Below are 72,089 nucleotides of genomic sequence, written 5' to 3' on the forward strand. Positions count from 1 at the left end.
AAGGCAAGGCAAGGCTTTGCTGATTGCATTTATTTGTGCCTTTTTTTTCTTCTTTGAAACAATCTTTTCAAAATGCTTAAAGAGAAAGGATGTATCAGACAAATCCATTGCTGGAAGTGTCTGTACAAGGGAAATGGGAAGGGAGAGCATCAGCCTTCATAGCTCATATGGTTAAGAGCAGCCTCATTCTCCCTGATCCCCAACAAAGCCTCTGTAGAGGTCCAGAGTAGCTGTGTTGCCACACTTAGCACTATTCACCCACATTTTAAGTTATATGAAGTCCTAGTGGGGTTTTCCATAGTACAGTATCTTTTCTAGCTCTGTTTTGCCTCCCTGTAGCTCAAGCTTCTTACATGGAAACAACTGTGAATCAAGGGCACCTCTATCCCCTTGTGCCCAAGATTAAAACTGCATTACACTGACACATGCTAAAGTGACAGGATAACACACCTGATCACAGTAGATCACATTACAACAAGGCTGTTACACAATACTCATCAACCTCATTTTGCAATAATCATTTGTCTCTCTGGGTTTTAGCACAGTACTTAAATTAGACTCTGGAACATTCTGAAGCAAAGCACATAGCTCCATGTTTCAGTAAGGCAAAGCCTAGCAGAGGTGCTCTTTATAAGCTACTCTTTCACTATTCTGAATCCATGATCTGAACTTTTCCTCCAAAAGCACACTGTAACAGCACATGCCAGTACTCCAGCAACAGCCCAAAGCAACCACATAGAAATTAAACAATTAAGACAATAAAAGCATGGAGTTGTACAAACTAAAAATACCTGGAATGTCACAGCCTAAACATACAGTTACTTACTAAGACTTATTTGGTAGAGCTGAGTACCAGATCTTCTTGCTGAAAGGCAGGACCTGTGGGTCTCTCCCTTTCTCTGCAGTTGGGAACTCAAAGTCAACCCTCTGTCCTCCTGCAGACTGCTGGCTGTCTGGAGCAGGGCTGTGCAGAAGATGTGCCTGATCCCTCCTGCTGAAGCCACTCCACTTTCTAGGGAAGAAGCCAATATTTGTTTTACCCAATGCCAGGACCATGGGCACTGCAGCCAGCCGGTTTGCCTACTCACCTAGAGAGGACCTGTCCCTGTTCCGTGGCCATCACTGAACTAGTGCTTCCTGGGAATGGCACAGACAGCCCCTATGGCAGGAAGCAGATGTGAAGGGTGACACAGTCCTATGAATGGGTATACCCCAAAAGGGAACAACTAGTCTACTCTTATTTTCCAGCATTTCTTCATCAGTGAGCGTCAGCTGTGTTCAGAGGCACCATTTGCTGCTTGGGGAGCACCAACAGGAACCCCAGGGCTTTGGGCTGGCAGATTGATGAGGGCGTTACAATGGCAAGACACTTGCACCTTGGAGGTTTTGCATGGACTGAGCCTTGTCCCCACTCACCCAGACAACACTGATCATGGACTCAGGAGGTCTGGGCCAGACTCTGAAGGCTGGGCAATCCATCCTCACAGAAACTGAAACCAGTCACTCAAGCCAAAACCTCACTTTCTGAGGGTGATATAAACCTTTTGAAAACAAACAAACAAAATAAAACCCTTGAGGCTTTGAGAAGACCAGCGAACCACAAAGACCTAGTGAAATTGTCCAGGTCCAAATTAGCTGCATTGAACAGTAGGTCAACAGTGCAAAACCTTTCAGCTTTTTGCTACTAGTAGCAGAAGAAAACCAGGGTGCATTTAAACTCCGACACCTTTCCACAGTTTAATAGTAAATGGCCTATATTGAATGTCTGGCAGCACATGCTCTTTCCTTGTTTTCCTTCCTTCTTAAATGTTTCTTGGCATGGTGACAGGTAAAGAGGTAAAGCATAATACAGCTTGGTAATATGGCTTTTACATGGTGAAACAGCTCCTCCGTGCTATGCTAAAATATATATTACTGTAACAAGGGGCTTTATTCTGAATTATCTGTGCAAACTAAAAGCCAGTGGGAAATTAGAGGGGAGTTTAGTGAAAACTACATAAGATTTTGTCATTGCTGAGCAGAAAATTTTGGATGGAAATCACGGAGTGTGGGGCTAAGTCATAGCTCCTTCTGGTTGGAGCACTATGGAAGGCAGCCCTAGCCATTAAAAATTCACTTGGGAAAGGTGGATGGTTATCCAGCATTAAACATGTTGCTGTGGCACTGAATGCTTCAGATTGCATGGGGAAGTAAGTCATCTACTTTTCAACCTGACAGTGTTTGTTGATAAAAACAGTTACAGAGAGCCAGATGGAGCACTTACACAAAGCTGATAGATGAGATAGATGGAGAGGATTTATCCTGTGGCAGGGGAGCTGGGTAGGACTAAATCTGTGCTGATGTCTAAGCATGGAGATGATCAGGCTAGGCAATTATTTCTTAACATACATATGAGTGACGGAGAGCAGAAATCCACACAAGCCTGGCTCTGTGCTGCTCTTCTTTGGAGGCAATCTTCCCCAGAGCCACCCTTGCACCTCACAGAAGCCTTTTCACTTGGCAGCTCCCTGAAATTTAGAAGCTGTTTTGCATTTCAAATTTATGAGTTATTTTGTATCTGGGAACTGCTGTTAAACAAAGGTCTTACTCTGAAGACCTTGGGCTGAAGATAAAACACTAAAGACATTCTGGCTGCTACAAGTTGGTGTTGAGAAATGAAGATGAAGAAAATCACCAAGAGCAGAACAGAGAAATTTCTGAGCTAGAGGGTTGTTCCGTTTCTCTTGTAGTTTATGGCCAGATGATATTGCTTTCTTTGGCCAGCCTAGGAAAGGTTATATACAATGGCCATTACTCTGATGCTGGATGATTTTTTTTTTTTCTTGAAGACTGTATCTGTCTAATATTAAAATGATGATCCAACATCATATTTTCAGATTGTTTCAATTGACTTGGAAAAAATCATGGTCAGGTAATTTTCACTGTCCCACAGAGGCCTCAGACAGTGATTAGATAGGGAGGTTTCATGACCAAGAGAACAGGAGCGTCAGAGCTGTATGTAAAACACGACTCTGCACTGGTGTATACCACTTCATCAAATGAGAAGACTGGTACCCTCACTGTCTTAGCCATCTCAGCCATTAGGAGATCTCACAGGAAGAGAGAAACCATCTCTCTGCTATCCCTAGCCTCAGTGTAACCTATAATCGCCATAGAGCAGAGCTGTAGGAAGCACTCACAGAGTGTTGAGGAGCATATGACTACAACCTTCAGCTGTTGCCTACCATTGGCCCCACAGCAATAACCCAAAAAACAGGACAAACAGCTAAGCTGGATAACCAGATGTACATATTGGCAAGTAAAGATGAATAAATGGAATAAATGTTCTTTGCCATTATTGTTACATGAACTCCTGGAGATTCATGGGGAAGGAGAACATTCCAGAATAAATATAACTGTGACAAAAACAAGGGGCAACAAGGGACCTGCAGTTACCTTGGCAATTCTGACAGACCTCCAAGTGACCAGCGAAGTCCTCACTGGTTGAATTTCAGCCCAGTAGTCTTCATCCATACTCCATGCCGTATGGCTGGACACTGAGCATACTCTGAAGATAGGAGACTGACTTTATAAATAGTCTGTCAGCAGGAAAATTATTTCTGAGACACTCGATTAATAATGTAGGACACCAATGATCTTGGAAAACTTCAACATCAGTGCTGTACTTAGATGAACAGAACAGATGCTGACATCTTTGCTGCTGTTCCTTGGCTGAAGACAGATGTTTGCAAGGTTAGATGGAAAAGGCAAGAGTGTACAACCACACAGGAGTCAGTGGAAAACACGTGCAGCTTCCTCGTGTGGGGACTCAATCTGTATTCTGGGAAGTCTTTTAGGTTAAAATTGCTGCATGATTAAGTATGTGCCAGTGCCATTTCTTAGGAGCTGAGACAAGGAGCACACTCTTGTTACTTGTATGATGATGTCTGAATAGTCCTTGCAAGATAGAGAAAATGCAAGTGCATTAGGGAAGAGCAATAAATACCTTCAACTGCTCTACTGGATTGGATTTTTGAAGGGTGCTCCTGTCTCAAATGTTAATGGAGTGGCTTAATTTTCCTTGAAATGGTCATAATAAACTCAGGAAAATGTAATTCATGGATGAGGCATGATATCTGGTGTTAAAAAAAGCCCAGGTATTCTAAAAAGAGATTGTTCAGCAGCAGATCAGCTGTGTAAAAATGTGACCTCTCTAATGCTTCAAAGTTCAAAATGATTTGCTGGGTAAGTGTCATTTGAGCAAGTTAAAGCTTCACAGTTTACTAAAGGATGTGTTTTGTATTCTGGTCCAGGTATGACTACACCAGAAAATGCTTTCCCTGCATCATCTGAAATACCAAATGTAAGGCAAAAACTTGCTTCAAACTTCCACAAGGAGCCAAATTATCTCCATCCACAATAATATACAAACTACACAGTAAATCACCCTTCTGAAAACCTTTCATCCACTCCATACTTTCTTTCCAATATTCAAAGGCTTCTGTAAGTAAATCTCTCATTTGTTTTAGGGCATAAAAAATAGCCTAAGTTACAGACACTTTCACCTTGAGGGCTACACAGACAAAACTGTTATGGGGGTGGAGAGGTAAGTCCATGTTCCAGATGATCCTGGGGCCCTGCTGCTCTCAGAGCTGCCCCATCAGCCAGTCCCACCAAGAGAAACTTCAAAGCAAGCTTCTTCCTGCAGACCTGTGCTTGGTGCACGCTCAGGCATGATTAGACTTTTTATCTGATAGAAAATTTGCTGGGGTCAGTCTTCATCTACCTTTCTTCTTTCCATCTTTGCTTTTCAGCCAGGCAATTTTTCTGTCTCTATCTGTATAGCAGCTTCCTTCTACAGCCTCTAGAGAAGTCACCGGGAGCTTTCTTTGTTCATGCTGTGGGAACAGAAGCTTTAATCACACTGCCCTTGGTTACACGGACAGGTGAGCTCAGGTTTTTAAGCATTAATGAGATAAAGTTGAGGAGGAGTGGGGCAGCACGAAGCTGAAGGGGAATGGTCATGATTTGCTCAAAATATTGAGGTGAATGGCATGGAAGCCAGAACCAGTAACTTCATCCTTGGCTTTTGTCATAAGAAATAATCCTGAACAGAAAACACATCTGTGTCCACAGACTCCAGTGGCTCCTACACTGAAGCGAGTAGGACTGTTAGAGGAAGGAAGGAGGCTGATAAACAGCTCACTCCCTGGGCCAGCAGATAGATACAAGGCAGAAAATGGCTGGAGGGAGCCCAGAGCTGCTCCTAGACTATTGTCACAAGAGAATCACCTCGTCCTGCCACCATGCATTTGAGAGAGGTTTGAAGAGGTTCCTTGCTGTAGGATAAACAGTCTTGAAGAACTGATTTGCTGATAATGAAATTACTGTGGGATTAAACATGCATCATCCAGCCCATGTGCTGGAGGCACTTTCAGAAAAAAGCACCGCCATCCAAGTGTGAGGCGTAGATGATGCTCATTATTATGTAGGTATTATTTAAATCTTCTCATAAATTGGTAGGGAGAATTAAAAGACAGGGATTTTTCAAAAATAAGGAATTTCTACTATTAAAACTACTTTTGCACTTTGCAACTCTGAACCAATAATTATCTTCCACATACACAACATAACACAACTAACAAAATATGGTCCATCAGACTGTATCATCTACAATTATTTATCCATCTTTGTGTAACAATTTCATCATTTGATCAAATAATAACAGATTCCACAATATGTCATTCAAGTATCCCCAGTCTATCTATAATGATTTTCCTCTTGTCAGCTCATTTCTTGAACCTTTGCTGAATCTGGTTTCAATGGTACTACAAACAATCATCATTGCATTGTAAAACTGGAAACTCTCCACTAAAATAGTGTTTTGATCTGGGTTGCCATAGTAATAAGTCTGTGCTCCCCTCTTTGGAGGCCTTGTTATATGAAGTATCTATGATTTGCTCAGAATGGCCCCAGTTCATCTGTCAAAGTGGGTTTTTCCTTTTTTAAAATAATGATCTAGAAAATCCCTCAGTGGCAACAAATATTTTACAACCATAACGAGAAACATTGTATCACTCAAGCTTTGTAAATCCATGCCATTATTGCATTAGAATAAATCACTTTCCTTAGGTATATTACTTAGAAATATGCAATTCTAATTTTAGAGCATGTATTCAATAGGGGGTATTTATTTTTTATGTAAAGAGAATTATTAACTTTGACTTCAAAAATACATCACATGTCAGATTGTGTTTAGAGGCCCTGCAGCAAAAAGAAAAAACTGAAATTCTTTCTTATTTCTATCAAAATACTGCATACATCCAGTCAGTTTCAGGTTTAGTTACTCTATTCTATTTTTAAGTGCTGATTTTTATAATGAGATCAGATATTACCATAGTTTTCACAGCTGCATGTTCAGATAAATGATATTCAGATTATATACTTGTAAAAATTAGAAGTCCTGAAAATTGATCAATGACACTGTAAAAAAATATCACTGTACATTCTTTTAAATAAAAGTGCTCCAGTCAGTTACAGTAATTTGATACATGAACTATGATTTTTCCTCCAGCAGGAATGAGAGTAAACAAACACTACATCAATGAGCCAGTGACAGACTCCATGGCAAAAAGTGAGGACGGAGATCATATTTTACCTAAGAAAAATGGTTAAGTTGGTTACTTTATGTAAGTCACAACCAGCTACAGGATTACTTCATGTAACTCACTGTCAGCTACTGCCTCATAATACCTGACAAGGGAATATTAAAATCATCAGTGGGAGAAAATATGGAAAGAATCCATCTGCATTCAATGCATTTTAATTAAAATGTAATTACCATACTGTGAGGAATCTGCCAGCCCTGGCCCCCTCCCCACACGTGTTACAGCAGTGGACTCTGCTAAACAAGCAGGAAGGTGAACGGTGGTGCATGTGCATATTTCCTTACATTTTGCCGGTGACTTAGTTCTAAGCAGCGCTAGATCATGGAAAGTCTTCGGAAATAGTTTTATATCATTTTGCCAAGTAGATCCCCAGAAGACACTGTGGGGGCAGAGGTGCTACACATCCTCTGTTATAATTGACCTGGGCTTTGAGATTTCTCTGTCATGATGTATCCCAGAATGGTGCATGATGGGAAGAAACTTGTTATTCCTCCAGCAGTGCCAAATGGACAAGATCAAGTAGGCCTGGGACTTGAAAAAGAGGAAGAAATATTGACAGATAAGTAACCACTCCAGTAAATGACAGGCAGGCACAGGATGCCTGATTTCCTTGGGGTTCAGAGGTAATCTATTAACCTTAAAACATTTCAGTGCAAATTGAATGGATTTTTTTTTTTTTTTTTAAAGGAGAAATATAAGATACTTAATTGAAGTCATTAGATCTGGCTTGAATTCTTTTTCTCCCTGCAAGTTATCCCTGTGGGAAAAAAAAAAAAAAAAAAAAAAAAAAAAAAAAAAAAAAAAAAACACACCTACAACTAAATGAGCTAGAAATAGACTAAGTTTTACTCATAGTATTATTGTAATCATATCTGTAATGCAGTTCAAGAACATTGAAGGTGTCCTCTGAGAAGCTGTCATTTTTTTATGGCATTGTGACTGGCATTGAAACAATAGTTTTGCAATACTTTGGATGGCACCTCAACAACAGCCAGAGAAATACTAAAAGAAATAATTGTCAACAAGGTGCTATGGACTAATTAAGAGCAGAATACGTCCATTGCAACAAACATGTCATTTAGTGAACTGGGTTCCAGTCCAGCTTGCACTGCTGCAATGCCCTGCTGGTATTCTCCTGGGTACTGTGTACAAATACACATACTCACACATCCTACAGCACCTAAGAACCAGGATGAACTGCTAGCTCTCCACATCAGTGTGGTCTCGAACAGAAGGAAAACAAATTCTGGATTCAGGTTCCATTATAGAAGATTTTTGCAATTTCTACTTTGAGATGTTCTCACCTTTCCACCGCTGACATCCAGGGGCTTTGTTGCACTGGTCTCCTCTTTGCCAAAAGAAGCACTGGTTCCGTATCTGGAATTCTATCAGCATTTGGCTGAGACTCCAAAAGGCTAAAAAAACATTCCTCCTCTCACACTTGTGTCCTCCTGCTGAAATCTTTTATCCTGCAAGGCTCTCTGGGTCAGCCACATCCAGACATTTACGATTCTATGTGATCAGTTTTACAAAGATCTTTTCTGACCCACCCTGAGTTTGTCTGCTACATCCCCACGCTCCATCAGCTCAGCAAGGACACAGTATTACTCTAAGTGCTCTCAAGCTGTGAGGGGCTAGGTTGGGCAAAGGCTCACTCACCAGTCTTATCACATTTCCTATCTCTTTCTCTGTGCACCTAAAGTCTCCTAATTGTAACCGTGCAGAACATAATGGGAAAAGTGTATCGACTTGTTTAATTTAAAACAGGTTATGTGAACTATCTTCACAATAACTACTTGTTTCAATAATTTATAACTATGATGCTATACCTGACAAAATCATTCAGATAACTAGAGCAATGTTCACTTTAAGTTTAAAGTCAAGGTCTTCCTTGCTCATTTTAATGACTTCTCTTGTGCACAAGATATTAATATTCCTGTGAGCAAACATGGCACTGACTCATTAATCAATAAGAGTTGGCTCCTCTACATAATAACAATAGCCGTACTGGATAATTAACTTTTGTTCCATTGGCTTTAGTTTGTACATAATTTCCAGTGGCTGACACTGGATAATAAAAAGCTTTGCAGCTGAAAGGCACTTTTTAAAGTCCTTTTTACTAGTTTAGGAAAGTGATCCACACCTATTATTATAAGTAAAATATAGCATAGGTGTTGGTGTATGTCCATGCCATATTTAAACAGTAGCAACTGACAATAAATAAAAGACCTAATAAATATTGTAAGGCTTCAGTGAGTCCTGCTGTTAAATTGTAGCATACTGAAGGATTTGCATTTTCCAGTTATAGACATAACAGAGATAAAGGTATGTCTGCAATTAAATGACTATTCTATATAACTGGCAGATTTCCTCAGTACAGACTGGGCTAAGAAACACAAATGTGTACGCATCAGCTTTTTTTTTTTCTAAATGTTTTTAATACTGGGGTAAGCACAGCAAAGCTAGCAACACCACAATCTTTACTGTAGCCCTAAGGGACTTGCTGTGGAGTAAGGTGAGATGCCATGTGGTCTATGCTAAGATATATATATATATATATATATATGTATAAATACATATGATACATACTATAGGTATTATATATGTATAATACATATATATTAGATATCTATATTATATCTATATCTATATCTATCTATCTATATAATACATATGGTATGATGTATCATTATTATTATATATATAATATATATATTATTACATATATATTATATATATATATATATTATTTTTAATTCAGTCATTTCGCTTACTCAGTTTACAAGATGGCTTGGCAGAAAGCTACAGCGGTATCTTCCAAAGGCTCATAGACACAGGGGCAGAAACATGGGACAAGGGCAGCAGACAATTCCTGGTTCCTGTCTCACACAGAGAGCCACCAGAGATCCATGGCTCTTTGCCTGGACCATCACTTCCTTTTCATCTATAATTAGGGATTTTGGTTCACCGGGAATCAGTTCTTTATGCTTTCTTTCTTTAACAACAAACAAACAAACAAGCAAAAACACAAAGAGGGAGCCGATTTGATGTCATTAACAGAGCAGACGAGCTAGGGAAAATAATGCAGAGAAGATTTGGAGTCTTCAAAATCTACTTTTCTTCCAAAATGAAAATAATTTTTTTGGGAAAAAAAAAAGTGTCACATCAATTCAAATGCTTTCTTTTGACATTTTACATTTTTAAATTGTCTTGTCAACCAGAATACAATGCAGCATTAAATAAATCACACATGCAAGTATTTTCAAAAGCAAAAATTGAAATTCTCTATTCCACAAATACTAATCTGCCTGAAAAATCGTGATTTTCTATTTCTAGCTGTCTGACATGGCATTTTGGATAAGTCAGCCTGGCATTCTGCAGAGTTTCAGATATGATGGAAATGCAATTCATTTTGTGATGGAAAACTTGTTCCACTGAGTTTTCTGCAGTTAACTGTACATATTTGTTCTAGAAAAAACTCTGCTTATAATCCACCACAGAAAAGAAAGTTCAGAAAACATATGTACTGCAGTTTTTATCCATGACCCACTCTATTTTTATGATAGCTTCCTTTGTGATCTTGGGTGTTGCAGGGGCCAGAACTTTAGCTATGTAATCAGTGCAGTTCATTGATACTAACTGAGCTACCACGATTTGCCCCAGATGAAGGTCATCCCTTAGATCTGATGTTGATAAGCCATCCCCACAAATCCAAGCACAAACCATGTGTGAAATGTATCTGCTTTCAATTTCAAAGACCAAGATCTCTATTATTCATACAAAACACCCCACACAGAGAATGCCTTGATTAAGCCTTAATTCAAAAGCTAAAGCATATGAAATAAAGGAACCTGGCACAATCTGATAGGGGAAAAATGCAAGCTACTAAGTGAGTACTTATTTGCATTATACAGCATGTTCTCCAGAAGGAATAAAATATGCTGCAAGACAATGGCCCATCAACGTCTATATAGAAGTGAAAACATTCTTGTGTTCAAAATTGTGGAAATGTCAATATTTCAAAAGGTAGTTTTACGGTTCATTCAAGCACTGATAAGAAATCATTACACTTTTTAAGGATATTGATGATTACAGAGAGACATTTAATGGAGGGAAAGCCTTTTTTTTTGCAGTTCGTTAGTTTGTGCATGTCTAATTGACTCTTCAAGACTCTTTTGCATGAGTCACTAAACACCGTTATAACCAACCTATTTTTATATCAGTTATAAGCAAACTTTTCCATCTTACAGGAATTTCCTTTCCATGTCTCCCCAATGAGTACTGTTAAGTTCCAGATGGAGTTTAATTCAGGAAATATATGAAAAAAACAGCAAGCATTAGCAACAAGCTACCAAGGAGTGGATTTATTAGATTAACCATCACATTCTGAATGTGATGGCCTCGGGACAAAGTGGGTTCACCTCTTTGCCTATATAGACAGATCATGATGATTGCTTGTAGAAGAGTTGTTAGTTCCTGCTTACTTTATCTGGGTATTAGAAGAAAGGAAAAAGCCTAAACACACTTATGTGAAAACTTCACTTAATCCAGCGGCACAAAGCAACACAAAGGTACCCACCATCCTGCCTCCACACATCCTGCATTCAGCTGGGCTGTGTGGGCACTCCTCCCTGAAGCTTCTTCACTTAGCAGGCTATGGGACTATATAGAGCACAAAAGGTATTGTGGTACAGCTGAAAGCACATGGATAGCTGTGGATGTTGAAGGCACTGGCTGGAGTCTGCAAAACAATACTACTAAAAATGACCTCCGAGGCTACTGCAAACTTCTGTGGCATACAATCACCTATTAACTCAATGAAATCATTTGTATCAAGAACACTGTGACACTGTCTGAACATGGAATGAAAAATAAAAAGACAGCCTTACATGTACATATGGTTATGGTCCAGTGCAATGAGTGTTACTTTGGTAATGCTGTTTGCTTCACTGAAGCATACTGGACAATCTTTAGAGCTTGTTATTTCTGCCAGAACTAGACTGGGAAAAAAGCACTGACACATATCTCAGTCCAAGATACAAACCAGAACCAAGGCCAATGTAAGACAAATGTTTTGCAGGTTCAAAGTCAAGAATGACACACTATGCAAAGCTTATGTGGTTACAGGAATTTCTTCCCCTGAAAATAATATTTCCCATTTTTATCTACCTCAGTTCTTGCCACTAACCCAGGGGACTGGAAGCAGAATTACAGGGCTCTGTGGAGAGATCCTGTTCTCAAGACATCTCTAGCCTCCATTTTCCTGAACGAATAGACATGGATCATTGGGATAACATGACTCTGATGAGCAATAAAATTTTTAGTTGCTTATTGGCATTCACAGCCTTTGGGGATTTACCCAATACTAGTGTAAATCCAACCAGAAAAGCTGTGCCAGCCCTATCAGCTGGTGTGCACTAACACTTTGATCCCAATCAGACTTGGAAGGTGGCCTTTACCTCCCACAGTGTCAAACCCGCTGCCCGGACAGCAGTGCAGCCACCCATATTTAGTAGCTGGCTCTGCTGCCTCACCTGCTTCCAGTTGGACTCAAAAACTTGCAGATCCCCCCTGGTTGCTGAGCCCCTTGGGCTTGGTGTCAGCCGGGGAATCAGAAAGGACCTCTGCAAACAACAGCAAAGTTACTCCATTGTTCCTCAAATTCCTCCTTAAACACTCTCCTTTGCCTATTAAAAAAAAAAATAAAAAAAATAGCATGGTTAAGACTACATGCTATTCTGCTCTCTGTTGCTCCCTCTCATTCTGTCAAAGCTGAGCATGTTTCTGTGCCCTCTCTGTGTTTTGGCAGACAGATTTAAACTCTGGGGCATGAACAGTCATGGCCAGCGCCAAGCACAAGTTGGTCTTTGACCATAAACTGGACACGAGTGCTGTGTTAATACAAAGAGCAATTGGAAATGTTTGATGAATGAACTGTAGGATCCTTGTCTCCTTCAATGCAATTTCATTGCAGTGACATCCCTGAGTCATCCTGAACCAGGTAAGAAGCAGGGCCAATATTTTCTGATGACAATATTTGCATCATGTACATCTGCCCACTGCTGCTAACCTTGTAGCTGCTGTAGTCTGACTTTAAAACCAAGAAGCCTGAAGAAGCAGAACTACTTTGCACTGCTATTAAGCCACCTCTGTAATTGCTCAGGTTCAGTGGAGAAGCACTCTGTTTTATGCAGCGTGAGTCCCCAGCCCAAGTAAAATACCATTAAAAGAGAAACCTAGATCTTGGTTGTGTTACATGGGTTCCCAGGTCATCTCTTTACCAACAAATGAGGATTATTTTCATAAGCCAAATTGATGAATATATGTGCTGTTGGGGATATTAGAGATTGAAGTCAGATTGCCTTACTTCCTGGTTGGCTTTAAAACATATTTGGTTAGTTCCTTTCTCTGTCTTACACCCTAGAAGAACATCTCTTTATACCTTGACTACTGATATATATATATATATTTTTGAAAATAGCCTCTTTCCTTAGGCCCGCACATTTTTGTCTCCAAAAGTGTCCATGTAAAATCTGTTGTCACCTACCACCAGTTGAAGGAAGGACAAATGCAGTTGTATTTTTACTTAATCTTATGTTTAGCTGCATTAGAACATACTGGTTATTAAGAAAATGTAGTGCCCTCATCAGGGTGTTTAGCACCCAGTTAAAAGCTTAAAAAAAGATAATTCTCATCAGGATTAGTGACACTGTGAAATAAGGATCCAGCAACAATGCTGGTTCTTCCCATAGAAGACAATCATAAGACATTGATCGTTAGATCTGCATATCTTCCATGTCTGCATTAAAAATGTCCTATTGACAGTGTTGTGTGATTTTTTCCTTGAAAGAGCCAGCAGCTTCATACCTCCAAAAAGTTCCAGACTTAAGATATTATTATATCAAGTGTTGTGGGAAATTGAGGCTACTGTTGGGTCTGGACAGAAAAAAGCTCTTTTATGGACACTAATCCTGGGAAGTAGCCCAGGTAAGTAGGAGATTATTGCCATATTCTAAATCAGCCAACCCTTGAGACAAAGTTGTATTCTAGGAATATGGCATTAACATTATATTGTGAAATTTGAAAGAAAGGATTGTCCATGTCATCTCTACCTCTGTCCCAGAATGTTTGTACATATGAAAAGTCAGTTAAATGTCTACTCACTCTATCACTAATTTTTCCAGCTGCTGGGAGGCTGTTCTGCAGGCTGCAGACACATCCTGCAAAGAGGTAACACAACCATGATGTTAGCACAGTGGCAATACAGATGGGATCCTCTGCTTCAGACTGAGGCATTCTGGAGGAGAAGAAAGGGATGTGGACATATATGTATCTCCTATGTCTCCCTGTGCAATGGCTTGGAAGTGAGCATTCTCTACAACATAGTGAGCCATTACTTTATTTTTGATACCTTAAAGCATGTACATAGTACAGCTTTAGGTAGGATATGCTGAACCTGAGAAGAACAGGCACATTTAAATTTTATTCTGGCTAGTTCAGTTAATCCCTGCAAAACAGAAGGACTGCAGACATTAATTTTTCATCTAGCTAGCTCTTATTGAACATATCATCACTAGTTACTTAAAATTTAATCAATTTTTAATAAAAAAAAATGATACTGGAATATGAAACATGAAGTAACACATTATTGTTTTGCAAAAGGCTAGGCTTTTAAAGATAGTATTGTAATCTGGAAACAGACTGAAAAATGTAAAAAGGTTACACCCAACATTAAAAGTAACCTATATGTTCACAAAAGCCTAGATCTTCTCAAAGCAGTAATAATTCACTGCCTGAAGATACCCTTATTTTTATATTTTCTGTATGTTCGGTATTCATTACAGCAAATTATTGCAGGATTACTGCAACATTTTTTTCTTTGAGGTACCATTCAGTAAAATCTAATTTTTGTGTAATCTGAATTTTTTTTTCATTGTCTTCATTTGCAAAATCTGCTTTCATCAGCCTCCAAGTCTGACTAATTGCCAGTCACTTCAGTTTCCACATTATTTTCACTTCTTGAATTTTATATAGGTGATACTCAAAAGTCTTTTTTTTTTTTTTTTCCCCAAAGTGAAATGCGCACTTTAAAATTCATTACCACCGAAAGTGTGTGTGCATGAATGCAAGAATGCCTACTTCTCTTTCACACTATAGGGCAAACAACCAGACTTAAAATGCTTCATAATTAGGGATTTTACCATATTGTAGCAGAAGATGTATTTGCTTACTGTTACTGCAGAGTCAATTATAAATATGCAAAATTCAAAGTGTGAGTGACCAGGCCACACTTAGCAGAAATAATAAGACTACAGCCAATTAAAACAGAAAAAGGTTGAGTTCTCACTTTTTCACCCAGTGTGTTTCTGATGCTGACACAACAACAGCTGTGAACTGCCAAAGTCATCACAGAGAGGTGACTCAGTCTAGCCTCTGCCAAAATGAAGAGCAATTGGCCTAAAAGCCAGATGTTCTTGCCAAAGTTTCCCATGTAGAAGGACTGACAAAATGGTGGCTCAGCATACATGAATCATTACACTGTGCTGTTATTTCCTTGTAGGAATATCAGTCTTGTGAAGTTGAAGCATAAGTAGACAGTGAGACAAATAACTTTACATCATTAGAATCCTGAAAATTGTGTTTCTTGTCTTTATAACAATTACCTATCTATCTTTCTGTAAAACAAACACTTGAAATTTGCAATTGAAACTGTATAAATATTGTTTTTACTCTTCTTCCCATAATAGAATCATTACGTGAGAAACATTAAACTAGACATTTGACTTTATTGATCTTTTCATGGACTAATGGTACAGGGAGTCATTTTCTGCCTAGACTAATTAATTGATAGACTAATTCATTGATTAGGTTCTCCATAGCGTAGTTGGTATTGACAAATACTGAATCTTTTTCCATCAGTTGTATTTGTTTGCACTGATTACGTTGGCTGTTTCAGTTAAGCAATTATGATAGCTCAAAAGCGACAATCAGATCCGCAGCTGGTGTAAATCAGGCTCTCTCTACTGAAGTCAGAAAGTTGTGCTATTTAATTCAGTTCAGCTATAGGACTTCAAAGATTTAATAATGATCTTAAAAAAAAATCCAAAACTATAACATCTGAGACCAAAAAAAAATTAAAAACAATCGCAGTAGCTTAAACATTTTAATCATAGCAATGAACAGTAACCATGTTAAAGGCTTATGTACAGATTCATAACTTTTCTAATTTAATTTGTAATTTCTAATTTATGCATTGTCTTAGAATATTATGAGGTGCAAACTAAGGTACTGCACACACAAATAGTTGCTTTAACTGTCCATTCACAAAGTTACACATAAGTTAGCTGCTCAATAGCCTCACATTTTCCATGCATAGGTTATCTGGAAATCAGACCCTAAGAATAGTATGCTGACAATTATACTTATACTTATATACTTATATACTTCCAGATATATGGAAGATAGCCCTTCCATTTCATTCATTATATGTGAAATCTTTATTTAGACACTTTTGATTTTTGATATACTCAACTTCCTGCAGAGTTTTAGGAGGATATATTGATTCATTCAAGGTTTTCTCATGGCTGAAAAAATGTCCTGTATGGACTGTTACTCCATATATTGAGCAGAAACAACAGAAACATAGGGCTATCAACATACTGACAGTGAAAGAAAGAAGCACATGGGAATTTAATAACTTCAGAGTTTTCAGAATAAAGAACATGCAAAAATATGTAAATCGAACTAAGATTTCCCAAGATAGATTTTCCTAGGTGATTTGTTCTTCAGGTAACCCAGGGAGTCGCAAGGGCACATTGATCTTACACAAGAAGGAAACTCTGAGCTGGTTTTAAGCTCATGAAGAAGACTCTCCAGAGACACTGAAAGAAGATGAAATCAAGAGCTTTTAGGACATCTGGAATGGGAGCCCCAGGAATGCAATCTGTCAAGATTTTTCTGAAGCAGTTTCCTCACACTGCTCTCTAAAACCAATTACTTCCTGTGCTCAACATGCTCATGGAGACTTCCTCTTTGATGCATGGCATAGGATAAAATAAAATGCATGGTCTTCATTAAAACGTGAGTAGTTGCCAATGCATAGGCCATATATTTGTAATGCTTTTGCTGAACATGGGATAGCCAGAGTAATATACAATTCTGCATAAAAACTTCACAGGAAGAGATGTGCAATCAAAAATGTATATGGAGAATAGTGTCAGGAAAGAATATGATTGTGCTAAAAGAATGTTTTGTGCCCTTCACACACACAGAGAACAAACAGCAATTTGCATCTCAGAATTCAATGACACATAAATAAAATCAATAGAAAATTGACATTACAAAACCAAAACATATTAAAGCACAAATTTAATCTCCATTTCTCATTGTGGCCTTTGTAATGGAGGATTTGCCTGGAAGATATTATACTGCAAATAGGCTCACATATACTGGGTATGTCCTAAGCAGTCATTCTTAATGTAGTCCAATTATCATTCCTTATATACTAAAGGGGATGATCTACTATGCTCTTGGCTGACCAGCAGTATAGAGCAACGTAGCCTGACTCTGCTCACATGCCAGTTTTAAATAGATGCCTTTAGTTTATCACAGTTGAATTTATTCTTGATTAGTGCCAGCAAATTTCAAAACTTCATGCAAAATCAGGCCCTGTGAACACAGTAAACCTCTGAACTCTGCAACATTTCCATTTAAGATGTTCTGTTTTTCACAAAAAAGATGTAGAATATACAAAATCAGATTAAATATATCCTGTTCTCATCATACTTTTCTCCTTTTGATAAGTTATTATCATCAGTACTGTATTATTCTCTGCAGTGCAAACAAATTATTTTAAACATTATTACATGGACTACATCTTTCTTAGTTAAATTCGTATTGTCATGTCTCTGGATGTGCTAGCACCAAATCTTTAAAACTGTAAAACATCCAGGAAAAGTCACACAGAATCACACAGAATTTCTAGGTTGGAAGAGACCTCAAGATCATCGAGTCCAACCTCTGACCTAACGCTAGCAGTCCCCACTAAACCATATCCCTAAGCTCTACATCTAAACATCTTTTGAAGACTTCCAAGGATGGTGACTCCACCACTTCCCTGGGCAGCCTGTTCCAATGCCTCACAACCCTTTCAGTAAAGAAGTTCTTCCTAACATCTAACCTAAAACTCCCCTGGCTCAACTTAAGCCCATTCCCCCTCGTCCTGTCACCAGGCACGTGGGAGAACAGGCCAACCCCCACCTCACTACAGCCTCCTTTAATGTACTTATAAAGAGTGATAAGGTCGCCCCTGAGCCTCCTCTTCTCCAGGCTGAACAACCGCAGCTCCCTCAGCCGCTCCTCGTAGGACTTGTTCTCCAGGCCCCTCACCAGCTTCGTTGCCCTTCTCTGCAACCGCTCAAGCACCTCGATGTCCTTCTTGTAGCGAGGGGCCCAAAACTGAACACAGTACTCGAGGTGCGGCCTCACCGGAGCTGAGTACAGGGGGACAATCACCTCCCTAGCCCTGCTGGTCACACTGTTCCTGATACAAGCCAGGATGCCGTCGGCCTTCTTGGCCACCTGAGCACACTGCTGGCTCATATTCAGCCGACTATCAACCATCACTAATGGTATGACTAAGTCATACCATTGTTGGTGATTTTTCCTTCTGGAAACATCTGCTCAGGACTTCATCTGACACAATTGTACACTGGACAGCTCTTGGCTAGACATGAGACCAAGGACCTTCAATTTATCACCCAGTTTAATCTCACAGCATCAAAGATCTCAAACACACGAGCACACATGAGCCCAATACTGCCTTTACTTCCCAGTGACTAGGCTCTCCAACTGACTCAGGATCTTGACAGACATACACTGACCTTGATGTTGTCATTACCAATGGAAGTGAAATCCAGTTCAAACTTCCAGTCATCCAGTTCATTCTTCCAGTCTGACTTTCCATTGCTCTTTCTCCTGATTCAGTATCCTTCACCTTCTGTTGTGAAGTCTTGTTAAGCTTTAAGCATTTTCAAACGGTTGGTCCATCCCACCTAGAGAACTACTGAAAATGAAACCTTGACAGACAAATAGTAAAGTCTGACTGATGTCAAAAATAGTAAAATAAAAAATATTTGGTAATTGTGGTATCACTATTCTCAACCGCATTTGTGTATTTTTGAGTAAATGAATGATTGTCTTTTCTAAATTATGTGGGGAAAAAAAAAAAAAAAGAAAAACAAACCAGAGAGTCATTCATACCAATTACATTGAAATCTTCTCAGCAGGGGGAAACATTCCAGAACTGTCATTTTTTCTGCAAATTGCAGATTTCTATTTCCCACACTAGTCACGATAAGCAGACTAATGTGTATTATTCATGCTATCATCTCTTACTTCTTTTGAAACATCTGCTCTTGCCCCAGGTCAGAAACAAGACATGGCTGATATAGGATGATTGCTTCTATATTTCTAAAGCTTTGGCCACACACTCACCTCTAGGCATGGACAGAAAGAGCAGCTACCTGTGGCACCACACTGGCAAAGCTGTAGTGCCGAAGTAAAACTGTTCCATGCCACTAGTTGATGGCTCTACATCAGACCCTTAGATATACAGGATTGTGCTGGTGTTGCAAGCAAAGAAAAGATTTGACTGAGTCATGTAGGAGATAGATACAGCTGTAGGGCAGAACTCAGCTTTGTTCCTTCTTCCCCTTCTTCCCCTTCCAACAGGATGCAGGCAGGGCTGGGCTTCAGCCTCATCCCCAGCACCTCATTCTTGGGATGACAAGACTCAGGTTTGCCAGCTTTGCTGAGGAGCCTTGAGCCAGTGCTGGCTGTCACACACAGGGTCTGCAAACAGCCATTCAGCCCATGACCGTGCAGTGCAAGAGGCTAAGGTGTAAAAAGCCCTACAGAGATACTGGCTAAGTTAGGTTATATCTAGTTATTCTGATATACCTTTGTTCAGGAGCTACACAGAATAACGTTATTTATATTCACGGTAACAAGTTTTTTTCTTTCCCCAAGGAAATCTTGCTTTGTGCTCCACACTTACTTACAGTCATAGCCATTACATTTTTTTTTTTCTTTTTCTTTCCTGGATAATGTCAAAGCACCAAATTTTCTTACAAAAACTTTACAAAGGAGGAATAAATTAGATACAGAATTAGATAAAACTTCTACCTTGTTCATCTCAGATTCCTGATTACAAAAATTTCACTATCAGTAGTTTCAGCAGAACTCACAGGTCACCAAAAACACCAAATATTTAAATCAATTGTCTCAACATATAATAGTCCTTAGGCTTTCAAAAATATACTTGGAGGTTGCCAGAAAAGCAACATGATTTAAATGTATTATTTACTATTAGTGTTTTCACCAGGAAAGTTCATTCTGTCTTCAGAGTGACAATAAGAAACAATTACTGAAAAGGGTACACAGTTCTCTAATTTAGTTTTCAGTAGTTGATGAATGAAATGGGGAGTGTTGACCACACTAGGTCACAGAAAAGTCATTCTGGTACACTTCTACTCACCTCTGACAAGGTGAGGTTTATACACTAAATAATAATGGTCCTAAACAATGCCTAGCCATGCAAAAGCTTAGTTTCTTATTATTGTTGAACATAGCAGAAATCTGCCTGCTCAGTCTGAGCAACTGTTTCTCAATCAATAATTAAGTAACTTTAAGGTCCAGATCTATACAAAGATATTGATATTTTCACTGAAAATGAATCAATATGAACAGGGTAAAGCATCTGAGTAAGCCTTTTCAATGGCAGTGTTTTGGCTGTGAGAAGTAAATTAATTGATTATATGAATGACAAATATTGGACAGCCAAAGAAAGTCTTTTCACACTTTCACAAACCTTTTAAGCACCTCATTTCAATTCTTTTCTTTGTTTCCCATGTCTTTTTTTCCAAATTTGTTTATTTATTTATTTATTTTTAATAGAATTTGCTGGTCTTCCTGTGAGTATATAATGCAAATTACGTCCTTTTTATTTTTACATTAATAAGCAGAGTTCAGGTGAAGTGTGTCAAAACAAAAGAGCAAGCTGAGAATTCTGGAAGGAAGGGCATTTCCCGGGTGATAAGATTTGAGGGATCCTGCTGGAAAGGCCAGAGTGAGAGAATGGAGACCTACTAGCAGACTCTAAGTGAACAACATACTGAGAGATGGGAAACTTTAAGAGAGAGAAAAATACAGCCATGCCTTTGGTTTGATGGACAAGAAACGGTTCTGGATAGATCTTTTCTACCATATTCTTAAGACATATATTCCCAAGGAAATCCAAATTAGCTGACCTGGACTCAAGGACAAGACATTGTAGCAGTTCACATAAAGATGCCTCTACTTACAAAAAACTCCAGTTGCTCCCACAAGACTTTTTGGACCCACTGTGCCCTGGCATGTGTGCACCAATACTCACGCAAAGGCTGTGCTCACACGTGAAACCAGAAGTGCTCCATCTTTTGTGGGTGAATTTGTAGCAGTTCACTGAAGATTTAGCCTTAGAGTTCAGGCCAGGTAAGGGCAGATTCTCCCACAAGCCCTGGCATCTTCACAGCTCTCTCTAGAAACAACAGCAACCAGCAAGCTTGCTCTGACAATTCTCATAACACAATAAAGCTCCAGCAAACACTGGGTTGGCTCTTGTTCTTCAGGCTGACAGATTGAAGCATTTTGCATCTTCTGGAAGCAGGGCAATGTGTCTGGAGGGCCACTGGTCTAAAAACAAAACAAAACAAAACAAAAAAACAGCAGTGGGAACATCACCATAGTCTGCAACCTCTCAGAGGATGTTTCTGAGGCTGGGTGAGTCCTAATGCCACTAAGAATGGAGAAGCAGGGGGTGCAACAGTGAAGAGGCCAGGAAACAGAAAAGTGACTCCTTAAATCCACTTGCACTTTTTCCCAGGTTCTGAGCTTAGCAAATTCAGTTCAAAGCAATATTATTTTAATTGTTACAAGCAAGTACAATATAACCTCACCACAGAGACTGTACTCAGAATGAGCAGCGAATAAACACCAAAATTAGAGCATCTTTCTTCAAGTATATATTTACTGTACGAAGGGAGGGGAGAAATGCAAATAGACAAGTGGGAGAGTAGAAATGCCAATTTTATTTGTCCAAACAACTTAGTGGTAGAAGAGGTATTGTTATCTTTCCTAATCTCCCCAGCCTTTCTTTTTCCTTTCTTTTCCTCTTATAGTGTTTTCTCATTTTCATTCAAATTCACATTTTTTTTACCTTTAAGCAGTAATTTCTTTTATTGTAAAGAAGCAAGTCAAAGAAGACTAAGCTTTGCACTGGCCTTTTGTGTATATGTAGCTATCAAGTGGCAGCATTGGTTCTTGGGCCATTACTTTTGTTGATGGTCATAGAATAATTATCTGCTGCTCCACAACTCCTGTGAGCTGTTGTTGAGGCTTCAATTTTCTGAAAATATTTTAGTTTGTTATTATTATTGTTATTAAATGGATACACATTCTTATCTGTAAAGGTTGAAACTCCACTTTTCCATCTGTCTCTGCCCTTTTTGGAACGGTATGTCCCCTGTGGTATGCAGCTCAGAAGTGTTCACTTCTGTATTGGTAAGAAAGAAAAAACAAAGGATGAATATGTGACAGAATGGAAAATACTGAACTATAAAAATGACCTCAAAACGGCACTAAGTAGTTGCACAATACAGAAAGACCCCACTCATAAATAAATATTAATCTGCCTTGCATATAAGATCGATAATTAATGTTGGAGAGGGTGTACAAGCCATTTCTCAGTGTAAAAATGTTTTCCCCTTTCTTTTTTTAATCAACATCCAGCACTTTGAAATCTCATGTCCCATTTTAAGCATTTAAGATGTGACTGGTTTGGTTATTTTTATAAAAATCCTTTCTAATATTTATATAACAAAACCTAATGATTCCTGATGTGTTTCAGTTTCAATCATAATCTAGTGTCTTCTATTCATAAAGTGAGCCTTTGTAGTTGTTCAACAACACAGCACAAAAGCTGTCTAGCAGAGCAGTTAGCTATTACTTCTCTATCTCCAAAATGATAAAACAAACAAAAATCCCCACATCGCCTCACTGCCTGACACTGACAAAACTTTATTTTCTGAGCACAGACTACAAACTAATTAGCCAACATTTACAGCTCCCCAAACTGGCTGAAATATTATTTCACAGACATCCAAACCTACAAGAACAGCAGGCACAAAAATAAAAATCAAAGCAGAAAGCAGAGAGAAAATCTAGATGAAAAAAGATATGTTGCTTCTTAACCCTGGGTAGGAGAATTTCATCCTGCACAAAGTCTGTTCCCCCCTTGAATGCATTGTTGTGCCCTGTGTCCATTGTTTGGGCAGCCAAAACCACGGGGGTAGTTAGTACTTGCAACAGAATTATGTACCACCAGTGGAAATGACTAGTGACATGTCTTAGTGTCAGCCTATGATCTCGTTTGCGTCTTGACAGGCAAAAGGTACAATTCATTCAAGGACACTGGCTCAGCTGAGGTGGCCACATACGTGGCAAGAAGCCCTTACCATGTTCCATGTGGCTGCTTGTGTACTGCTCTGATGGGACATCCCTGGCATTCCTATTGAACCTTATAGATCCCAGCCTGAGATCAAAGAGCTTGAACATCCTATTTCATCTCTGCAACAGGAAACAATTGTGCCATCCTAGGAACTTCCAAGTTTTCCTTTCTATTTGCTCCCCGCACTGCAAAGGCAACTAAAATTCTAGAGGTTGCACAGGAAAACATGCTGGAGGGTGCTGCTATGTGAGATTTGCTTCTAAGCAGGGTAGCATGTAACATGAGATAACAGGTAAAGGGCAGTGTACATCCCTGCAGCATCACAAATTGGCAAGAAAGAGAAGTAAAAACTGTGCTGAGGGCCACGAAAGATACAGTATAACCCTGGATTCTATCTAGACATCCTTGGACTTACATCCATGGGAGATTTCTGATTATCTCAGTTATGGCCTTCTCAGATATATACAGATCCTCCTCACAGCCTTCATCCAACCTGTAAGTGAATATAATAAGGATAATGAATTAGGATATCTGAAGGATAAATTAATTATCTGGTCATTTTTGCTGAAGCTTTTTTTTTTTTTTTTAGTTTTATGTTTGTTTGTTTGTTGTTTTAATTGAAAATAATAACTTCTTTCATAAAAGCAGCAAGGCAACCTTTTAGTCACACTAGCCTCAGGCTCAGTCACAATACATATTTTATCCTTTCTTGTTACTTGAAGGCAAGACTCATTGGTTGGAATGGGACAGATGAAAGTTAGTAACATTCTATAGACTTTTAAATTTTCTTTAATTGTTTTTAGATATAATTTATATATCTAAAAACAGAAGGTAGTGAAGGTGGTACAAGTGGTGGCTTCATGTAAAGGCAGATTTCTTCATTATACAGATAGCATTGAAGCAAGGAGTCTATGAGATTGTGGAATCTCCAACCTTGGAGGTTTTCAAGACCCAACTGTACGAAGTCCAGAGCTTGTACAAAGTCCAAAGTCTAATCTTAATTCAGTGTTGAGGAGAAGGAGGAGGAGGAAGAGGTTGGACCTCTCAGGATCTCTTTCAACCTGAATGATTGTATTGTATACACACATGTCAATCCATCAGTAAAACAATCAAGATGATCTAGTAAAAAATCTGTGATATCTCACCTTCAAGTAGTCAACAGTGTTTCCAAACACAGGACTTCTATGGGAACACTGTAGATGATTTTTTATTTGTAAGATCCTACATGTTAGATGCAATACTATGAATGTGGCTTCTTATGGACTAATTCCTTAAGCCCTTTATTTTCTTGCCTAATGAATCAAGAGCAGCAAATGCATTCCTGTTTTTATTTGTTGAGAAAATAGTACAATATAAGTGAAAAAAAAAAATTATAGTTGCTGCAAAAATCAACAGAATAATGCTTCTTTATATATTCCAAAAAACAGTGCTCATAGCATTTTTAAACAGCTTTTGTTATTAGCCAAATGAAATTCTGTACAGTGATCCCTTAACTCTCCTGTGCCAGGTTATCAGTTATTTCAAGCAAGTGTTAAAATCTCCATCACTGGCAAAGATAAATTATATTTTCTTTATCAAACTTGCATCAACATGCCCATCAAGCTGAGCTGGAAAAAGACTCTTTAACAGTACAGTGTAGGTGCTGCTGTTTGTGATTGTGAATGTACCTGAATCTAAATTTTGCTGATATAGTGATCTCTATATATATTTGCAAAAAGTTTTTATTTTCAGACATATTTTTAGAACAGTTTGTCACATTGCAATCTACTCTAAATAAAATCTCATAATTTAGTCCTGTCTTCTCAATTCTTTTAATTAGGAAGTCTGAATCTCCCAGACAGTAATTCTATTTTTAATTTTATAATCATGAATCACCACATCTTTTTCTGTTTGTTCTTATTTATGTGGCTTCCAAAATACTCAAGCAACTACAGATTGAAAAGGCATGAATGCACAAGTAGAGTTCATCCAATTTGGGGGAAGTAGGAAGGATTAGTGTATTAGTCACTCTTCAGATGACTTTGAGCCTCATTCTGTGATGAGAACGGAGTTTCCTCCGTCATTTGTAAATATGCAGAGAGATGGTGACACAACATCCTGATACACTAATAATTTCACAAAGTATTCAGGAGAACTATAATGACTGCTCTTCTACAGTTTTATGCATTGTAAACAATGAAGACTCATACCTGTATAACTTGTACATATTGCTTCAGACATTGGAAGAGTATTCTATAAAAGTGATTAAAGTGATTGCTGTTAATCATTGCTATAAGAATGAACTTATTTTCTGAACTCTGTGATGGGTGAAATAAACACAGTATTAAGATGTCTCATGTACAGACATCAAAATCTGCCGAGTTCATTTCTGTCTAACCTAAAGAAATGGACAAGCTAATGCATCACATAAATTTCACTGATGAATGTCAGGACTCCAACACAATACAAACCCACAGAAAGCAATGTAAACATAAATCTTTCTAAAAGCAAAGCTGAGGCAAAAATATTATTACTACATCCAAAGATGGAGACAGTATGTGTACTCAATAACACAGAAGAGTCATCCCAACCCAATTTTAGTGGGGAATCTAAACTCCATCCATCCCCCCCCCCCAATACGTGCAGTGTCCAGTTTTGATCTCCTTTGGAGTCAATGGCAAAACTTTTACTATATTTTCATGGAGCAGAATTAGCACATAGGTTTCAAACCAACCTGTCTGAGACAGAACTTCTGCTAAACCTCACCCCTTGTGAACAGGATTCTGCTTTTCAAGTTTAGCAAATCTGTGCCCTGAGTTGGTGGCACAGATTTAAGACTAACATGGTGTTTGATTTCTCTTAACATGACTAGATTCTTGAAGCATGCATGTGTGTCTGTGTGTCCCTTCTTGTACCCATTTCTCTTGCATTTCACATTTCTGTCAATATAGCCTCGAATATTTGAATCCACTGATAGAACAGATGCAGTAGTTGGAAACAGCTATAAAGTATTACTCATCTTGCTAATCAAAATGACTGTCTGTTAAATAAACCATGAAAAAAAGCTTTTCCACCATCAGTGAAGTGGAGTGGAAATCATATAGACTGTAAAGATTCCACCATGGAAGTAAAATCAACAGATCAAATTTTCCTACTACAACAATTCTATGTGCTAATGCACGTTTCCAAAATAGTTATAGAAATTTCACTGTGTTTAGAAAAATGAATTTATGTAATGACACAAATGTTCCTTCAGGTATTTTGCATAAAATCTACACTTACAGAGAGTGCTGAAGAAGTGTTTTCTGCTTTCTCAAGATTCATAATCCAAGGGGAGATAATTGCCCCATATGTTTTTGCTGGCTGTGCATTACATGGTGTGTATATATATATGTTTAACTCAGGGTAGTATATATCTATGGCAAATGTGACAAAGTGGCTGTTTCTGAGCTTATGGGAAACATTGAGGAGACTGTTCAGTCTCCCAGAAAAATAAAGTTTGAGAAAAAAATCATTCCTAAGTAAAATTTATGGCTGATAATTTTTGCCTTTCATTAGTCTGTCCCCTAATGAGAAAGCTCCTTTTCTGGCTCACTGTGGTTAAGTTATCCTATTTTCTATCATATTATTTAATTCTTAGAAATGCTATTAGAAAAGATACCATCTCTGGTTATATACTCTTCGTCTATTCCCTTTTGCCACTTAAGCACTTACTGCTGTGGGCCGCTCCAGTGTGAAACACTCCAGAGGAAACAACCTAGCCCTGAGTTATTTCTCTCACTTCTTTGGGTCATACCAGATTAGAAGGCAAGCAATCTTCTCCCACAGCTTTCTGGTACCATAAATGATTTGCTATGACCCTTAGCTCTTCCGTTATTGAAATGTAACTGGAAGTTAAAAGGCATATACATTACAGATGTGCTAATTTTATGGAGCATGACGAACTTCCTGCTACCAAGTTTATATATCTGCACAGAGGGGAAGAAGAGGGAAGAGTAAACGAAATACATATCTACTTATAGCACAGGAGCAGAAAGAGCAAATCTGCTTCCTCTGAAACACTTTATATTCCCCAGCACTGGATATTCAATACGTGGGATATGCAGTCTGCAGCAAAGGACTTGGCAAGTTCTCTAAGACCAGTTGCCCTTCTGTCCCACATCTGGATCTGTTTTTCCCTCCCCAGGTCCCTTTTCTCTTTTCCTGGACCCTTCTCTACTGTCACAGTCATAGATCCACATTCAGTGCTGTGGCTGCTGCTGCAGTGTGACCTAGTCACACCCTTGCCGAGGCAATCGGCTCCGGGGCAGACACGTTCTGCAGCAGAGTGGGGGATCGGGACAGGTAGGACTTTTTTCCAGCATTGAGGCCACTTGAACCAGCCGAGGATACCGCCGGAACCCGGCTGCCCTCGCGAGGAACGCTGACGAGGCGTAGGCGGAGCCAGCAGCGCTCCCTCTACCCTGACGTTCAAAAGCAGCCCCTAGGGAGCGTGAGCGATCAGGGCAGGCAGTTCGCGCAGGTAGGGCGCGCTGAGGCGGGGCGGAGCGTCCCTCCCTGCTCAGGAGAACACCTCGTCTATCAGCTGCCTGTCTGAAGCTAAACCGCAGTGGTCTGCGCTAGGCAGAAAGCTCCTTCTAGAAAGTCTGTGATAACCCAGAATGAATGCCTGAAAAAATGCGGCAGTTCAGGTCTCTGGATGCAGGGAGTGTCTGAGCCGTGTGTATGAGGTGTGAGCAGGTGGATGACCTGGTCGGCCTGGTGGCGGAGCTCAAGGAGGAGGTGGAGAGGTTGAGGGCCATCAGGGAGTGTGAGTGAGAGATAGACTGGTGGAGCAACTCCCCGCCAGGCCTGAAGGAGAGGTACCGGGCTGAGACACCCCAAATGGGGGTGGACCCTCTGCCCTGTCGCAGTCGAGCAGAGGGAGGAGACCTGGGAGTTGAGGAAGAACGGAGACAGCTTCCTACTCGACCTCGCAGGCAACGCCCCCTACCGGCCCCACCTTCCCAGGTGCCCTTACACAATAGCTTTGAGGCCCTGGAGCTTGAGAGACCAGTGGGTAAGGATGAGGTAGTAGGTCTACCCAGGAGGATGCCTAGGGCAAGGAAGTGCCAATTTCGTGCACCTTACAGCTCCTTTCATGGTGATCTCCACACCAGGGTCCTCATTTGGTCCCTATTCCAAATCCAGCAATTACCTCTCTAGCATCTCAGAATTTGGGCTTCTCCTGCTAGAGATCTGCAAGATGCAACATCCACCTTAAAGGATAAGAATGGAATGAATAAGCTTAGGTCTTCATGCAGAAGCATGAAATGGTATTCCTGACAGAGGCTGAGGAGCAGGAATGAACCTTGCTCCTGAGACAAAAATTGGGAGTGGAAAAAAGAAAGGAACTTCTGGATGAATATTTCCTTTGGGAAAAAAATGAAAGCTGTAACATATTTGGAAGTACCTTTGTCTCCTTTTACTTATGTTAGGGACTCAAGGCAGACTGCAAGAAATACAGGAACAGTCAGGAATAAGATTATGATGATCCTCATTTTGGACGAGCTCCCTTACAGGGAAAAAGCTCTGAGAACTTTCCTAAAGGATGAGTGAACTCTGCACATTGCCAATGTGGTACGGGAGGGGAGGGGAGGATGGGGGGGGGAAGGGGAGGGGGGGAAGGGAAGGGGAGGAGAGGAGAAACAATATACCCTTCACAGTCCATTAGCAATATTTGTGCTCATTACTAGCAAGATGTGTTTCATGTAAAAGAGCCACTTGGGCAGAGGGGGCACTTGAGGTAATTAAGAATGTATTTACATTTTATAGAGCCATTTATGCCCTTATGTCCAAGGAAACCATACTAAAATTGTGCTCAGGGTATTTTCCCAATCAATAAATATTAAAATGGTTAACCTGTACTTGGTCTGCTAGCTGCTTGCTGTGGTTGAGAGTTGTTAGCAAGTAGTAAGAAACAGGAAAAATCCTCCAGTCTATTTCTCTTTTCCAGGTACGTTTCCACTTACTATGTTATAAATTGTCTCATTTTAATGAGTAAAAAATAAAATATGGTAATGGTCTCAAATTCGTCACAGTAAGGGATAAAAAGAGCTCTTGATTTAAATGTGCTTTTTAATAAAAAATTAGCTTGGAGTATTCTTTCATTCATTCAGTTCTATAAAATCTCCCTATCCCAAAGCATTCCCAAGTGCAAAATGGAACCATTGTTACATGTTCATCTGTTTAAGTTCTGCCTGTGCCTCATCTTATTGTTGTCCCAGTGTTGCTGCTAAACACAAGCGCAGGAACAATAAACAGCAAACTAATCTCATCACAAAATCACCTTAAGAAATGCAGAAAGTAATGGGAATTCATCAACTAAACAGACAGTCTTCCATTGCAACCCTAGTTATTTAGACAAGTGCAGCTAATATACATAATGTAGCCATAAATAATTAAGTAAAATAAATTACAGACCAACAAAGTCCACATTAAACAAGACAGGCCTCTCTGAAAGCCATGCGGGACTTACTACATGAAGATCTGAGTAAAAAATGAGAGAGTATGGCTAGCATGATCTGTCTGTTGCTCTGATTTTTAAAAACACGTAATCATTGTAGAGACTATTTCCTAAGAGAGCTGGACCTTGTTGGTGCTGAACAGAGCATAAAACAATATAAAAATGAGAAATGAGCGTGTAAGTTTTGCATTGTGCTCATGTGGTAACTCTTATTGTCATGACTCACAAACCCAACAGAAAGAAGAAACTCCACCTAGAGCTGTAAATTCTGGTCAGCTCAATTATTTCACATGTTGCAGCCCAATTTGAGTTATTCAGAGCAGAGAAAGACAGATCCCTGATGCATCCTTTCGTATTGCTGGACAGGGTGAAAATAATAAATTGGTCATTGGGAAACACTGTATGTTTCCCAGATAAGGATAGGATATTTCATAATCTTTTCTTATAGCTGCCTCTTGATGGCAGGAAATGGGTTACCACAGCTGTCATACCTCAGCAAAGAAGTCCTGCAAGTAAAGCAGAGTCTATTCCCACTCACTCTCACGTCACCCACCACCTTTTCTTCCATCGTGGCAGATGTCCCATGCCCTTCTGGCTTGGAAGCAGCAACAAAAAATTCTACAACCTACCATTTAAAAAAAAAGATTATTAGGAGCATTTTACTGAAAAACATTAGGCCACATTGAGCTAGCTCTACAAGTCAATAGTTTAGAAATTATTCCCTTTTCTCCAGATAATTTCACTGGGACCCAGGAGTGGAAATGTGGCATTTCCAATGCATCAGGCTGCCTTTCAGGAGAATCACATCAAGTTTGGTGTTGCAAACTGTTTGATTCTCCTGCTAGCACTTGACATTCTTCAAAAAAAGCCTTTCAATGTTTACATTTCCAATCCATCTCCCACTTCTATTAAAGAGAAAAGTCAGTAATATCTCCATCTCCCTATCAAGAATGGGCTTTGTGATCAAAGGAATTCAGGAGCAGGTGACACAGTCCTCTTCATTTTTCTTTAGAAAGATCTGTCTTCCACATCTAGTGGGTTTTTCCTCCCCTCGGACTAGTCTGTTGTAGAGAGTTTGTGGCTTGATCTTCAGAAGTGCAGCTCTTGCTGAAATCAGGACCTCTGAAAATCCAATCCCTCAGTGCTTTGAAAAGGACCTGCATCCAGACAGGTAGGGACTAATGATTAACAAACTACTTTCTAAATATAGGAACTATCACCCAAAAGTGGAGTCACAGCACCTATATGAACTGCTGCACAGCTTCTGGCCAGCTTATTTCTTGGCTGGTTGGAGAGAAGAATGCAATTTGCACAGTGAGCAAACATGGTCCTTTCTGAAGATTTTTCAGTCCAAGTAAATGATCTTGCCCCAGTAATGATTGTTTGATGGTAATTCAGGACTGCACTGGGCCAGTAGGTGAAGCCCACACTGAAAGGCAATATGGAGCCAATTCATCCCCCTAGCAAGACAATGAGGAAACATTTCTGAACACACATTCAGCATTACCCATTTTGGAGGGATGCAGGAGTTTTCATCATGTATCCACCAGTCTGCTGGTCAGCAACATTGTATGGATGCAGCAGGAACCTGCCTTCCTCTACCAAAAATCCTGGCACCTTCTGAAGTTCCTCAAGTGCTGCTCACTCAGTGTCTCTGGATAGAAAAAATCCTTTCCGATTTGCACACACATACCATGTTCATAGGAAGTCCTGCACTTAGGGTTACCTGAGGAGTCTTCTCAAGTTTAACTGAAGATTCTCTTTAGAACTCCTAACCCACTGCTAGCAACCAGCATGACTGGGTTAAAGTCCTGCCCAACATCTTAGACATGACAGTAGATATGGCAAAAGATTAACAAAAGAACAGTTATCCTAAAGGTTGGAGACTAAGTATTTGTCAAGGGGTAGAGATGAAGTGGGGCTGAAGGTACTAAATGGGATTAGATTGGGAAAGGAGGGCTGAGGAGGCCATTTTTAGTACAGGTATATTTATATAAGAATATTTCTTGGTAGAGTTTCTGAAACTTGCTATTCTATCTAATAATTCATACGATGACATGGGTGAAGAGTCTTACAAAACATATTTTTGCTAGGTACAGTAAAATTGACAGGCTACCTGCGAGAATGTATTTTTCATTTGTTTTGAGGTTCAAGAAAAGAGCTACCAACCAGATTCAAGCCATAGTTCTGTCAAAAGACATTTATGTTACCCTTAAGCATTTCAATTATATGCTCCAGACAGAACTGTAAATTGTAAGATATACATAGGTAAATCAGATAATATGTGGCAAATAATGCATATAGCAGCAATGCTAGCTTGCATGTCAGAATCTTAAAAAAGCAGATAAAATTAAGAGACCAGGCAAAGAAATAAATATCCCATGAATCTTTCAAAAAGGCCAACTATATTGTGTTTCTTTTAATATTGCTTAACAGTAACACTTAATAAAGAGAACATCATGATTGTGTGAACTAAATTTTCAGTCATAATGAACGCTACAAACTTAACCTCCCAAGTTTAAATAGGTTACAATGCCTTGGGAGAGATGTAAGAGAAATTATTTGATAAAGGTGATGGTTTTTCACACCTGAAAATAATGTTTTTCTTCCAGGCTCTCCTGATCAACAGTCTGTAGCCACACATTACAGATATAATCTCAAGACCTTACGGTGTATACTTGTCACTACTTGCATAACTTACTAGAGACAGAGGATCACAGAGATTTTGAACATAATTTCCCACACTACAGGAGATTAAATAGACTACACTTGAAGAAGGCAAGAAGCAGCCCTTGGCTAACAGAAAGTAAACTTCAACCAATTTCTGTATCATCTATTCAAGAAGTATAGTTTTGTCTGCTACAAAATTTAGGTATAAGCATCTTGTGTAGGAAAGATACATGTTTGATTTAAACAATTAATTGCACACACATGGGAGTGGATTTCTGTCGTGGCTTTTCTGATACAAACTAAAATCATTACATAAATGAGCTGGAGAGTGGCAATTTTGCCTGTATAAGATTGATTGAACATTCACAGCTAGAATTTTTTGTGTACCCCATACTCATCAATACAGAAGCAGCTGTGATCTGAAAGCTTTACTAGGGTAAAAGACAACACTAAAAAGCAGGCTGGAAGAAAACAATCACTGTATCAGAGCTATTCCCCAGATCAGTTTTCAGTGCTACAGTTTTCTTCTTCATCCATCATGCTTTCTCCAATTGCTATTCATTACAATATTCACCAAATAAGGAAATTAATACAACACTTAAGAGATGCACTCTAGATTATAAAAATGTGTATTTACCGCTATATACCCTGAGAGAGAATATTAGCAGCTCTATTAAATAAGCTCTCTTGTTACCATGATAAGTATATATTCTGTGATACATTCAGTGTGAAACCTACTGTATATTACTCACCAACACACCTAAATCATGCATCATCCATTTGAAAACTGTCAACTTTTTCTAACAGATAGGAAGTATTTTCTCAGTGAACCTGTTGCTTATACTCTGATACTCTGTATCAGATGTTGCTGATACTCTGCTCATCAGAGGTACTAGTGACATGGCAGCATTTCTTATAAGAAAAAAATTCAGAGTTATAACCAAAAGTTACACAAGGAGGAAGGATTTTTGTTGGCTTCAGTCATCATTAATGAAGACGTTTAAACTGCAGAAAGTCCAAAATATTAGACACCTTTTAATGACTTAACTGTTTTCTTACTATATACATGGATTCGTATGTTTTAATGAAATTGTATTTATGTTTCTTTAGCCCAGAATCCTTTGCTGGTATTGGTTCACTGGCATTAGCCCTACCTATCGTGTACTTGTTTTGAACAGACAGAGCTAGTTAGAGATCATTTAGTTTAAGTCTTGGAAAAACTCAAAATACTGAAGTGATGGACAGGAAGATTAATCCAGAACAACAAAATTTCTGTTGCGATTAACCAGAACAGTTCTTCTGGAGATGATTCTAGCACTTCCTTTTGTTTTCATTTCTTTTAATTTCATATTAAAAATCCTTCAAAAAAAGAAAGAAAGAAAAGAAAAAAGAGTTCTTGAACACTGGAATTCTTAGTTTTGAGGATATCAGAACACTCTTTAAAAAAATATTTCCTTTACCCAAGTTGAAAACTCACCCACATTCTTCCTTTTCTGTAGAAGATTTTAATTTTTCTGCCATTTACCAGAGCAAACATATGAACAAAAAACTGTCTTCCATGATTCAGCACAAATCTCAGCATAACATCAAACCCTTTTGCAAAGAGGCTGTGTTCCTTAAAGGAACAGAAATTGCAGGGGTTGGGGATTCTCCTACCTGTTCCCCTAACAGCATGGGTGGTATGTTTGCCTTAAAATCTGTATCACTTTCGTAAGGCCATTTAAGTGCTTTGATTGCTCGTTCACTGGAGGCACAGAGGGAAAGAACTGCCTGAAGATGACCTGGAGTATAGGCCGAGAAGCCCATGGCTTTCCTTAACTGCTGAACACCTGTTCCTGAACAACATGCAGTTCTCTTGGCCATATTGCAACTTGGAATACAAGTAATAACTGGGACAGTAAATTATGGAGCATTATTTTGCTGCCTGTCACACATGTTCTACAATCTAGTCTTTGCTTCCTACAGTCTCTGCTGTACGAGACAATCTACACCCCCTCCAGTAACCAGAGTGCTATGAAACCAACTGTCTCTCTGTTCTAGCAGCAGGGTGGAAGAAGGACTGAAAATGGATGGCACATCTCCAAGTTAGGGATCCCCCTCCTTCCTTTCACTGAATTGTTGGAGCAGCACTGCTCTGTGCAGGGAGGGTCTGTGGACCTTTGCAGAGGTGTACATGAGGGAGAACATTGCGTTGGGTAGTGCCTCTGTTCCCAGACAGCAGATGAGAGGCAGATGTGTTCCTTCCCCAAATGACTAGCATCAGGAAGAAGATCCTTGGCATGCACAAAGGGAGGGACCTGACTCTTGAGAGATTCCAAGTGAATTTATAACGAGAAAATAATGACAGAGATTACAGTGCTGTGCTTTTAAACTCAGTCTCCAGTGCTTCCTCTTGCAGTGCCTGTATGTTTCAGAGCCAGACACACTCCTGTCCAATAAATGTTAATAGTCCCTGCCCAAGAAACTCAATGCAAGAGATGCTTCTGATTTATTTGTAGATTTAGATAATCAAGACATCATATTTCCTGCTATAAATGGTATAGTTAGTTCTTTTGGTCATTTTTAGTTCTTCAAGTGAAAGCTTAAGAGGAAATAAGCTTAAGAGGAAATTCTATGCCTAGTCCTGAGGGCTTGACTCCAGCAGAGCTCCCACTGTCCTCAATGACCAGAGGGTTGCTGTGCATGCAAAACCTTCGGGATCTGGATCAGTACACTTAAGAACGTGCAAATCTAGTACAACATGCCAGCTGATCACAAAAGCCAGACCAGTTCTGTTTTCATCACTAAGGAATAGGAGCTGCCCTATTTTAGTGCTTATTATACCAGCTACTTTTACATGCCAGTTTCTGGATGTGTCTGAAATATACGATTTTCAAGCAGTGTGAAATACCTCCTTAAAATTCCTTAGGTTGGTGACGCACACCCTCCAGGCACCTTTGAAAATGTTTGGGAGAAATTTGCCTCTATTGAAGTCAGTGAGAGTCTTACTACTGAGTTCAATAGTGCTACATCTTGCAGCTTTCTACTGACTTCACTCATTCTGAGTTCACTGGCTGGCTTGCTTATTTAAAAGATGTGGAAGGAAAAAGGCTGCCTGAAAATAATTTTTCCACCAAAAGGATGATTATTGACATATCTTCTATTCTAGAGTGTGCAAAAGTGTCATGACTCAGTAAAAGGTATGAGTTCATATATCATTCTTCATATTTATATACACACAACACAACAGAGCACATTCTAATTCAACCTTTCTCTATTATTCTAAGTATTCTGTGTCATTGAAGGAAAAGTATTAACACAATAAGAAAGTCTCTGTATTGGAAGGTACTTGTAATATTCTACCTTAACAGTGCAATTCACTACACCTTATAAAGGTAGCACCACTGTGTCTAGGTTAAGATTACTACTAAACAAAGAACTGTATACATTCTTTATATTTTCTTTTAGCTTCATTGAACATTTCTGAAAGACTCATTTTAATACATCAAAAATGGTAGTTCTGTATAAAAGTATTGTTAATGCACCAAATGCACTAATTATAAAATGGTTAAACTAAACAATATTTTGTAGGATAGTAGTCAGTCAAGCCCTGAAATGCTGACAATAAGAGAACTAGCAACAGACAACAAAACCAAAAGTCTTTTTGACTCTGTCACACAAGATAATTGGGACGTGCTATGCTTTCATGGTTGTAGAGGAAATAATATGAGGGGAAAAAAACACAACAGGTACAGGGTCAGTAATAGCAACCTCATAGAAGTACTGTAACACTGCTGGTATTAATAATTAAATGTACAAGAAATCTCAATAAATATTATTTGCTAGAGACATCTATGCCAAATGGGTTTTTGTGTGTGTGCAGATGAATTGATTTATATCACAGAAACAGAGAATCTGTTTTAGTCAATTTGCTTTTTTTCTCCTCAGAGCTATAGAATAATAAAGTGCAAATCTGCTTAAGTTGGGCTTTTTTACATTTATAAAGGGCTACACTTGATTTAGCAATACTATTTTTATTTGTAATGACACAGACACACTTATTATACATTCTGTTAATCTTCAGACCTGCATTTTGACAGGATTAGGAATATGTAGACTTTAGGCTGCACATTAAGGCTGAAGCACTTCAATACATTTGTTTTTGTTTTTGTTTTTGTTTTTTTTTCAAGCAAAGACAGTATTTGAAACAATAATTTTGTTTCCTGCTCTCTGAACAATGAACTGCAGTAATCCTTCTGACGGTAATCACATTATTTTCTGTTTAAATTATATTGTGTTTGTACATTTATGGTGTCACTTAAAACAAAATCCAGCAGGTTTTCTTTTTAGGTATCTTTTAAGAAGAACAGAAGTAAATATTTGAAGAAAATGACACAGACTCAGTTTTCTAAAAGGTACGTACTTCCCAGTATGTATTTTATAAATATTTAAATGAAAGATGATCAGAAATGTATAAACAATTTTGTTAATGCTTTAGGAAGTGTATCTGTGTTCTACAACTCAGTAGTATATTTCCATGCTGAAAGGATTAAAGGACTTACAATTGGCAAATACAGAAACTATTTTTTCCTTTTTCCTATACAGTAAGTTGCATCATCATTTTTGATACATACTAATTAATTATGATATTCACATCTAGAGATGGTATGTAATGGAAATTGACAAAATGATTTCATTAAAATATTAATGTAGAAATTCACACCATTGGAAATGTACTACAGTTTTTTTTTTTTGATTATACTAATGAGAAACTTGTTATTCATTTGCATGAGAATGGCAATTTAGTGTGGCAAGAGAGAGCTCTAACTGCATCCCTGCAGTTTATTGCCTTAGGTTTGAAAACTGTTTTAACAGCCATCAGCCAAGAAATGTACATGTCATCTGCAAATCACAAATCACAGATCTTGACTCGAGTGATTGCACAGGGAGAAGTGCTGAAGGGTTCATAGTGGCCAGAACAAGACTTAAAAGTGATGTGAAACAGGGAGCAAAAAGGGCTGCAATTGCCTTGGAGCCTAAAATAGACCGAGCTTCAATGCCATGGAAAAAATCACCAGCTTCTCCATCATTTCTTTAAAGGTCAGAATTTTTGTAGGTGGATTGGGAGCACAGTGGATTGCAGATGCGTTTAACAGCAGGGTATTTTCCGCTGCCATGACCAGTTAAGGAAGATTTTCAAAAACACATCTGCTGATAAACAGTTTGGCCCTACTCTGGGTCATCTGCCTTATCTGTGCTCATTGCTGCATGAATTCTTACCTGGATAAAGTCCCAAACCTCACATCAGTAAAAGTTAGGCTTTCAGTACAGTCCATTACATTTTTTAGAGAGGTACCTCTGTGGCTTTCAGTTGGTTTTATGATGTGGGTCTGCTTCTTCACAAATGTATGAAGCACACTGGCAGCAAAGAGACAAAGCTTGCTGCAAAGCCACTTCCTGTTCATTTTTGAATTGTATTGCCCATCAGAAGGCAGAGCACAACATGAAAGAATAAATGAAGGGAAAATAGATGACTTAAAGAATAACAAGGACTCTGGGAGAGGACTTCTCAGTGCTGAAAAAGAAGGATGGTTTCTGATGCCATTTCATATAATTTCAGACCACTAATATTATGCAGAAAATGATTTAAGAGGAATTCAAACACAAATTGCCTACAAACTAATCTAGAAGGCAGTAAACCCATTTTCTTTTTTCCATCACTTTCACTCTGCAGGTGATTAAATGCCCCAATCTCTTCCTCCACTCTGCTATCATAGAATCTGAAGTTCTATCTGGAACTGGAAAGGTTAAAAAATAATCCTCCTTATTAAATGGGAGAAGCAAAAAGCAATTAAATAGAAAAAGGCCTTTGCAGGTTGGGCTTTCTGACGGGGAGTGTTTCTACACTTTACACGTGTTTGTATGATACTTAAATATCTCTAAGTAATTAAACTTTTATAAATGTTTATTAGTCTGTGGTGAGCACACTGGATCCTCTTCTGGGATCAGGATATGAATTTATGAGAAGTGTAAAGTATTTAGATAGTTTCAAACAGATTTCAGAGCACTTGCAACATCTGGGGAATGATTTGTACTTGGCTATTCTACTGTTTACTTAAGAGAGAAATGCATGCAGTTTAACTAGCTGAGGTTCTTTGTACCTGTGGTAGCTGAACCTGTTTGGCTTATGGTTATTACGAAGAGGGTGTTATTTCCTTTAGAGTTCCTTTCCTCCCACCTCAACCTCTGCCACTCAAATTATAGCATACAGAAATTATCATCTTAACGTGGGTAAAAAAGAGAAAATCCTCACTAAAAGCAAGTGCCATGGGAAAAACTGAGAATTTTTCTCAACATATTCTCCTGTGAACCAGGACACTGGGATAGCCTCAGAAAGCAGAATTAACTTAGGCAGTGAAGAGTGCTCTTCATGAAATGTTCTGCTTTGGTTTTGAAAAGACTTGTAGCCATGGTAGCCTACACATATGCAATTGCCACATCTAACTCACATGGGTTGTGATTATGTCTTCCAAAACTGTCTTACAGTGCATCCGAGAGATTTGTCTGCACATTTATTATTTGAAGGTTTTGCTGTTCACACCTTGGACTTGAATTTGCAGTTTAAAAAGAACAATGCCATATTTTTGTTCAGTTTTTATCTCACCTTGTGTTCACCTCCAGTGGCAACTACTTTTCCTACTACAGCCCATCACAAGGTGGCTTATAACACCAGTCAAAGCCAATGGATACTTCAGAGGACTGAACACTAGTTTTTAACACAACTGGAAGTCACTGGAGAAAAAGCAGAGGAAAAGTAGAAGAGGAAAAAAAAAACAGAATCCACAGACAGTGGATGGGAATCCACAGCAGTTAATGGGAAACCTTATTCCAACAAACTGAAGCCACCATCTCTATGATATGTACCTGTTTTGTGGCTCAGCCAGGCTTTTAAAGCTCCTTGCCTGTTTTAAGAGTCCTGCATTTTTAACAGATGCTGCTACCACATTGAGGAAGAGCTGTGGTTGTACATTATTATATTACCTCCTTCTGTTTTCATTTACTGAACCTAGAGAGACTTTTTCCCTCTTTTTTCCACTGATCTTTTTCAGTCTTTTTAAGAGAAAAATATAAGTTATCTTGCTTCCATTTTTATGGCACAACTACTTGTGATTATTGTAAGACCATGAGCCAAGGACAACTCTTCCACATAGAGCTTACTAAAGCAAACTTCTTCTGCTTTATCTGGCTACACTCACTCTTCTCCACTGAGCTGTCATGAACACAGGATGTGCAGTGAGGAGGAAAAAGAGCTAATGTTCTCTTGCAGAGGCAGTTTTCCCCACATCCCTTGGTTGTGCTGCAGGCCCCTCTGCAGCACAGATAGGTCTCTGCAAATGTATGGGGAAAAAGGAACAGAGGAAAGAGAGTTGGAAGAGCTGAAAATATTGGAAGAAAGGATAACAAAAAAAAAAAAAAAAGAAATTCAGTAGACACATGGTAAGAAATTGAGGTAGGGATGGTTGCATCCCAAGAATCTAATGGGTCTGATGCGTTTCTGTGCCACAGAAGGGAGGGAGGGAAGGAACACCATGGCACCAACTCATAGCTGACAGACCATAGGCTCATCATTGTGAAGACTTAATAAAGCTTTCACACTTCATAGTATTTGCACATGTATTTTCTGACTCAGTCAAATGACTTTCTAATGATAGTGTGAAATAAGTCTCTTCAATCCAACTTTGCCATCACATCTGAAACTTTTCTTTGCTTCTCACTCTCTTCCTCAACTTCTTCCTGGCCCAGCCAGCCAATTTCCCCTCAACGTGATCATTTGTTACCACAGGAAGGCAGTTCATTTCATGATGTCTTGTTCTTGGGTTAAACTAGAGAGGGCAACCTATAAGAAGGCCTGCAATTATTAGCAAAATGAATGGATGAAATACCTGTTCGCTGCTCTTTTCTTCTTTCTCTTTCAACAGTTATCTAAGGCAGCTACTAAGGATCCATGCAAATATCTGCTGTGCTTGTCTGATCAATGATTCAATAGGCAAAGAGGGGTCTTTTTTCCATGCTCATCTTTGATTTCTGCACAGAACTATGCTAAGCTTGTGTTTCTCAGATGAAAGCAAGTGATGCAGTTTATGCTAAAATGACAAAACAATTTGAAAGCGAATGTGTATAATGTAGAGAAGAACTTAAGCACATGGTTGACATTATTACATTTATTTCTCAGTGAGACCTGTCTTTTCATGACACTAATCAAAAAACTGGGTCACCTCACAATGGTAATTTCCTAGAAACCTTGAAATTCATGAGTCAATTTGATCCCTTTTTAGCTGAACATTCACTAAGCACAGTGAGACTGGTGGAACTCTGCTAGCTCATCAGACTTGTCATTGACTATATGTGAAGAGTTTATATCCTTAATGAGATCAAAGATTTTATCAGTGATCCTTCATATATGTAAACAGATGAAATATTTTTCTATCAGCATTGATTCCACACCTGACATTTCTTCTGTTGATCAGCCATTGGTTATTGTCCATTATACATGTAAAATCAGACAAGGAAGGTTTATTACTTTCTTAACTACAAAGAGCCAAGCCAAAGAACATCCCCCCATGTTTGAATCCATCTTGCAACAACTGAATGTTAATAACATCATTTGACATTGTCAAGGTCAGATATAATATAATGCTAGGCTGGACATTATGAGGAAGTTCTCAAAATATTGTGCAGCATTTTAAAATGCAGATCTCCCATTAAAGTCAAATAGAAGTCAGCCAGCTAAAATCTCAGTCATCCTTCAGAAATGTGGAACTAGAAGGGTCTCCAAAGAAGAATCTGTAAAATTAACGCATCAGCAGAGAGTGCCATGCACTTAGCCTTTGTTGTCAACACAAAATTATGCTCTTCTTTAGTGTCCTGAGTTAACTCTGAATATTCCCCTGCCGATCCATGAAATTGAGAACATTGTTGGGAATACCACACATTAAACACTCTACAGCCATCAGTGAATTCAGGCTCATTATATTCTTCAGCTGTAGTAAGGCCCTTGTTTGTCATTAAAAAAATAATAATAAAAAAAAGAAACGTGATGAAAGTGACTTACATTTTGGTATAACAAAGTTATAGCAATGCAGAAAAAATAATCTTATTTCAGCAAATTACTTTTATTGGGGAAAAAGCTACAAAAAGAAATAATTCTAGAAACAAATTATACCATTATAGAATGCAGTTCAATTACATTAAAAGGAAAAAAATGTTTCAAATCCTAGAAAAAAAAAAAAAAAAAGTTGAGAAGTATTTTTTATTGTCAAACAAAATTTCATTCTATTTCAAGTGAAGGGGATTTTAGAGAATTCTGATCCAACAAAGATAAAAAATAAATTGCTCTGAACTGCAAAAATTACCTGCTGCAAGAGTGACCAAGCCTGGAAATATGGCAAACAATATAAAGTTATAAAGAAGAAAGAACATTTTTACCTAGATAGGATCAGATCAGTTTCTTCAGGCAGAGCATGAGTAACTTCAAGTCAGGTTCATGCAAGTCACTCATAACCACAAAGGTAGAAGTGAGCCTCTGGGCTTAATATGCAAGAGTTGATCCCTTGTTCCTAAATCAGCATCAGTACTGACATCTGGATCACCAGGAGTATGTCTACTCAGCACAGTACAGGCTGTACAGTGACACTGAAAAAGCACTGACCCAGTAAGGGTAGGGTACTGGGTGCAGGGTAGGTCTATCTGCTGATGAAGAGGGGCAGCTTTTATAGGTAAGGCAGAGCAAGAGCCACTCAGAGACACTGGACTGGCAGGAGTCATTCAAAGTTGCTGGTGGTTCTCTGCGCAGAAGAACCTCTTGCTGTGCAAACCTTTAGGGCAGAAATGACCAGTAATCTTTTGTGTTGTTCTAGTTTCCAGCTCCTGCAAAAGAGCATCACATGCTTAACATACTCAAAATCTGCATTTTGCTCTGCTCCTTTTCTTTTTTCATAAACTAATTTCCAGCAAAATCTTCACTCATGTTGTACTGGGTCTGGCTGGGATGTTAACTTTCCCTGCAGCAGCCCATACAGTGCTGTGCTCTGCAATTGTAGCTAGAACAGCAGTGGGATCACACCAGTGTTGTGTCTGCTGCTGAGCAGTGCTGGCACAGCACCAGGATGCTCTGTAACCCTCCTAGGGGGTGGGCAAAAAAGTGAGAAAAGAAACATCACCAGGGCAGCTAACCTAAACCAACCAAAGGGATATTCTATACCATATGATGTCACACTCAGCAACAAAAGGTGGAAACAGGAAGAAGAGGGGAGGGGTGGGTTCTCATTGTGAAAACATCGGTCCTCCCAAACATCGGCTATGTGCGTTGAGGCCCTGCTTCAAGGACATGGTTAAGCATCACTCATTTGTGGGAAGTAGGGAGTTATTTCTTTCCTCTGCACTTCCACATAGCCTTTATTTTTTTTTCCCCTCCCTTTTCCCCTTTCCTTTTTTTTTTTTTTTTTCCTTTAGTTAAATTATTTAGTTAGTAATAATCTTTCATTAATTTCTTTAATTAAATTATCCTTATCTCAACCCATGAGTTGTTCTTTATGTCTTCCCCTCCTCATTTAGGGAGGGGGAGTGAGAGAGCAGTTGTGGTGTTTAGCTGCCTAGCACAGTAAAACAACCACACATGTTAATTTTGAAGTGCCCTAAACCTGCCTGATCTTAGACAGTAGATAGACCTCTTGGTAACTGCTAGCATGGTAAGAATGAGTCTATGAGTTGTGATAAATATTAGACAACAGAGTGAGATAGAGAAATGTATTGAAATCAGTGAGATGATGTACAGAAGAAAAAAATAAAACATGAAAAAAAATGAGACTGAGGTCAACATATTATTAGAGATCAGATTATCATTAATGTTAAATTTGAATTCAAGTGAAATTAACACTCATCTCACAGAGCCAATGTAAAGAAAGTAGCTCTCCCCCAAATCTCTAGCTGAGATCCTCTGCTGATGGCCTGGCTATGCAAACACTTACCTTATGTACTGATGATTAATGCAGATAATATCTCTGAGACAGGGAGTGTTTCTCCATTTGATGAATAAACATGGCCTAGTGCAAGAGTAGCTCTCAGTACTGCAAGCTCCTCAGAGTAGACTCTGCATTCTTTCCAAGACACATCACATCCCAATGGTTCTATACATTAAGAAGAATAAATAAAGTTTCCGCAAGTACTCTTTTATTCAATGCTTTGAAACTAAAAGTCATAACCCAAAAAGCCTAAAAGAACATTGTTTTCCTCACTTCTGCCTTGCAGGAATGGCAGCAATAAGATTGCCTTGCAATGCTTGAACTACACAACTGTGGTATATGATGACCTGTTCCATTTTATCCTTTGTTACAGGATGGGAAATTTTAGTCGCAACTTCAGGGACATTTTGAAAATAGTAGAATTTAATACAGAGTTTCAAAGCAGATTCCTTATACTGAGCAGTTATGGGATATAAAAAAAAAAAAGTCCTGTTTTCAGTCCCTCCCACTAAATAGCCTGACTTCTGAGCTAGTTACACTTCTTTGCTTACTTTCCTTCTGATTCCATGTCTCATGCAACACTGAATGCTCATCTTCAAGAAGGCTGGACACTGCCACCTCCCTTGACCGCTATTAGAAGTGAACACCACCTTTACTCCTTTCCCAGAGATACTTTCTCAAGAGGCCTGCTTTTCAGGAAAAAGGTGACTAGCTAGTCACCTGCTGCAGGCTCTTCATATAAAGTATATGTAAGTCAGGTCATTAAAATGCTTCAACCCATTTCTCCATGAAGTCCATTTGCCTGCCATGTTTTAATGGCGTGTTTCCATTACAGTTCCTGATCGTAAAAGTCTTAAGGAATAAGGAATTATTTTATTACATGTATGCTCAAAAGTGGCTATGGTTTTAATGAAGTCACTGGTCATATGCACAGCCTATTTCTAATGTCTATTTTCAAGACAGATCTTGGAAAGCTAGCCAGGTTGAAGAAGGAAAAGGTAGTTTACATTTACACACTTTTAGATCATCCTGTATTTATGCTGTGATACTTAATAAATACACCAGGTGCTAGTTATAATCCAGAAAAAAAAAAAAGTATTTGAAATACAGCTCTTTAATTTGATGAGGGAAGATGTAACAAAATCTAACATCTAGAAAAAGCTAGGCAAATTGTGGTTTGAAAGAAGATGCATATTTTAAATAGCGAAGTATTAGCTTACCATGGTGTGTTTAGATGTCTTTGTCACTGAGCCTTTTGTTTTGTTTTGTCTTGTCAAAACTGGATCCTTTTTCAAAATCTGTGCTAACAGAGGGACAGCCCAGAAGAATTAGGACAACATATCCAATTAAGAGTTTGTTTTCTTTATTTGTACACTTGTGCTATGCATGGGAAACCAGGTCTTCTGTGTTCACTGCCAATTCAGACTGTAACTGATCTGTGCACAGATTAACTGTAAAGGCTGTATTGCTCGGGAAGAGCCAGATCATGTTGTTATCCTTTGTGACCAGACTGGCTGGACATCACAGTTCTGTCTTATGGTAAGGCAGTCCCTCGGGCACGGGGAGTCATGGCACTGCTAGGCACCAAGAAAACTTGTAGATGCTTGTGAGCAAAAGGTCTCAGTACAAGATGAGCGTTACACTACATTTAACCTCACAGAGGTGTTTGAAAATAAATCAGTGTTTGCAGTTACTCAAACACTAAGTTATTTGGGAATTAGTTTTCCTCATTCAAATTATTTAATGAGACATAATAAATTAGAGAATCCAAGAAAGACAGCCAAAATCCCATCTTGAATGATAAAAGGATTGAAGTTTCATCTGAAGAAGATTATGTTTGACCTTATGACAAATGTGCTCTTACCCATACTTTTTCCAGTGTTGCCCTTTCCATTACGTTATTATTCTTCTGTCCCAGACAAGCACCAGGCTGTCTTTCTGTCAGTCAGAAATGATGTAGGACACCCATGTTTATGCAGCTAATGAATACCAAAATCATCCAGCACTAGCAGCTACATATCTACCATGCTCCACATCAGAAGAGCTAATGATTTTAGCACTACTACTCTGAGTGACAGTAAACATAACATTTTAAATCTCATAAACCTTATACAACATAGACAACTCCCAAAGAGCTGTAGGGGTGCTTATGGGGATGTAGTGACACACAACACATGCCAGAGAACTGGAATGCCATGGATGGTCCACTCTTATGTATATGTACAAGAGGCTAAACTCCTATAATTTACGTTGTATAGAATGCTGGTGGCTTGAAGGAGAGCATGAACAGCACTAATATATCAAAAAACTTTGTGCTCCAGGACACTCCCATGACACAACCTCACCAGAACTATTTAACTCCAGCTCCAAGACTCAAGTTAAGAACTGCAAGTTTTTTGTACACAGACATCCAGGAACTTGCTAGACATAAAACCCAGCAATAAAAAAAAAAAAAAAAAAAAAAAGCAAACACAGTCCCAGCTGGATGAGAGAGTGAAATTCTAGTAACATGCAGGGGCAAGTGCTTTGTCCATTGTTAAAACATGGACATATGCAAATCTTCCTTATAACTGATAGTGCTTTGAAAGTAGGAGTTGAAAGTCAGCATCATCTCTTGCAATGGCCAACATATGCCTGTGCATATTCAGCTAATGGCAGAGGCATTGCAGATTGCTGCCTGACAATGGGACTGAAAGTCTATGAAATTTGCAATGCTCCAGGGAGTTCACAGACAAGCTCTGCTTCATACATGCCCCTGCACTGGCTGGAGAAATGCTAGATCTAAAACATCAGTTCCCCCAAGTGGTAAAGCTGCACTGGGGCTTTGAGAGAAAAGCAGTGTAAGGCTGCATGCAAGTATTTAGCTCACATACACACTAGAGCTGATTCCAGCACAGAGGAGACATGAGAGGAAGACTGATAAGGGCTGGAGAAGAAGTGCAGAAACTTCATAGTATGTAATAATGACACTTGTAACCCTTGACATTGTGTAGGGAGTGGGACAGTTGTTGTGCATAGAATACGACAAGTGATTATGAGCTGCCCTGCTAAGGCTGCTGCAAGTGAAAGAAGGTGCACCTCTCAGTAAGGTGATACTGAAACACCTGGATTTTCTAGCAGGTATTTATGCCTTGGATATTAGGTATTTTCTATCTTAAATTCATCTAAATATAAAATTTGTGTCCAAAACACATTCAAGCTTAGGGAAAATGGTAGGAAAAAGAACTTTTGCTGCTACAGTTTTCTCTCTCTCTCATCTTGGTTCCTCCTATATTTTAGTTTGGAAATATCCAGTGAAATCAGGAGATACACATGCATATCAGCTAAAGGTTGAGTCAAAGGAAAAAAAAAAAAAAAAAAAAAAAAGATAAAAAGATGAATTGCCTAGTTATGTGCATTTGAAGACTGCTAGATGAGGGAAAAGGAAGGACAAACAGTGTCCTGACAAAAGGAAAGGTAGAGAACACATAACATTCAGCAAGCTATGACAGTAATTTCATTAGAGCACTGGAAAAAAATAATCAGTAGACCGTTCAACGTACTCTATCAATTTCTTGTCATCATCGACCTCAATAAATTCTTGAAACTCCACGACTGTTTCTTTAGTGAAGTACAGTCCTCATCTCCTGACCCTTTCTTTAATGCACCTACTTTTGAAGTATATAAAAAAGTACAAAAATGTGCTTTCAAAAAGGCAAAATAAACACAATGCCAAATTGAGCACTTGAGACTTGATTGCTACTGAGCTTACTACAAGCAAAGAATGTGATTTACCAGGAAGTCAATAACTTCTGAAATGAACTCCCAAAGAAAACTAAGGGGGAAAAAAAGGCACCACAAACACCAAAAGTATATGCAAAGAAACATCTTTATATTGCCATAGGATTCTAGTTCAGATAAACATTTGACTGCAAGCAAAATAGTCTTATCCATAGCTCGCAGCTTTGAAAATCAAGCTGCAAAAATGTTTGCCTTCCATCTTTGTTTCTTATGTTTTTCAATTTTTCTTTGATTGAGCTGGACAAAAAATCTTGCTAGACAGGGTTTCTCCATCTCCTCCTCTCCTCCTGCCCCCTTCCCCCACCCTCACCCCCCTTTTTTTTGTACTTTCTCTTTGCCATCTCAGTTGAAACCACAAGATGTGGATATTTAAAAAATACATAAATGAATAAAAACCATTAACATCTCTTAACTTCAGAACTAGACCCTGATTAATCCAACTGGTAATTGGATTTGGTTTATATTTTGAACATAAACCCAAAGTTTATGTGGCATGTTACTTGGCATAACATGAAAACTTTCCATGACTAGCTTACCCCATAAGACCAAACAAAATGAATGAATCACACAAACACTGACACCCACAAACTCAGTACTGCTTAAGCAGCTAAGAAGTAACCACAATTCGCTCTTTTGTCATTGAGCTCAGTTTTGTCCTTATAATAATACTGACTTTTTTGTGAAGTCATTTGTGTGCTATAGTGGTGGCGAATCTCCCCAAATACTATAGAAACACAAAAGTAAGGCATTCTAGTTATTTTACACATTGTCCAACAGGAAACATCTCTGCAAGGAACAGACAGACATATGACACAGGTGTATGACCCACAGATTTTTCTATGCAGCTCACTTCCAATAACTTAGTCACTTCTATATTATGTAAGATAAAACTCAGAGTTTCAGATGGGGTGTACCAGATCTGTAGATTTCGGCTGCCACTTGTGCAACAAACAGTATAGATGGGCACACAAGAAGCACCTACTGGCACTTTAGAGGCATACAGATGTTTAGAAGGCAGCTGTCAGATTTTGCATGTGCATAGCATGTCAGGAAAAACTGGGTTGGTGCCAGTCAAATTATCTTGTCCATCAGTCTTTTAGGAAATACACTGAGAAGCCTAAAACAAGATGTTGAAAGAGATGGTGTTATTTCTTCTGTGAAATGAGGGGATGTTTTATGTAGCAAATCTGACAATGAATTTGCAACATGAAAGAATCTTCTTACTACATCTTAGCTACCCAACTTGATCCATGGTTTAGAATAACTTGAGAGTGTCAATCAGTAAGAAAACACTATAAGAAGATCTAATAAAGACTCAAAAGTTCTATCATGTGAAGTCAAATGAAAGCAAACAGAAGGATCAACACATCAAGTTACCTTTTCTTCCTTCTTCTATCCCCTGCTGCAGCTCTTCCTCTAACCTGATTGCTCTAACCTGGTGAGTGAAAAAAAATTATTGTTTACTCTTAGCTCATTTTCAGAAATCAACAAGTCCAGTTGTGTCCATTGCTTCTTCACGTGTAGAAACCAACTAAGTAAAATAGCACCAGAAAAATAACTTCCTTCCCTTAGATGTAGTAAGGAGGAGGTGGGAACGGATACTTAACCCTTTCAATAGCAAGCAACTTGCTCATGCACCTAACTCCTAGTTTTCTCCATTAAGCATGCTCCTAACAAAGCCATTCAACCAAGATATTTATGTTTAAAATACATATCATCCCTCTGCTCTAAGTTCATCCTTGAAATAAGAATGATCTCCCTTCAATTTCATTGGTAGTAACATTTTAAATCTTTTCCTCCTAGTGCCAGCTGACATCATTCTTGCAGTGCAGGTACAAATTATGCTTGCAGCCAACTAGAGACCATAAATATGGAAAACAGAGAATGATTAACAGTTTTGGCAGATAAAATAGGAGGACTTCCACACAGGAGATGCTGAAGCTGCTGGAGATATTAATATAACTTGTGACACTTAGAATAATGACAAGTGCAATGTCAGTCTCAGTAAGAAGCTAAAAAGTCTAAAGAAGAGCAGGAATTCCAAGACATTCTGCTATTGTTTAGAAGTCCTATTTTGCTAGCATGCCAGATAACAGAATAAGATGTTGACCACAACAAACATATTTCTCAGTAGTTCTATCGAGCTCCTATACCACCAGGAACAATTTCTCCATTTGCCACTTGAAAAAGTCAGTTACAGTTAGCAGACTCACACCTATAGATGAACAAGGAAGGAATTCACCTAATAGTGTAGGGAGAGTTTAAGAAGCCCAAGCTGTAAGGACTCCCTCTTGGTATGCATCCATAGGTAACACACCATCCTTTTATTTCAAGTGTGTTTCTCTACAAGAGGAAGGAATATCCAACATTTGGGCCACTCCTCATTTCAACAGAAGTCTCCAAAGTTATTTCAATCACTTTTATTAATATTTCCTGCCACCACCTAAACAGATCCCCTGCTTAAAAAGCCATCTTCATCCTTATCAGTGCATAAAACATTTTAGTTAAACTGCATTGTTGTGCATTTTCTCTTGGGTTGGAGAAAGTAGAAAACTCTTGTCATCATGTACTGACTATATTGTTCCAAAAAGCAAAAGCATTTTTATATGACAACACATAAGGACAGTCCTTGCAGTACCTCATCTACCAGCACAAGTGAAACAGTAATAAATACTAAGCAAAGAATGTTCATTTTTTTTTCAGACACGCAAATAAAAAATAGCTTTTTTTTTTTTTTTTTTTTTTTTTTTTAACTACTACAGATCCCTGGACTCGTCACGAGTTTGTTTATAAACTTTCATGACTGTACTGTCCTTGTACATCTCACAACCCAAACTTTGATTGTGACATGAACAAATGATCTTATTGTTGGGTCTAGCACCTACCTACCCATTTACATCAAGTCTCACTTGCAATTGCCAGAGCAACTTTCAGAGCAAGGTGGTAAGACAGAAGCTCTCAGGAATCACTGCTGGAGGACCCTATGTAGGACCCTACTCGTGTGATTTAATGACTAGGATTCAGATATGTTCTCATAGGATATTGGGAGGCTCTATGATCACAGTTTCTTCATGAAGAATACAGCTGAGGATAACAATTTTTGTCAAATAAAATAATTCTACCACTTTTACAAAACACTTAAACTTTGATTCTTCAGACCAAAGATTATACTCTCTGGCAAGCTTTCGTTTATATTTGTTGTCTTTAGAAAAGTAAAGCAAATGGCAATAAAAAGAGCACTGATTCAATTTACCAATTCAGCCAAGAGGCCTCAGTCAATCCGAGTAAAGCCTCAACTAAGTTAATAGAGAAATGTGGCATTTGGATCAGTGGCTTATACTACTGTTCTTGAATGGTATGTTTAACTTACAACTTCCTTGTAATCTATAGAATTACCTAAGGTTGTCCATTAGAAAGGTTAATGTTTAGAATTTGAAATAACTATTAAATTCAAAAATCCACAAAAAAGAAATAAATCCTTCATCTTTCATTGGATAATCATTTTAATTAGCAATTAAACCACCATAATGCCACCTGTTATCCCATAAGACTTTGCTTGTATTATTCAGCCTAAACTTATCTTTCACTCCTTTTGTGCTGGTTAACTGTAATACAGTCTATCATTCCCCATATCTAATTCATTTTTTGACATTGAACTTAATTTTCAAAATAAAGCCTTATGAGGAAGAACTAACATAAGCACAACCTTTTTTTTTTTTTCCTTTGAAAATTAACCTATTTGTGTCTACAGCACCTTTCAGGAAACCTGAAGTATAAAGTTTGAGAGAGCAGGTTTCCAAGGTTAAATATATATACTGTCAGTGAAAATAAATGATATACATGCCTACAGGTACATTAACAACAGTGCCCACTTGCCAGCATGTTTAAGTTTATACACAAAGAGAAATGCAACCATGCTGTCTCACTGTAGCACAACCTTAGAGTTTAGCTCTAAATCATTTCTGAGGAAAGGCTTCCTGCAGACATTTCACTTAAGCAGTTGTAAGTACAACTGCAAAACACTGTTGACTGGTGGACTCCAGAGACTTGTTCATTACCTGTCATTAAATGTTTTAAAGTTTGCATAATTGATCCAGCCAATAAGTCATCATTGATTTATAGGGGTCTGTGCTGAAGAGCTGCTTGTTAAAAATTCATAACACTGGTATGTGTCTTTACAATCCATTAGCTGTTTACGTACCCACAGTCCTAAGATTGATTGACCTTGGACCGAGATTCTCATGGACTCTGCTTTTTATAGAAATAAAAAAAACATTTTATTTCTTATTTTTTTTTTTTACACAAGTCCACTGTATAGAAAAGCAATACTTTAGTCTTCTCCCTTGACAGCTATACTTTGATTATTTCCCCTCCATCAAAATTGAAACTTTAGTTGAAATGATGAATAAATAAAGCATACTCCATAAACAGCTTTCCACTATTATTTAAGCTTGTGTGCTGTGCTCTGTTAGTCTCCTTTCCCCACCATCAGATTCAAGTGTGTAAATGTTCTAAAAGGCTTTGAATGTTTTATGATGATTTCAGGGAATGATGGAGTAATAGCTGAAGAGTGAAGCTATTAGTTTTAATATTTATATTGAGTGCTCTGAAACATTAATGTGACAGGATGTAAGATCAGAGCAGCGGGACATATTTACTTCACAACCATTGCCACGTGGCAAAAATGTTTATTTTCTGAAGCTCTGAGGCCAAGTTTTTTCACAAGAATTGAAAGTTCAGATTGATGTATATATTAGCTTTTCCTGAACTTTGTATTTATTTTCAGGAATTGAAGATTGGTTACTACTTCAGATATAACTTACTTTTTCTCTTTAGGTAGGACTCAAGCATAATGATGCTGGCAGTGTATCATGGTCTCTTTTGGAAGTTTTCCAAAGCTGATATTAATTTAGAAATTCATCTCTCCCTGTCTGCTGTGTCTGCTTCTGAAAGAACACCTTAGAGAAAAGGAAAACAGTCATTTGTTAAAAAAGAAAAGGGATAGACTCAAGAGCAGAATCATCATTAAAAAGTCATTCATATTGTCTTCATGCGTGAAGTAAACCAACCCTGTAAATGTCCTAACTCATTGTGCTTGGTTCTTCTGTTCAAACTAGTAAGCATATTAAGTGATCTTAATTACCAAGGGTCAAACAGTGCTCACCCCACTTGTGTGTTTCTCATGGTTTTCAGTGACCAAATAAAGGAAGCAAGATTAGATCCCTAGGGATAAATCTTCCTATCAGATTTGCAGAGTGGATCTGATATAAGTGGGACAAATGATGACTTAGTGCTGCTACATTATGAAAATATGATTTGTCCAGATGCTTCCACACTCTGTGTAAGGACTCCATAGACAGACACCACCACTAGGATGGCAGTACACAGAACTCCATCAGGAGAAATAGTCAGGTCTACCACATGCATTTTAGCCTAATGTAACAAGCAAGTTTTATTGAACTATGCCAAGCAGATTTAGAAGTGCTTGGCAGCCAAAGAAAGCTAACTACATATCTTAGTTCTCTCTCCAATACTGCATTAGCCTAATTAACTTCTGTCTTAGTCATTGGTGACATCCAGTCTCAACCACCTTTTTCCCAACAAGTTACAGGTAGTATCTCAAAGACAGGAGAAAAAGAAGAGATGCATATATCCCACTCTACTTACCCCTTTAACTTTCCTTTTCAGCATAAGAGGAAGTTTAATGTTGTTTCAAACCTGTTACAAGCATGTCAGTGTGCTCAGTATAAACGAGCTCCAGTACTGGAAATATGGTCTTCTTTAAAAAAAAAACAACACAAACAAACAAACAACGAAACAAAACAAAACAAACAAACAAAAAAAACAGCAGCGGTGAAATATTTCCTCTAAATAATTTACAACTGATTTGAAATCCAGACACGTGAATGAATAGCTTATACGATTTTTTCTATTGCAAATTAATTTTCTTTTTTTTTTTTTTTTTTTTTTCCTTTTTTTCTGAAATTCATCTGCGACAATGTTATTTCATTGCTTGGATTTATGAGAGTCATTGAATCTTCTGAATAGTGCCGAGTAAGCTAAAGAACTTCACCGTGTAAAACCAAGTCAAAGGGAGACTCTATCGGTAGCCTAGCAGTAGTTCTTTGAAGGACCAGGCTCCTTATTACAGACCATACCCACAACAGAAGCAGCTAATAGGAATATTCATGAGAGCATCCTTTGGTGATTCACGAGAGGCAGAACATGCAGCATTTTCTTCTGGAAGTTTATTTCTCTAACCTTCATGTCTAGTGATACATAAACGTCAGTTTATCCTCCACCATTATTTGGAATATTCCACTAACTGAATCAGTCCCTCATGCACTTCTCAGACACCTACAGATACAGATCATTGTTCTCTGCCTTTCCCATGTCTTCTGTTCCTAACTTTCTTATGCTTGTTGTTTAGGACACTTTTCTAGATAAAATTCTTCTTATTAACTGAATTGTACAGTGCACTACTTAATAAATGAGAATTTCTGAACAAATTTAAGGGGAAATGTAAACATGCTACCTCCACTTGTGTGTACAGCTACTCTGTAATTCTTGGTCCTCTCTGTAACAGTCAGAGATCACCTACTTACAAGTGTTTACCTCTACTTCTCTGCACAGAATCAGCCTTTCAAGAGTACCAGAGGAGACTTTCTATAAGGAAATAAAATTGTTAATGCCATAAATGACGGTAGCAAACATAGGGAGAATGATTTTCATCACTGAAAATATGGGAGTCACATTCTGACCCATGTCTGGTACAGCTTTTTTGAAAGGTGGAAGAAAAACAATAAATTCAAGGTGTTTGCTACCTAATCAGGACTTCTCCTCCCTACAGAACTCCACTACAATATATTCTCCACCAAGGCAGTTCTTCCACTTGTAACAGAGCACATATTGACACTACAAAGTATGCAAGGGTGAAAAACGCTGCTCAGAAGTGCTGAGACCAAAACAGAGGCCAAGAGAAGGCCAGGCTGTGACGAGATTGACACCCTGTCGTCTTGTGGTGGGAACATGTTTGTCAGGATGAGAGCATGGCACTGCACAGCCTATAGCTACAGAACCCAAAGGCTCAGGCTTCTCTTCCTAAAATAAGACATTTCTGGTCAGATGCAACTTACTACTAGTATAATCTTTGGCAAGGAACTTCCACACAAGTGCTGGAATGATAAAATACTGTTTTCTTAGCAGGATGTTCACTGACAACTCCCATCTCAAAAATGTCAATTTTGATTTACGAACTACACGTTTGGCAAGATTTCACACATGGAGCATGGTGAAAAGTGCTCATCTCCATATGAAGTCTCTTTTTTTTTTTCTTCTCACACAGATGAGCTTTACACAGCCCAAATCATAAGTAATCTTTTGTTATTTACTACACAGGTAGCTAGCAATGATGTGCACAACAGAGTAGTGGCATATCCCTAATTATCAGGAATGTGACTTTGTGTAGTCTGTATGATATACAAATTTTGACATTTGCTTTCACAGTGTAAACTTTTAAAAACCACCATAAAAACTCCCATAAAAATACAACTTTGAATAGAAAAAGATGTAAGCCACATAAAGGCTACATGAGAATTTTTCCTTAGAGATCAGGAGAAATATGACAAGTATAACTGCTATTATAGTTATATAGCATATTCCATTTAGCAGTGATATAGCAGAACTGTGAAAGCATATCCTAAGGTATTTTCAATTCATGCATTTGACATTGATATTAGTTATTGCATTTAAGATACATTGGGCTGTTTATTGCCAACTGTTTCCCCTCACTGAGAATGTTAACCACAGCAGAGGAATATTTGATGTTACAAATTATTTAGCTTGCTACTCTTCATTTTCCTTTTAGTATGCAATTATTTGTTTGATTTCACTGAGCAAATGAACTTTCAAGGGCATTTGAAGGAAAATAAATAAAGTACAACCCAAAAGGGGCTTTTTTTGTTTGTTTGTTTGTATTCAGGAACAGAACTGAATCGTGCATATGTATGAATCAACAAAATCAGGTTAGCTAAGAAACTGGAAATTGCACTCCACACTAGAGCATTTTTCTTGCTCTAGAGATCTTTGCTATGGATTTGAAGGACTAATAAAAAATCAGCAGCATGACTGGAACAGATATTTTTTATGGACTCGGCTTGTTAATGGTCTTTTTAGCTTCTCCTAAGGACTTAAACCCAGTTCTTCACTTGTCCTGAATATCTGAGATGATGTTAACGTTGTCTAAAATGTACACTAACAAGCTGCAGTGGAAAGCTAAGGTCTTGCACATGCTTATGAATAAAACTTCAAAACATTGCTGTAAATGTGATGAAATCCCAAAGTGGGTAATGTTACAAAACAAAAAATAAACTTATTGACTGTATCAAACCCATATGGTATCATACTGCTCGAAGGGAAGCCAAGGCTTGGAAAAGCAAAGGCTTATTACAACTGTAGAAATTCCCTTTGTATTTAAATCATGGTTCACTTCTGTATACAATGAAAACTGAAACAAAATGAGACATATACTCACCCAGTGTAAAATAACCAGACTCTAGTGTCTTCAGTGGATTGTGTCAATTTATATTTGCCATAGAGGCTTTGTGTTTTCAATCTAGTTAGTGGATTTCTGCAGGTAGAAGAGATGAATAATCAGGAAAATTACAAATCAGAGTCTGTCAGAGACATTTCACTGGTCAAATAATACTTAATGTACTGTTTCTGTTATATACTTTTTTTTTTTTTTTTTTTTTTTTTTTTTTTTTTTTTAATTTCCTAGGTTTTTCCATGAATTCATACTTGCCAGACACTGTATGAGTTGCTCATTATACCAGGCTCTGGGAGGCAAGGAATCACACTAGGACTTTCCAACTTTCAGCTAAGACTGTAGAAGTATCGTCCTGAACAATACCATCCAGACATGTGACTGGTCCCTCTAAATCCCACTCACTAAAGAAAGAAACTTAAGAGGTATAAATTACTTCTTAGGCTTAAAAGAGGGGGAGAAAAGAAATTCAATTTCATTTAAGGAGCACTTAGTTAAACGGTACTTGAAAATTTTCACAATTTAGCTTGCTGCTTTTTTACACAGAAGTACCAAACTGTTATTGAACACTGAGTAGCCTAATGTTTTTGCTGTGTCAGTTACAGATATGCTGCTTCACTTCGGCTAAGTGATAGAATAATAGAATATCCTGAGCTGGAAGGGACCCACAAGGATCATCAAGTCCAACTCCCATCTCCACACAGGACCACCCAAAAATCAGACTGTGTGTCTGAGAATGTTGCCAAATGCTTCTTGAACTCTGACAGTCTTGATGCCATGACCACTTCTCTTGGGAGCTGTTCCAGTGTCTGACCACCCTCTGGGTAAAGAACCTTTCCCTAACACCCAGCCTGACCCTCCCCTGTCCCAGCTCCATGCCATTCCCTCAGGTCCTGTTGCTGTCCCCAGAGAGCAGAGCTCATCTCCTGCCCCTCCACTCCCCCCGTGAGGGATCTGCAGGCTGCCAGGAGGCCTCCCCTCAGCCTGCTCTGCTCTGGGCTAGACAAACCAAGGGACCTCAGCTGCTCCTCATATGTCTTTCTCTAGACGCTTCACCATCTTTGTTGCCCTTCTTTGGATGCTCTCTAATAGTTTTATATCCTTCTTATATTGTAGCAGCCCAAATTGCACATAGTGTTCAAGGTGAGGCCACACCAGTGCAGAGCAGAGCAGGACAATCCTGTCCCTCAACTGGCTAGCAGTGCTATGCTTGAGGTGTTCCAGGGTATGACCAGCCCTTTTGGCTGCCAGGGCACACTGCTGACTCGTATTTCACTTGCCATCAACCAGAACCTCCTCCTTGATGCTCAAGCTCACATAAGTGTGATTTCTTTCTAAGAATGAAGCCTTTCTAAATCTTTTCTCTCTACATAAAGCATTCCCCTGAGGGGAAAAAAAAAAAAAAAAAAAAAAAAAAAGTTTGTTCTTTGACAAGTTTGACAAGTTACAAATTCAGGTGTAAAATAAGGTCAACAATGTTCAGTTCCTTCCTGATTTTTTTTTTTGGTGAACACTGTTCATATGCTTCTTTTGGAGGTGTTCTTAAAGTTTGACATTATCCAAATCTATCTTCAGATATCTTTGCTTGTTGCCACTGTCATTCTCATATTTCAAATGTTCAGATTTAGTTTGTGAGAGCTTTGGTTTGTAAACAGCTTGAATTTGGAATAGCTCATGAAACACTTCCCAGAAATGGCTACATAAAAATCTGAAAAAATACCTGTTACTGCCAAAATGTTCAGGTTTGATTCAATAAACTCAAAGTAGCCTCAAATTCAAGCCTGAAATTCTCCCAGATTTAGGCAAACACAAGAATTTGAGCCACTCACATCGGGCTATGGATTGTTTCCATACTAAAAGCTTTGCAGAGAGAAAATGCCCTTATTAACATTCTACACATAAAATTAGTCATTAGAGTACTTGCAGGCTTTTTGATACAAATTTTAAACAAAATAACCTGCTGTTTCTATTATCTCCTGAATTGTAACTGTCTAGATCAACAACCTGGATGCGCTGGTACATAACTCATTACAAAAACAAACAAACAAACAAACAAAAAGCAGAAGAAAAAAACACACAAGATGAGCAATAGAGAAACAGGTGTGACAAATGCATATATATTTCCTGAGTCCCTCTACAAATTCAGATTTTTCAGGCCAGTGAAAACATTTGCAAGAAACTGTTGCAGCTGATTTTTTTTGCAAATATCTCATACAATGGGCAAACACTTAGCGAAGTGAACAATCTACCACCAAAATGCAGATTTTTTTAGGGAAGCTGTCCTGTAACATGCAACCTCCTGCTGCCTTAGGACTCCTGACTCTTGGTTTTTGGGAAGGAGGTGAGCATCCAAGAAGTTCTGATTGTTAAAAAGAAATTATCCCACAGAACAGAATCCTTCTTCGAATTCACATTTCAAAAGCATTTAAATGAAAGAGAATATATAATGTTTCATGGCTAGGGGGTCATAACATGATTTTCTTGGCACAATCTTTTGTATCCCATCACTACCTGTACTACTGCTTCACTCTTCTTACAGTATGGTTGTACAGAATAACCTTCTACTTATTTGTGCTCTATCCTCGTTTTCTTCCTGACACTATAATAATTCCAGACAGCTGTTCTATATCCCTGTATATAGAACAGTTCTATATACGCAGTTTTATATATATATGTATATATATATGTATATATATATATGTATATATATATGTATATATATATGTATATATATATGTATATATATATGCACATATATAGTTCTATAGAACTGAAATGTTCATTATCTCTGTAAATATCTCTGGAGATATTCAAGGCCAATCTGGACGCCTACCTGGGCAGCCTGCTCTAAGGAATCTGCTTCATCAGGGGGGTTGGACCCGATGATCTTTCAAGGTCTCTTCCAACCCCTTCAATTCTGCGATTCTGTTGCAGCTCCTTTCCCTGTTAACGTGTAACATGGAAAAATAGCCTGGATCTGAGCTGGAACAAGGCTTTGACAAGACTTCATAACAGACAATACTGACATTTTGTCTCATTTAAATAATGATAAAAACTCTGTTTCCTTATAGCTGACCACGAGAGACCCCATTACATATTCTTCTTTTATAACACTGAAAGTAAGTGTTGGTGAGAACTGCTGATTATCTGATAAGAACACAATTAATTTGTGCCCATACTCATTAATCTTTCTTAATACATGTCAGCCCATTACATTTGATCCATGACCTCTGTCCCCAGTCTTTCATGAAAATCTCTCAGGATCAGAAGCACATCATGAATTGGCATGGAGCCACCAGCTCCAGCAGTTGACTGCAAAATACTTCAAAGCCATCAGCAATGGCAGCTGCTATATTAATGTGCACATGACCGAGTGATAAGTTCACAGCTCCTTTAAGGCAAACTGAAAGACATTGGCCATTGGAAGGCCTGAATCCTATTAGAAATACAGCTGTGTCCCTGTTTAGATCAAATTATTATTTGTCTTTACTCTCTTCTGTTTCCACATATGTAAGTGTCATTTCAGGTGGTGAGACAATCTATGCAAATATTTTCCACATGGCTTTTTAAAGCGGTATTTGATGTAGCATTGATAAACATACAGCAATGCTTTAAAAACCAAAGTGTGTTTTTCACTGCATGATTATTCTGCAAATTTTAAAATTGTGAATCTTTGCAAAAGTACCAAATATTGCATTTCAAAGGGAGATATAATATATTCTAAAAAGAAAGTTGATATCATAGATATTTGCCATGAATTTTGTTGTTACAGTTCCTTCCTGTTAATTTGGCATTCAGGCTTATCCCACATCTGATCATAGTACAACATATTTTCACATAATTCATTAAGAAAATACATAGACTTGTTATAGAAATAAAAAGGACATACATTTCCTTGTATATGCACAGAAAAAGAAAAAAAAAAAAAAAAGATAAACTTAGGTCTTTTAGGAATCGTCAGAAACTTCAGTTCAATGGTCAGCTGGCCGTGCTGTGGTTTTGGTCAGCATAGCCTTTTGCAACAAAATGTTCAATCTGCGTTTCCACAAAAACAATGTTCTATGCTCTTGTTAAGAGGAAATGAATGTGTATTATGAAATGACTGAGCAGGAAGATAGAACCTCACTCAATGCATTTCTCAAGAATAAACACCCTCACACACTCATAGTCACAGCAATAATATCCACAGCCAGTGGCTTTCATAGGGGTTCTTCTGAGAGCATTTCTGTGAATTTTCTGTGCATGGCTTTTGACCTTCTCTTGCCTTTCTTAAACCAAGGGAAAGGGATAGAGAACCTTAAAATATAACTGCCAAAGATAGCTCCCAAATGTAAAGCCTGTGCTATTTAAAATACAAGTAACATCTTCAAAAGTTACAGAGCAACTTATATTATATATTGATTTATCTAGAACCTAGTATTTTCTGATCATGCTCTAGCAAGCAAATACTTGTTTTATTCTTATTAAAGTGTCAAACTGGATCTTAATCTGATTGAATTGATTATACTGCAGCTTTGAATTACTCTGGAAGAAAAAAAAAAAAAAAGGAAAAAAAAACCAACATACTCATCCATTAATCACTCACTCATGCAACAAAGAAGGTGAGATTGCTACTTACTATGCCTGATGAGCTAATTGTGAAGGGACACAGCTCAGCTGCTTGCCAGCTGCCCAGAATGGTAATCCTCAAGGGAAAAGAGGGGAAAAGAAGCCCTCATCTTTGCTCTTCCCCAACAGCAACCTTTTCACATCTTCCAAAGCCATCTAAACTGTGAAGAAGAAAACTAAGCAGGCTAAGCTGATGTTTTCCCACCTCTCTAGCACAAAGATGATCAGAGCTATATCTCCCCCCTTCGCTCTCTGTCCTCAGACATCAGATTGTGGTCCATCATCTTTAGATGTTTGTTTCTACAAAAGAATAAAGCATGAGGGAATAGATGTGGTTATCTTTCCAGGTATCACTGCAGGCAATGTGGTAAGATTGCCCACTCCTCCTCTGGGAGTTTTCTCCAGCTTTAAACAGATCCTTACCACAGCTCTGCCAGGCTAGGATCATCAGGATATCCATTTTTTGTTGTTGTTTTGTTTAGGTTGTTTTTTTTTGTTTGTTTTGGTTGATTTTTTTTTTTTTTTTTTTTTTTTTAAAAAGCAGTACTCACACAAGGATTGTCACAAATGGCACGGAATAATAAAATTTGGACATGACTGCCAATTTTATTGTCAGATTGTCAGAATATCTGAATCAGTAGAATAATTTAAATGTCAAATCAAGGTACTACAAAAGCAAATTCCTGTGATTTACTGTGTTGCTCAGCGATAACATGACCTAAGGGTAAAGAGAAGAACTGATTGAAAAGAAGTCTGTTTTTCAGAGGAATGTGGAACTTCTTGTTACAAATTCACCAAAAAATCTGAACTTGCAGTGTTGTTTTTTTTTTTCTCAGGCAAAAGCACAGTGGTACTATGAGAGTGTTCTCCAGGAGGGCCTTGGAACTTGCCCACATATACTTGTTTTTTTAGATATTTACTGTTGTGAGAATTAATACACCCGCTTTTGGGAAGTGCTCTGAAATCCTTGGGAATGAGGAGGTCTAAATGCCAATTATTGTTATTCAAAAATATATATATATATTTTACATGGAACTGCTGAGGTATAATGATAATGGTATTAGTGTAGACTATTGTAACACTCTTCATAAAGCTTACACTAAAAATGTGGAGACTAAAAGACAAACATGTATTTATAGTGATAAGCCCTTTTCAGTGGCTATCATTGTGTTGATATTCACGGCTTCAGGGAGGTTTTGCCTGAATAAGGACTGCAGAATAATGCCCATACTAAGAAAATGATATGAACTGAACTGGAAAGTGAAAGTCCAGATTAGGAGCTGTCATTCTGAAACTCATTTTCCCAACCATGATGATGAACTCTTATTACCTGTGAATATGGAATTCAAATACTATTTTCAAGTTTTAAATGTAGGTAACACTTTACATTATGTGTCAGTGTGGTACCAATTACAGCCTAACTCTGCTATTATGAATCTGCTGAGAGATAAGACTGAGCCAAGAAGTTTCATAGTAGCCCAAACTTCAAGAAAAGTTCAAGAAGATTTCAATTTACTCTTCTTATACAAGCTCACATTTAGTATCTTGGGACACCTGATGCCTTGAAACATTGTCTTTTTAGTGTAACAAACAGCTTGCACTTTTTTTTTTGGTCCTCCTCCACTTTACAGGTGAAAATGAACTCCTCATCTAACCACTTGCATACCTTAGTAGCTATTGCAATATTTCCCTGTTACTTATCCCTTATAAGGAAAGTAAGTGTTCCCTGGTTGCAGTGTTCCACAATGAATACAGTCTGGACAAAGGGAAATTGAACATTGCCCTGGTTCCACAACTGAACTGTCTTCTGCTACTTTGCTTGAAACCAGCTCTTTCCCTGGCTGACTTACAGTGCTGTAGCTACAGTGACTGCCATTCATCTATCCTGGCTTTAACCAAGATGGGGCCTAGTCCTCAGGAAGAGTTAAAAATAGATGTGATGATATCAAGGTGCTTTTACAGAAAGCAAGGCTGTGCCTTAATCCCTGAGAGAAAATTTTACAGGATTTAATATAAAATATTGTCATAGGTATCTAACTTGTCTTTAGCGGTAAACCATGTTGCTAATCTAGAAGCTTGATGGCAATAATAGCCACGCTTTTCATTAAAACAAGTGGATTTTAACTGTCTTCTCCATAACAGTAACTGGGAAATATGGACATTTCCCATGATAAGTGAGGGCAAGGGAGAGATTCTGATGCTGGTACATGAAGTAGCTGTTCCTTTCTGCTTGCTGAAAACCCTGGACTTTGCCTATAGAGCAATAGTGTGCCATATTTGAGATGCTAATTCACTGTGAAGATGTAAAAAACACAGGTCTAAGCTTTTGAACCATACAAGTTCTTGAAGAAAGGAAATCAAAAATCTATGTTTAAAGAACAAGATTAAGTCAATTAACCTACAAAATATTTCAGCTAGATATACAAACTTGAATACTGTTTGCTGGACCATGCTTTTAATTGGAATGCTGAAACCCTGCATACAGGAAATATTACCTATGCAAGTATTAGTTAATTAGGTCCACTAGACTGTTTTCATCACAGTGAATGGCGCTTGTATACTGATATTTGCCATTAACACTAAACTGGGCTTACATATGTAAAATCCCTCTGGCACTGAAGGAGAAAAAAGTCTTTAGAGTTTCATACATAATGGATCTATAGCAAAATTAGCATTTTATGAAAAAAAAAAAAAAATGAAAACCTAGAATGAAATTATAATACAGTTTCTATTTTGTGTGTCCCAGTTTGCCAGTGCATTGTACGTATGATACAACTCACAGGTCATCACCTGCATGTCTGTTACAAAGTCACATCAAAAAATCTTTCATTTATCTGCAGACTCCATTACCCACCCCTGACCTACGTCCTCTGTAACATTATGATAGGAAAAGTACCCTCTTGTACTGTGGCTAGAGGTTAATTTTCTGGTTAACTACAAATTTCTGGGATTGTTTTTTTTAATTGTAATAAATACCATGACTTCTCTACTGTGTTTTCTTTTCTGTGTATATTCTGTGACATGCTTAAACAGAAATAAATAAAGTTTTCTCTGCAGATACAAATATAAGTAACTCTTGCCTGTTCTATTGCAATAAACATTCATATGGAAAAAGCTGTAAGTCTAGGTTATTGAGCATACACATTGCAGACTAGGTGCAGTACACTAAGTAAATATACACCTATTCAGGACATTGAGCAATTTCACCTCCTAGTCATTTATCTCCTTTTCATTCCCAGTGCTTTCCAGGATGATCGGGATGCACAGAGATCTCCACCTGTTTTAGGCATACTCCACACAAAACCTGGCTGCATTTGAATCATTCAGAGTGCCAGTGTGAACCTCAGCAGAACAAGGCTTGCAGCTCATTTCTTTTCTTAGAAGAAGCTGAAGATCTCACCTAAGCCAAGCTTTTTCTATGAATTTGCTCATTACAATTAGGAACAGAGCAAGGAATAGCCCTGCTAATTTCCATGAATATCTTCAGGCAAGGCCTGTGCATGGTGGTGTGATAAAAAAGGGCCAGAAATCATTCACATGTGAAGACAAGTGGGAAAATGAACTTAGCAGACCCACCCACAAATGGTAAGGCATCACCTTCCCTTTCTTTTCAGGATTCTGTATCTCAATCCCACAGCTTTAAAATGTGAAGCAAAACCTATTAACATGAGCTTTATGTTTCCAATGGAATTGAAGTTGTAACGCCAGCAGGAAATCAAATTCAGAGTCATGTTTCATATTCTGAGCCTAAATTTTGCAATAGCTTTTTTTTTCCTTGCTCAGTGAGTAAATGCACATTTAGAGCAGCTAGGTACTGTTTAAGTCTGCAGCCACACATACTTACAAATCAATATTTTCAGTCAGGAAGAAAACAACTTATTACTTATTAATTTATAAACATATTCATCCCACTCAACACAATGAGATGGAAAGGCTTACATATTTGTTAATCCATGCTCTTATTCCCTAACTCCTACCACTAGGAATTCTGTCTGATTGTTCTTTTGCAGAAGATATTTAAAGAGCTTTTTTAATCCAACCTGTTAAATTGTGCTCCCTTTTATACTTTTGATGTTTTGATCCTATATACTTAAATACCAAATATGAGTCAAAGATATTTTTGATTCCTGACATTATCCAGCTTATTCTTAAAATGGAAAAAAAAAAAAAGTAATCATGATTCCCCAAAGAATCAAACAAACTAGCAGGGAAGTTGAAGTAGAAAAATAACATTCTCCCTAAGCCTGAGCAATGTGGTTCATACTCCTTCTTCCAGCTCTCTGTCTATGGGAGCATCTATCAAGGCTGAGTCAGCAACTTCTCAGAAAACTCTTGTAAACGTGTTAGTAGACATTTCATTTTGTCATCTACCTAGGCACAGTGGATTAGTATGCAAATAAGACACACAAGAACAGACCACAGCAGCAGTGCTAATGCTCTAAGTGATCTTTCAGTGTAATTAGAATTTGTTTCATCACACTAATTTGACATGGCAAATTAGTGAAGCTAAGATAAGGGGGTTTAGTAGAGCCAGGGTGCTGGTATGTACACAGAAACTTGCCAGTAAGTCCATTTGCACACGGGAGTTATGTAACATTGCAGAGAAGTGACAATTAGCAAAAGCTCTAGGAGAAAAAAAAAAAAAGAAAAAAAAAAAAACAAACAAAACAAACAAAAAAAAACTTTTAAATTTTAATCTGATAATTTGATAGGTTATATTTTCTTCTGCTATTGTATCATAATAATGGTCTAAAGATCTTGGTCTCTCTGCTGTTAAGAAATCTTTCAAGATTTAGGATAAGCTACATGGTACCACAATTATACAAGTTTAGTCAAGTCTGGCCCAGAGGTATGTAGCAACGTGCTGTGCTGGCACATGGGAATTCAAGGGACAACTTCATGATTTCTGTCTCACCAAATGTGCAAGCTGAAAGCCATTCCACAGCAACAACAAAACTCCGGGTTGAGGACAGCGATCAGCTTCTTTTCTCCATCTTCCTGCTCCAGATCATACAAACTCAGCAGGGTTCCAGAGTCAGAAATTAAAACCAGTCCGCTATTGTTGCAGAGTAGTCCTGAAACTCAGAAGATTTCAAGAATGGCTGGAGCAGGCAATAGTCTAGAAGAGGTCTAAGGAAAGGTATGGCTAAGAGAGTACTCACCCAATTTACAGGGAAATAAAATATTTAACTTCCTGATTAAAATGAAGGCTCAAGATTGTTCTTAGTTTTTGTAAAACATTTATCCCCAACATTAAACAAGTTACCTGACCTTTGATACAACACATTGTTCATTTGGACCTGCTGAGATCATCAAGCAATAGAGTGCATCTGGCTAGAGATGAGATGATAAATCTCTCTCAGCTGAATCACAACTCCCCCCAACATCCCCAGAGATGCAGCTTCCTTTCATGTCTCACACTCCGTGAGGGAAAAGGGCTGTGTAAGCCAAAGAGGGGCTGCCCTGAAATGCAGTCTACGGATCTGAGAATTCTTATTCTGTTTTTCTTCGTGTTGTATTTGATTCAGAATAATGACTGTGGGTATAGTAATGACAGTTGTTTATAAAATTTGCATCATATAATGAAATGCTAAGATGGGGCTTTATGGCTTGGAATGTTTAAGAATAGTGGAGTGGAGAAAAATAAATAGGCATATTTAATCTGATTATGTCTTTACTTATAGGATAATAAGCTATTCTTTCAGTTATATACTTTGCATTACTTGTATAATTTGACAATGTCCTGAGGAGAATTTAAGTTGTCTTTAAGAAATGCCAAAGCAGCCAGTCTTTGGACAGATAGAAGGAAAATCATTATACTCAAAAATAAAGCAAGTCCTAGGCAATGTGGAAATCCTCACTATGGAGCTTGAACAGAAATCAAAAAGGAACAAGCAGAATAGCAAGATAGAAGTGGCCCTTCAAACGAGGAGACATCTGTTGGTATCGTCAAGTTTTGCACTTCCAAAGTGGTAACATCCAAAGAATTGAAACAGAACAGATGTTAGCTAAAGCCCACCAAAGCAATCCCAGAGACTCTGGAAATTGACCTTTTCTTTCCTTTTCTGATCAGGATGTATTATCTTTGGGAGAAACATCTGACAAGAACACCAGATATTTCAAAACCCTAAGTTTTTTTTGGGCACAGGCAAAAAGTTGCCTACAAGGATGCTCTAGGAAGAACGTAAAGGAACTTCCCTGAAGAAAAAAAAAATCATTTCTCAAACTTGGAATCACCTTTTGGCACCTTCCCCCCCTTTTTTTTTCCCTGAGCCTTGGGTCTCATGCCCCATAATTCTGAAAGCCACTGGGGAATTCCCTAAAAACTACACTGTAGAACTGCATCCCTGAGGTACAGCGAAGCAAAATAACATTGATATTTCTCAGAGAATCCTTCTTGATTTTAAATGTGGGCTACCTATTATTTTCATAAGGATTTTCCAAGCTTATTTTTAATTTTTTGGCCTCTTCTCATTATAGGAATCACTTCCTAAACTGGGCCAAGAAAAAGATTAGGATTTTGATTCTTTATCCTTGGAGAAGCCTGGCCAAACAGGTACAGCACACACGGTTATGGTAAAAATAAGCTAACATCCTCTGCTTCTGAAAGCAATTCGATGTTGTTCATATTTCAAAGCCCAAAAAGTTAGTATTAATGTCTGTTTTGAACGTGTTTAGATGTTTAAAAGAAATTAAATACAGTATACCTAGAAGTTGTGGGGAGATGATGGAAGAAAATATCCATCCTAATGTGCTGTAAAAATGTTTTTTTATTTTTTTATTTTTTTTAAAGACAGAGGAAAAGGCCACACCATAGGGAATATTTCATGGCTAGTAGGAGGGTTAAATAAACAAATGATAATAACACCAATCAGACCTCTTTGCTTAAAGCCTGCAGAGTCAATCTGCTTCTGACTGTGGAGCTACCAACCAGCAAAGGCAAACTAATTAGACACAGTCAAACACTTAGGCAATCACACCTTGTGAATATAAGCGTCTTCCTGTCATTTGGCAAGTCTCTCAGCTGCCTCTGAGCGTGAGACAACAAATCCCCTGCAAACAAGTTCCTCACTCTCCCTGTTAGTGAGATCTAACAGAGCACAATGGCTGGAGGTGAAAGGTGGCAGTCTAGTCAGGTAATGACATCGTCTTGAACAGCCCATATTAAAATAGTGGCACTTGTTTAGACTAGCCTATTTGCACCTACCTGCAGAGGGCCTTTTTAATGTAATTATTAGCCTCTGCAGCCCTGCTTAGGATTTGAAAATATCATTCATTTTCATCTTGCTTCAACTACCGCTGCTATCTCCTATTCAATCCCAGTCACCTCACCTCCCCACAAGTACGCGTAGAAACAGAAGAAGATGAGAAGAGTTGAATTAACAAGAAACAAGTTGGCAGGTGAGCTGTGTGACAAAACAATAATAATAATAAAAAGCTAAAAGATTTGACAATATATTCTAATCACTACCTGACTGTAGCAGAGCTGCAGGCATTGAAATAGCTTTCTGGGGAAAAGAGTAAAGACAGCAGGAGAATGGTCTAAATCCTCTTGTGTGAAACCCAAGGGCAGGAACCAATCCTTATGAGCCTTAGAACAAACATGTAATTACTGGCGTTCAAAATTGTCTTATTTTCTCAGGATTTAACTATTCACAATTGACAAAATATGACATGTAGTACAGTCCTAAAAAATGAGATATGTAACCACCACTTATTTTTAGCCCGAGACCCCTAGGCACACAACTGAATGCAGAAGACACGAGCCAGTGCAAAGCAATTGCATTGCCACTCACCAAAACATCTGTCTGGCTTCCTCATGAGAATCCACATTGCACTGAAGAGGTGAAGTGAGTTATTTTACCTTCCTATATTCTCCTTTTCAAATATTCTCCAAGAAAGGTCCAACAGAAGCTATCTCAGAGTATCTTAGGAATATAAGTGCAGCATTTACCAGATGAGTGGGGCAGAAAGCGTTTGAAAAGCAATCCAGCAGTAGATGGCCAGCAACAGCCAAAAATGATGGGGAGGAAAAGAGGGACTGGTCCAAGCAGAAAAGCTGTACCATCCATTTCCCAGAGCAGCACAGACCTGTCCAGTGTAAGTCTACTACTCTGGGGCCGTTCTAATAAAACAGAAACTGGATGAAAGATACACAGAGGAAGAAAAAGAAAAATATCTGCTTCTGTTGTAGAGAGACTAATTTCAACCTCTTTTAAGGAGATGTCAACAACAAATAAATGATTTCATTCTTGCTTTGTCCAGCAACAGTCTTCTCACAGAAAAGACAGCTAATTTACAAGATCAGTGCTTCTCATTGATAAAGAGGTTTTTGAACAGCCCAAGTGGAATGTTTGCTCAGTGGGATGTTTTGCCTTTTGGTGCATGTTGTGCCTTAACCTGGCCAGCAGCTAAACACCACACAGCCGTTCACTCACCCTCCCCCCTCCCTCTCTGGGATGGGGGAGAGAAATGGGAAAGTGAAGCCCATGAGTTGAGATAAGGACAGTTTATTAAGACAGAAAAATAATAATAGCAATAATAATAATAACAATAATGATGATAATAGTACTAGTACTAATAATGTGTACAAAACAAATTATGCACAATGCAATTGCTCACCACCCGCTGACCGATGCCCAGCCTAACCCCGAGCTAGCCACCCCCATATATTGTTTAGCATGATGTCAGATGGTATGGAATGCCCCTTTGGCTAGTTTGGGTCAGCTGTTCTGGGTCTGTCCCCTCCCAGCTCTTGCTGTACCCCCAGCCTGCCCGTTGGCAGGACAGAGTGACAAGCTGAAACATCCTTGGCTTGGTGTAAGCACTGCTCTGTAACAATTAAAACATCAGCATGTTATCAGCACTCTTCTCATCCTAAGCCAAAACATAGCACCCTACCAGCTACTAGGAAGAAAATTAACTCTGTCCTAACCAACACCAGGACAGTGCAGTTAGTTTGGGTTCTATTATTTATCTTGCAAACAATAACACAAATTGTATCTGTGAAGATAACTTTTCTTTGTTCTGATAAGGCGTTGATTTCTTTCTCCCAGCACACAGCAGTTTCACAGGGGACTGTTATGGTGGAGGTTAACATCTTTATCGGTATTGCTGCCCAGCTACCCGTTCTGAAGAAGAACCAAAATATGTCCCAAGCACTGCTGATATCTATGTTGTTTGTTTGTTGTTTTTCTCCATCTGGCTATGATGGATGAGGGTCCTTTAACTACTCTAGTTCTGTAAACTGATATTTTGCATCTGACCTAAAATGACAGCTGGAATCAGGGCCACATTTAGCGACAATCAAGCCCAACACAAAAATATAAGCGAGTTCTGGAGGGTGCCAGCCCTGGGTCAGTCTCAGCTTATTTGTCAACCTGCCAGTTCACTGCTCCTCAGTGTTTTCCTTCTCTGAATAGCAGAAGGCACAGCTTTCAGGGGTAGTAAATGCACCATGTTGAGAGATAAGCAGTTGGCAGGAGTCCTTACAACAGGGGTGGCAAAATCAAGACAGGTAGCCAGATGGATCTGGTGTGGCCCAAGGCAAGCACTGAAGCAAAGGGGTGAATCAAAATCAAAGGGTTACTATACCCTGATGGGAATCTCTGATTACAGTGACACTGTATAGAGAAACTGCATATACTATACACTCCTATCTGTGCTCTGCTGCTACTGCAATATGTTGTTGTGCAGTGACATTCTAAGTTATTTTATATTGTTGTTATTATTGCTACTCATGTCAGCTTATCTCTGATCAGTCCATCCTCTCTTTTCCACTTGGTCTTGCTTTGAGTCTTCAGGGGTTTATTACTATTCACTGACTCTCCAGGCTCTGTATTAATTTGCTTTTAAATATTTGTACCACTTCCATCAGAAATGAGGACCTACGCAACTATATTAATTGATTAGAAAAGAAGCATGTTTTGCAGACAGAAGTAAGATCTTTTGTTTGACAGCTGATCTAAGGAAAATGGGCAAGCTCTTCAGCCATCATATCCTTAAATTTAGCTATGAAACACCACAACTACTATTACTGCTATATGCCTATTAAAAAAGAACATTGCAAATGAACTTGTGGAATTTGACTTGAAATGTTTAACAGTAAAAGGATGAAAATAATTCATTTGGTCTGGATAAATTATTCAGTGCTATTGCACCACTAATACTTGTTTATTTATACTTAGTTATACCCACACATACACAAACACACCCACACCAACACACTGTTGCTTAGCTAAATATTTTAGCTGCATAAAATAATAAGTAATGAATGTACTATATATCAAGTATATGACATGACCTTATTTTTCAAGCAGAGGTTACAGCGTATTGAAGCATCAGTCTGTGTGTAAATCTCTGCAAAGACAAGCAACACCATGAGAAGCAGCTACCTCAGAACACTGAGACAGCCTCTGCTCACACAAGCCTGTCAGAATTAGACTTTAGCTGATCCCTGTACCTGTAACTACGTTCCTCTTGATAGCACATCTTGTTTTACTTGCACCCAGAGGTCCTCACTTACAGGTTCACCTATCTAGAGGACAGACCAAGGAGCACTTGCCCTTTCAGAAAACCAGTGACAACAGCATTAAAAGTACAATCATCTGTGAACCTGATGAGACACCACCCATCCGTTTGGCCATGCATTTGAAAGGGGGGTACTGGAGGAAGTGAAAGAACCAGGATTTTGCCACAGCCATTCACCCAGTTTCTTCTCATACTTCCCTTCAGCCACCAGACCTGAATGAAGACAGAAGGGAAATTCCTGGAGCAACTATCTCCTGGACCTGGCATCAGCTCTCAGGATGCCCAAACAACAAAATTTGATCCCTTTCTTTTTCTTTCAGCTTGTGTTTTAAATAATATCATATACAATAAAGGGATCATTTCCACAATAAGGAGCAACCAAGGAAATGGCTCAAAAGAGACCTGAGGCAAATTAAAGCCCAATTTAACTTTTGCACAATAACTTCACTTTATTTAGATGAATCATTTATGTGGTGAAAAATTTCAGCTTACTACACTAGAAAAACTCAACAGCCAAAGTGCTTAGAGATAGGGGAAGAGAGCATAGAGGTAAAACTCCAGTAACTGAGTTAAGAAGCAGAAGCAGACATCTTTTGACACAGAACATTAGAAATATTGAAGAAGAAAAAGGAAGAGTTTTCCTCCCAGTCAACTACAAAAAGAATGTTTGTAGAGGGTGGTCAGTGAATGATAAGCAACAATAAATCCAGCTGTCTCAGGAAGCCTCACGGGAAGCCTGGAGTGGCACAGGGACAGGACCATCAGTGTCCCAGCTGCCCCATTGGCCCTGTGATCACTCTCACTTCCTCCCTAGATAGATCAGAAAAAGGGTTTGCCTGCATGTTCCTTGGATTATGGAAAGAACTTTTCATCTTGGCTTGCAGACGTACCTTCCCTGACTGATCGGTGCTGTTAGCATAAGAACCTTTTGTAACTGGGCTTGCTTCTTCTTAGTGGTTGCTCTGTCTCTGCTCTCTACGTCAAAGGTACCAACAGTATTCAGAGCAACAACGTAAAAGAAAATCATGGCCTGTCTTTATCACCAAGAAATAAGATGAGAAAAAACTCCTGCCTTTTTCACATCACCCATTGCTTTTCTTCTGGATTTCTGTGTAACTATACAACTGTTTTAAATACACAGGAAACTAAGTCACATTTACCACAGTATCAGACATTGCTTTTCCACAGCGAGGAAAAATCTTATCTATCAAGTTGTGGGGCAGGAGCAGTTTGTGAATTGCAGCTTTTTCAGAAGGAACAGAGGGAGTAAACTGTTTTG

Source organism: Aythya fuligula, chromosome 8 (genome assembly GCF_009819795.1).
Source record: "Aythya fuligula isolate bAytFul2 chromosome 8, bAytFul2.pri, whole genome shotgun sequence".
Taxonomy (NCBI): Eukaryota; Metazoa; Chordata; class Aves; order Anseriformes; family Anatidae; genus Aythya; species Aythya fuligula.